The sequence below is a fragment of the Orcinus orca genome, chromosome 6, assembly GCF_937001465.1.
Source record: "Orcinus orca chromosome 6, mOrcOrc1.1, whole genome shotgun sequence".
Classification (NCBI taxonomy): Eukaryota; Metazoa; Chordata; class Mammalia; order Artiodactyla; family Delphinidae; genus Orcinus; species Orcinus orca.
The window spans coordinates 22,927,237-22,999,325 of record NC_064564.1 but is presented as its reverse complement, the minus strand read 5'-3'; the positions used below and the strand labels follow the sequence as shown (position 1 = coordinate 22,999,325).

Sequence of the window (72,089 nt, the reverse complement as noted above, 5' to 3'; positions counted from 1 at the left end):
AATTAACTCATACATATGTAGATTAAATTTTAAAACACCAATCCATGCACTAGAAATTGCTTTTCCAATGAAATTTTATTTCTATATTTTGCTGTTTATTAACATTTGTAATATATTTGCTTAACTCTATAATTATAATTATACCTCAATTCAAAATAAAATTTTATCCTGTGGAGTTTTATTTTCACTAGAAGTTAAGAAAAACTTAATTTCAAAAAATATATGTATTTCACAGAAAATTTTTTATGAAATGTGATCAATAAAATATATAAATCTCTTTCAGAATCCTTTGCTGACTTCTGAATTGCACATGCGTGAGCCAAGATTCCAAACAACCCAGAGATGATAGCTGGTAGGCATAAAAGAGCTATGTAAAAACGGACCCACAGATAATCCAGATGTTGGAATAAGCAGATGAAGACTTTCAAGCAACTATGAAAAACATGTTTAAAAATCTACAGAGAAAGATGGATATATGAGAAAAGAATAAGGAGTATCAGGGAGACAGGACAACTGTAATAAAGAACTAAATGAAAATTTTAGATCTGAAAAGTCCAGTCTCATATAAAAGAACTGATTAGATGAGATTAATAAAAGATCTTATATAAAGAAGAAAGGATAAGTGAACTTGAAAACGAATTAGTCAAGATCATCCAAAATAAGTGATTTAAAATATTTGAGGACTTCCTTGGTGGTCCAGTGGTTAAGGCTCCATGCTTCCAACACAGGGAGCGAGTGTTCATCCCCTGGTCAGGGAACTAAGATCCCACATGCCATGAAGCCAAAAAATAAAAAGATAAATAAAATATTTGAAATATCTCAGGGTATAGTATCAAGTAGTCTAAAGTAAGTATAAATAGAGTCAAAGAGGAAACATGAGTGGAAACGAACAGAAAAAAGTACTTGAATATTAATCAAAAATTTTCTAAATTTGATTAATAGAGCAACTCACATATGCAGAAATTCCAACAAACCCCAATAAGAATAAATACTAACAAAGAAATTGTACCTTGGAACATCATATTAAAACTGCTGAAAACTAAAGATAAAGAAAAAAGATATGTTACATGCACAAGAACAGTGTAATAATGACAGCTTGTTTCTCATCAGAAAGAGTGGAGGGGAAGAGAGGGGAAGAGGAATAATATCTTGAAAATTTTGGAAAGAAATCATCAACTTAGAATCCAACAAAAATATCCTTTAAAATAAAGGTAGGGCTTCCCTGGTGGCGCAGTGGTTGAGAGTCCGCCTGCCAATGCAGGGGACACTGGTTTGACCCATGGTCTGGGAAGATCCCACATGCTGCAGAGAAACTAGGCCCATACGCCACAACTACTGAGCCTGTGCTCTACAGCCCACGAGGCACAACTACTGAAGCTCATGTGCCTAGACCCCATGCTCTGCAACAAGAGAAGACACTGCAATGAGAAGTCCGCACATAGCCACAAAGAGTAGCCCCCTTTTGCTGCAACTAGAGAAAGCCTGTGCTCAGCAATGAAGACAAAATGCAGGCAAAAAAAACACCAAACCAAACAAAAAAAACTTGTACTCTTAGAAAGACATGGTTAAGTAAATGAAAAATCATATACTGGAAGAAAACATTTGCAAACACATATCTGTAAAGTTTGTTTCTAGAATAATATAAAGATTTGTTAAAACAATAATCAGAAAACAAATGAAATTTGCTTTGAAAAATGGTGTTGAGAAAACTGGATAATCACACTTACCAAAATGAACACAAGATAAAACAGAAAATCTTAGTAGCTTCATGTCTACTAAAGAAAGTTAATTCCTATTTAGGAGAGAAATTATACTAATCTTATACAAATTCCCTTAGAATATAGAAAATGGAACACTCTGGGACTTCCCTGGCAGCCCAGTGGTCAAGACTCTGCACTTCCACTGCAGGGGACGCAGTTCCATCCCTGGTCGGGAAACTAAGATCCCATATGCCGTGTGGCACAGCCAAAACAAGCAAACAAAAAAACAGAAAATGGAACACTTCACAGTTCATTCTATCAATATAAGAAAAGAGTACCCTGATAGCAAAATCCGAAAAGAACTTTACAAGGAAATAAAATTACAGAACAATACTGGTCATAAATATAACTGCAAAAAACACTTTTAAAAATATTACAGCCCAAATGCAACAACATAAAAAAAAATTACATCATTATTAAGTGAGGTTCATTCCCACAAAGCAAGGTTGCTTCAACATTTGAAAATCAATGTAATTGCTCACATTAAAAGAACAAAGGATAACAATTTTTCGATTATTTCAGTAAGGGTAGAAAAAGCATTTGACAAAATTTAACATCTAGTTTATAAAATATTAACATACTAGGAATAGAAAGGAAGTTTTTCAATGTGATAAAGGCATCTGTGAAAAATCACAGCTAAAATTATACTTAATGGTGAAATATTGAAAGCTTTTCTCCAAAGACTGGAAATGCAAAGATGTTAGTTCTGTATTGAACGTTTATATTCCACATTTTACTAGACAGCCTAGCCAATGAGATAAGAAAATCAGTAGAAATAAAATGTATGCAAATTTAAAAGCAAAACGTACAGTTACCTTTACATGGAAAACCATAGGCAATCTCCAAAAAATTTAGCAAGATTACAAGATACCAGAGTAATATACAAAAATAAATAAATAGATAAATTTATTAGCTTCTACATCGTGAGAAACAATTGGAAAATGAACATTTTAAATACCATTTACAATAGCTTCAGAACATAAAATTCCTAGAAATATATGTTTAAATGTTTAAAATTGCCACACTTACTACACAGACAGAAAATAAAAAAAAAAAAACTAAATGAATACAGATATATCATGTTCATGGATTCAAAGATTTGATATTATTAAGATGTAAGTTTTCCCAAGCTAATGAATATATTCAATATCATACAAGTAAAAATCCCAATATGTTCTTTTGTAGAAATTGACAAGGTAATTCAAGAATTTATAAGGAAAAGCAAAGGATCTACAGTAACAAAAACAATTTCATAAAAGAAAAACAAAAGACAACAAAAGCAAAAATAAATAAGTAGGACTACATCAAACTAAAAAGCTTCTGCACAGCAAATAAATCATCAACAAAATAAAAGGGCAGCCTATCAAATGGGAGAAAATATTCGCAAATTGTAAACCTGATAAGAGGTAAATATCCAAATATATAAAGAACTCATTTAAATCAATAGCAAAGTCAATCTGATTTTAAAAATGGGCAGAGGATATGAATAAACATTTTTTCCAAAGAAGACATACTGATAGTCAACAGGTACAAGAAAAGGTGCTCAACATCACTAATCATTTAGGAAATGGAAATCAAAACCACAATGAGAAACCAACTCACACCTGTTAGGATGGCTATTATCAAAAAGACAAGAAATAAAGTGTTGTCATTTGTGAATGTGGAGTAAAAGAAAGCTTGTACACTGTTGTGAGAGTGTTAATTAGTACAACTATTATGGAAAGCAGTATGAACAAATTAAAAATAGAACTGTACATTCCAGCAATTCCACTTCTGGGTGGAAATCAGAACACTAACTCAAAAAGATATATGTACCCATATGTGCATTACAGCATTATTTACAGTAGCTAAGACATGGAAACAACCTAAATGTCCATCAATGGATGAATAGATAAAAAAGACATGGTATATAAATATACAATGGAATATTACTCAGCCATGAAAAAATAATGAAATATTGTTATTTGCAGCAACATAGATGGACCTAGAGAATATCATACTAAGTGAGGTGAGTCATACAGAGAAAGACAAATATCATGTGATATCACTTACATGTGGAATCTAAAAAGTGATATAAATGTACTTATTTACAAAACAAAAATAGACTCACAGACATAGAAAACAAACTTATGGTTACCAAAGTGGAATTTGGGGGAGGGATAAATTGAGTATGGAATTAACAGATACACACCACGATATACAAAATAGACAAACAACAGAATTTACTGTATAGCACAGGGAACTCTATTCAGTATCTTGTACTAATCTATAATGAAAAAGAATGTGAAAAACATATACATATAATTGAATCACTTGGCTGTACACATCAAATTAACACAATATTGTAAATCAACTATACTTTAATTAAAAAATTTTTTTAAAACTCAGTTTATCAGGGAACAAAAGGCAAAAAATTCTAGTTATAAAATAAATAATCATGGGGATGTAATGTACAGCAAGATGATTATAGTAAATAATAGTTTATAATATTTGAACATTGCTAAGAGAGTAAATCTTAAAAGTTCTTATCACAAGAAAATAATGTATATGTAGTGATGGACGTTAACTAGAATTATTGTGGTGATCATTCCACAATACATACAAATATTGAATCCTTATACTGTACACTGAAAGTAATATAAAGGTATATGTTAATTATATCTCAGTTAAAAAATATTTTAAAAACCAAAAGTAAAACAAAAAGTGGGGGTGGGGGAGTGTGGTTAAAAATGGTCTGACAGAAACAGAATTGAAGAAGGCAAAATACAAATAGAGACAAGATAAAAGGGGATTCTAGGGGAAACGTAGAGGTTATGGAAATAAGATTTAAAATAAGGATAAAATAAAATAAAATAAGGAGAAAATAGGAATGAGACATAAGAAAGTGTTGAAGAAGGAAAAAAGACACAACTGGGTTATAGAAATTGATGAGACAGAGAGAGAGAGAGGAACAGAGGGAATACAGATTAAAAGCTTAAATGCAGGGGGGCAAATCAGAAGAATTAAAAGGCTGAAACTACTAAGTATGTTAGGAGATAGAGAAAAATGTTGAAGAAAAAAGATATCTAGAAAAAATGGGGCTTGGAATAAGAAAATTCAGAAATACGTTTATTTTTAAAATTAAACATATCATGTCTTGTAAGAAGAGTAAAAAAAGACTCTTTGCTGTTATTAAAAAATAATTAGCAAAGCATTGAGGCTTTGAGTCTTAGCTCTGACATGAATAAGTTCTGTGGCAACTGCTTGGTGGCTTGGTTTCCTCATTCATAAAGTGGAAGAGAATATTGGTTTTTTAAGGTCCTTTTAACACTAAAATTCAAAGAAATAAAACGATGAAGCAGAATTTTTAAAAATATGTAAAATTCGTGTTTGGAGTTCATTAAGTTTCTTTTATTGAAATTTAGAGGATGTTTGAAAAGCATTTCAAGAATATGCTCACAGATGCCATTTACAGTGTACACAGCTAGTGTGGTGATCCATGCAGACACACCCATAGACTTGCACATATAATTTAATTTTCTGGCACTGTTCTCTCATTGTACTGTGTATATTCCAATCTCTAAAGAGTCACATTTTCTCACTGGCTATATGCAGAGGATCAAGAAAAACTTTTGGGTCATTTCTGGGGTTTTTTGTCCATGCCATGGGGCATGCAGGATCTCAGTTCCCTGACCAGAGATTGAACCCATGTCCCCTGCAGTGGAAGCTCAGAGTCTTAACCACTGGACTGCCAGGGAAGTCCCTTTGGGTCATTTCTAAGTTCAGAGTTGGGAATGGGGAATGTAACATATAGAAATGCATGGTTTCTTAACTGGAGATTATAGCAAATTGGGGGTAGGTGAAAGATTGATAAAGAGTCAGGAAGAACAAAGAAGAGACACAAGTTGAAGGAGTCATGGCTGCCCCTGAGTGCATATTTGCAAGTCTTCCAAGAACTTGACCAGCTCCCAAAATAATGGACATCTTTTTCAATTAAAAAAAGTTAGCTTTATCTTTTTCTTTGTTATTATCAATGCCATTATAGTCAATTGCTCTTGAAATATGGTTTCAGGTAGACTCAGCAGGAAAAGTCAAAAGCATTACCTAAAAACAAAACAAAACAAAACAAAAAAACAAATCTTAAATGTCATGATTTCAAGACTTACTGTAAAGTTACAATAAAGACAATGTAGTCCTGGCTTAAGTCTAGATAAATACATTTAAGAAATATATGGAGAATCCAGACATATATGGTCAGTTGATTTGCAACAAAGATGCCAAGGTAATTAAATAATGACAGGATACATGATGCTAAATAGTGTAATATGCATATGGGAACACTAAAACTTGACCCTTACCTCATAAAAATTAGAGATCATAAACCTTAATAAAAAAGCAAAAACTATAAAACTTATAGGAGAATACATAGTAGAATATCTTTGTAAACTTCTAACTGGCAAAAGAGTTCCTCAAGAAGAAACAATTACAAAGAAAAAAAATAAATTGAACTTCATTGAAATGAAAACATCTGCTCTTCAAAAAAGACTGTTATGAAAATAAAAATGCACACCACAGAATGAGAAGAAATATTTGTAGTAAGTAAATCTGAAAATACTTATCCAGAAGTCAATAATAATATCAACAATATGATTTTAAAAGAGGCAAAATACATGAGCAAAAGATATACCTATCATCAACAAGCATGTGAAAAACATGTTCAAAATCATAAATCACCAGAGAATCCTAAAGATGCTACCAGGAAACTACTAGAGCTAAGCAATGAATTTGGTAAATTTGCAGGATACAAGATTAATGCACAGAAATCTCTTGCATTCCTATACACTAATGATGGAAAATCTGAAAGAGAAATTAAGGAAACACTCCCATTTACCATTGCAACAAAAAGAATAAAATACCTAGGAATAGATTTACCTAAGGAGAAAAAAGACCTGTATGCAGAAAACTATAAGACATGGATGAAAGAAATTAAAGATGATACAAAAAGATGGAGAGATATACCATGTTCTTGGATTGGAAGAATCAACATTGTGAAAATGATTCTACTACCCAAAGCAATCTACAGATTTAATGCAATCCCTATCAAACTACCACAGGCATTTTTCACAGAACTAGAACAAAAAATTTCACAATTTGTATGGAAACACAAAAGACCTCGAATAGCCAAAGCAATCTTGAGAAAGAAAAATGGAGCTGGAGGATTCAGGCTCCCTGACTTCAGACTATACTACAAAGCTACAGTAATCAAGACAGTATGGTACTGGCACAAAAACAGAAATATAGATCAATGGAACAGGATAGAAAGCCCAGAGATAAACCCATGCACCTATGGTCACCTTATCTTTGATAAAGGAGGCAAGAATATACAGTGGAGAAAAGACAGCCTCTTCAATAAGTGGTGCTGGGAAAACTGGACAGCTACATGTAAAAGAATGAAATTAGAACACTCCCTAACACCATACACAAAAATAAACTCAAAATGGATTAAAGACCTAAATGTAAGGCCAGACACTATAAAACTCTTAGAGGAAAACATAGGCAGAACACTCTCTGACATAAATCACAGCAAGATCCTTTTGGACCCACCTTCTAGAGAAATGGAAATAAAAACAAAAATAAATAAATGGGACCTAATGAAACTTAAAAGCTTTTGCACAACAAAGGAAACCATAAACAAGACCAAAAGACAACCCTCAGAATGGGAGAAAATATTTTCAAATGAAGCAACTGACAAAGGATTATTCTCCAAAATATACAAGCAGCTAATGCAGCTCATTATCAAAAAAACACACAACCCAATCCAAAAATGGGCTGAAGACCTAAATAGACATTTCTCCAAAGAAGATATACAGGTGGCCAACAAACACATGAAAGGATGCTCAACATCACTAATCATTAGAGAAATGCAAATCAGAACTACAACGAGGTATCACCTCACACAAGTCAGAATGGCCATCATCAAAAAATCTACAAACAATAAATGCTGGAAAGCGTGTGGAGAAAAGGGAACCCTCTTGCACTGTTGGTTGGAATGTAAGTTGATACAGCCACTATGGAGAACAGTATGGAGGTTTCTTAAGAAACTAAAAATGGAACTACCATACAAGCCAGCAATCCTGCCACTGGGCATATGCCCTGAGAAAACTGTAATTCAAAAAGAGTCATGTACCACAATGTTCACTGCAGCTCTGTTTACAATAGACTGGACATGGAAGCAATCTAAGTGTCCATCGACAGTTGAATGGATAAAGAAGATGTGGCACATATATACAATAAACTATAACTGAACCATAAAACGGAACAAAACTGAGTTACTTGTAGTGAGGCAGATGGACCTGGAGTCTGTCATACAGAGTGAAGTAAGTCAGAAAGAGAAAAACAAATACCGTGTGCTAACACATATATATGGAATCTAAAAAAAAAAAACAAAACAATGGTTCTGAAGAACCTAGGGGCTGGACAGATGTGGGTTGCAGAACCCTGTGCGTATACTAAAAGCCAATTGTACACTTTAAATGGGTGAATTGTATGACATGTGAATAATATCTCAATAAAGCAGTTTTTTTTAAAGAAGGTAGTTGGATAGGTGGGTAGGGGTTGGTTGAATGTAGCAGAATGTCACTGGAATAGGTAGAAAGAGCAATCATTGGAAGGTGGGTAGGACTCTAATATGAGTACATAGAGGCAACAACAGTTCAGGTGTCAAGTGCTTGTAACATTAATTTTTAATACGTGAGCGTTAGCAATGGTTGTAAGGTGATCACGTGAGCATTTTAATGGGGAAAGAGAGTACTTATAGGGATATTCTGGTCAGTTCTGCTACTAGAAATCCATTTTAGTCTTAATGAATATTGGCTATCAGGAAGGTTTACTTCCTCAAGGTTTACACCAAAGTTTCTCAACCTCAAAACTATTGACATTTGGGGCTGGAAAATTCTCTGTTATGTAGGGTTCTATTAAGATGTTTAGCAGCATCGCTGGCTTCTACCCACTAGGTGACAGTAGCAACTCTCCCCTCCTCCCACTTATGACAATCAAAAATGTCTCCAGACATTGCCAAATGTCACCTGTGGGCAAAAATCACTCCTGGGTGAGAACCACTGATTTATATGTAGTTTGTTATAGGGTCGGGATAAATGGTATACTGGTAACTATTTAACAGCCAGCTCTCTTGAGGGAAAAGCCTTAGTTTGTACTGTTTGCCAATTTTCATTGTGTAAATACTACCTCAGTGGCTTATTTCAAGCTACAAATGTCATCAATCTGCTTGCAAAATTTCTAAAGATCATCAGCTTTAGGGAGCTGATAGAAGCCAGCTTTAGCACTTTACGGATAAGGATCTATAGTGCTTAAGTGAACAGAGTATTCCATCTCTATGAGACGGATGATGTCAATGAGATCCCTGGGGCCAGGGTCCTAGCAACCAGGAATAGGCCCAGAACTCCAACTTTTGTGGTCGCCTCCCCTTTCAGTGTGGATCTTGCCACCTATTCTCAATCTTCTAATCTTGATTAGGATCAAATTCTAATGAGGTTTACTTTCCTTGGAGAAGCTGCCAGAGCTGAAGTTTGAGGTAGAAAAACCTTCCTTATTCAGGCAAGACTGAACGGATGAGACTGCTTATTTTTTCCTGGCCAGTCAAGCAGACATTTGTTTCAAGACCTCTAGAGAAAGCTGTTAATAATGTAGACTCAAGGTCTTGGCAGATTTATTGCATTGCTATTAGGTAATAAGTCAACCGGGCTGACTTTCTATAGCCTGAAATGGTCCAAAGAATGCCTCTAGGGTAGGGTATGTGCAGTAGGCTTGAGGTGGCTGTGTAGAAATTTACACAAGGCTCAATCAAATTTCTCTGTAGGGATAGGAAATATAGTAATTGATGTGTGAAGTCAGAGAGCAGAGTTTTTTTAGAAATAATCCTGAAGATCAGTTTGTGTGCTGGTTTTCCCAGGTGGTTCTTTGAGAATCAGGCTAGATCCAGGCAAATTCTCAATTCTGAGTATAATGCCTTAGCCTTTACAACTGTGAAGACTGTTCATATGTGACACTTTATACTATTATTAGCCTATTTAAATATCTTGAATGAAAGGTATTGGACAGCATACAAATATTTTTTGATAAAATAGTACTCTAACTTTATCATTGATGACAAAATATTCATGAAAATGGCCATTAGTTTTACACTAAAATATCCATTCAAGTAGGAGAAAAAAATCACCTATAAAATTATATGTTTCTGGGGCTTCCCTGGTGGCGCAGTGGTTGAGAGTCTGCCTGCCAATGCAGGGGACTCGGGTTCGTGCCCCGGTCCGGGAAGATCCCACACGCCGCGGAGCGGCTGGGCCCGTGAGCCAAGGCCGCTGGGCCTGCGTGTCCGGAGCCTGTGCTCCGCAACGGGAGGGGCCACAACAGTGAGAGGTCTGCGTACTGCAAAAAAAAAAAAAAAAAAAAAAAATTATATGTTTCTATGACATATCTAAGTCATATAATAATAGTAAGAAACCATGACCGTGTAACCACAAATGGTTATGACAACGCAAGCTGAGATCTGGATCCTCTTGATTTCATTCTGATTTCCTGTATTTACCTTTACCTTTTATTTGTGTATATCCCACACCACCATATTCAATTCATACATAAACTTCTTTAAGACTTAAGGTTTCAACTGATCCCTTTAATGCTGGCTTTTTTATTTAACTGTTTTGCCAAGGAAAATAGAAAATATGTTTTGAGATAAATGTAAACACATTGCAGTATATGCCAATTTTCACCTTTTAAACTTTTCCTTTCTTCTTCTGTTCAATCATTTGTTTACATGAATGTTTGAGTATCTACTCTGGTACCCAGTTCTATGCTTGGTATTAAGGAGACAGAGGGTATGAATAAGATTTCATCCCCAACTATGCAAGACCACAATCTCATGCAATAGACAGACTGTAAATAATATCCTATTATATATACATAAATATATATAATATGTAATAATCAAGAAATGAGAACTATTTTGCAACACAAGGAAGTGGCAACAAACCCTCAGAGAGAAATCTGGAAACTCTATGAAGAAAGAGATACTTAATAGTCTGGCAGTTCCTCAGAGACTTAAACACAGAGTTAGTTACCATATGACCCAGCAATCCTACACTTCCAGGTATATCTAAGAGAATTAAAAACATATTGTTCACACAAAAACTTGTACACAAATGTTCATAGCAGCTTTATTCATAGAAACAAAAAGTGAGAAAAACCCAAATATACATCAACTGATATATGGATAAACTGGGTTACATTCATATAATGGAATATTATTTGGCAATAAAAAGGAATGAAGTATTGACTCATACTTCAACATGGCTTTACCTTGAAAATATTATGTTAAGTGAAGAAAGCTGGTCACAAAAACCACATATTATATGATTCCATATACATGAGATGTTTAGAATAGGTAAATCTATGGAGACAGAAAGTAATCTAGGGCTGGCTCTGGGTGAGGGTGGGGAGGGGAGTGACACCTAATGGGTACAGAGCTTCTTTGAGCATGATTAAAATGTTCTAAAATTGATTATGTTTACACAACTCTGAACATACTAAACACAATATAATTGTACAGCTTAAATGGATGTATTATATATGTGACATATCTTAAAAAAGCTACTGTAATATATTTGTAATATATGATATTAACTATTATACACAGCAAGTGCTATATGAGAGTTAGCTGATATTATTATTTTTTTATTTTATTTTTTATTGTTGGGCGTGCAGCATGGCTTGTGGGATCTGGGATGGAACCCATGCCCCCTGAAGTGGAAGTGCAATCTTAATCACTGGACTGCCAGGGAATTCCCGATTATTACTTTAAATGACAATTAAAACAAGACACCATTTTCCACTTTGTGGTTGGTAGAGATTAAATAGTTCAATAATGCACAGCAATGGCCAGAATGTCCCCAATCACCCAACTCTCCTACACTGTAGGTAGGAATGTAAATTTGTGCAATTTCATTAGAGAACAAGTATCTTTACTTATTAAAATAATAAATAGCCATACTTTTTGACTCAATATTTTCAAAGAATTTGTCTTTGTTCATTACAACCTGGTTTATATTTCCAAAAGACCTAAATAACTATTAATAGATGTCTGGTTTAATAAATGATGGTACAACTTACACAGCCATAAAAAAAAAAAGGGGGGCCTTCATCTCTAAGTCACATTATTAGGTGAAAGAATAAATTGTAGAATAGTGCTTACAGTGTGTTGACATTACTGCAAAAAAGCAAGTTGTGCATGTGTGGATGAATATACACATACATGTACACACGTTTACAAACACATTTATGCAGGCAAACACATAGCCTTTTCTAGAAAGATACACATAAAAGGAAACTAGTTGCTCCTGGAGAGAGAGTAGAGGCTTGGAAGTCTGAGGTCAGAGAAAGACTTTTGTTTGACTGCACACACTTTCGTAGTGCTTGAAATTTTGTCTTTTGTGGTTTTACTTTGATCAAGAGTATATTACATTTTTAACTAAAGAGCTAATTAAAAGGAAGAAGAGAAATATATGAGGCCAGCAAAAAGTTCCAGTCAAATGAAGTTATCCTCCATTTCTCTAACCCAGATAGATTTGGCCTAACTAGATTATAGCAAGGAGGATGTGTGTGTGTGTGTGTGTGCGTGTGCGTGTGTGTGCACGTGCACAGTCAAGTTTCCTAATTACTAAATCTAGTGAAAATTCGAAATAAAAAAATATCCTGCTTTCTCCCCTATTTAGCACTAGATAATCTTTTACTCAGTGTTATTAATTCACCCAACAACTATTGACTAAGAGCTTCCTAACTTCACTGCACAGTTTGACGCTGTGGGAAGTACCACAGAGGTGAAAAGAGCAATAACTTCCTGCCCCTTACATATAATTTAACAAAAGAAACAAGAAAACCCCAAATAACAATATAAGAGCTTAAAGTTAACTCAAGTTAACTCAAGTCAATTCCAAGTCAAACCTCTTAAAATGGCTTTTCTGACACGTTACAGTATCACCAGGAAGTCAGCAGGGGGCACTTCAAACATGTCTACGCTAAGTCAAGCTCAGCTCATTTCCATCTAGGGCTTTGATGCTTTGTCTGAAGGTAAATGTGAAGCCCTCTGCATAAAACATTTGTGGTCTTCCATATTCAAGTCTCATAGAAAGTCTCCTTTGATTTCCTACATGGACTTAAGTTTTTAAGTTTTTTTTTTTTTTTTTTCGGAGAAGGGAAAAAAAAACTACTTATAAACAAATATGGATTATAAATCTGTGGGTTATGTATGTGACATTCTTTTTAGTTTTCATGAGCTGTCTTCTAGGAAAGGCCTATATCCTTCTCTGCACTCCCCTGACCTGTTGTAGTTCCTCTGTGACAGAATTTGTCTCTCTGTCATGTTCTGATGTGCCCCCCTCACTGTAAAGCCTTATTCTAGGACATGTCATTGCAATGCATTGTCTTTTTCTTTTTCATTTTAATCTCTCTTTTTAAAAAAATTGATGCTGTGGGAAGGACCACAGAGGTGAAAAGAGCAGTACCTTCCTTCACCTTATGTACAATTTACGTAATCTTTATTTTCTTTCTTATTCAATCTTTTATTTATCTTACGTATCTTTTATTTCTCTTATTAACTTTATTTAGACAAAACTTATTTTATTTATTTTTAAAATAAATTTATATTTATTTATTTATTTTTGGCTGCATTGGGTCTTCATTGCTGCACATGGGCTTTCTCTAGTTGCAGCGAGCAGGGGCTACTCTGCATCGTGGTGCGTAGGCTTCTCATTGCAATGGCTTCTCTTGTTGTGGAGCATGGGCTCTAGGCGATCAGGCTTCAGTAGTTGTAGCACACGGGCTCACTAGTTGTGGCTTGTGGGATCTAGAGCACAGGCTCAGTAGTTGTGGGGCACAGGCTTAGTTGCTCTGTAGCATGTGGAATCTTCCTGGACCAGGGCTCAAACCCGTGTCCCCTGCATTGGCAGGCGGATTCTTAACCACTGAGCCACAAGGGAAGTCCCTAGACAAATCTTTTAATGTTGATATTATCACAAGATTTTTTAATTTCTCTTCATTTTTCTGGTTTGTTTTCTTGTGTGTTTGGAAGAGGGGAGGAGATGAATACCTCCAACTCAAGAAAACTAAAATCCTTAAAATGTATCTGGCTTATTTAACACCATAGTTTTTTCATCTGAAGCAGTTCCTCCCCCACCCCACAATTTCTTTGCCGCCGAAGCAAAGAAAGTAACCTGCTCCCTTTATTTAAACCTGGTGGAGGAAGGAGACAGTAGCAAATTGGCAAAATATAACATTTATTTGTACTTTAACTTTTTTAGAACGTAACACCTAACTTTACCAGTGGAGAACTATATTCTGTCTGAGTTTAATCTTCCCTTGAACTGCTACTTGGAATTTCTTCAACATAGCTTTGCTGGGTAATGAGTAAAAGAAGAGGTCTGCAAGACCAACATCTCCACTTATCAACTGCCTCAGTCCCCAGATTCCAGAGCTACAACCTCAACCTCATCCTCACCCTCACTGTCATATCATCTCTGTTCAGATTCAGATTGGGCTCCTCCCTCGTTTTAATGCTGGGATATAGGTGGGTAGCAGCAGAAAAGACTTCTGTGGCAATATTTAGTAAACATCTTGGTTTTTGCTTTTATTAAGGTCAATAGATTTAAATTTTTTATAATTATGATTTTGTATTTATAAATTTTATTTGTATTAGCCATGCTTTTTTCTACATTAAATATAATTTTTTCGATAGAGACCATATTCACTTCAGTACAGATGCTCTTTTAGAGCCCACTTAGACATTTCATCATACTAATTTAGCAAAACAGCCACAAAATAAAATCTGCACTAAACTATGCATATAGAAAAAATATCTGCTTCCCAGCCTTTTCTGGTTTGCAATTACAGCAACATTAAAATATCACACATAAAATACATTTTTTGTTCTTCCTTTGGATCTCCAAAAAAAAAAAAAACACATATGATTTGTGGTTACCTTTGTTTAATCTTCCTTGAGTTTCATATTCCCTCATCTGTACAGTGGGAATATCGTTAAGTTTTGAAATGATTAAATGCAAAAAGGGATGGAAAGCGCCCAGCCTGTGCAAATAGCAGATGACAAAAGATAGACAAGAAAGAAAGAAAGGAAGGAAGGAAGGAAGGAAGGAAGGAAGGCAGGAAGAAACTTCCTTACATGTGGAGTTCTGGAGTTTCTGGTCGTTTCTTCAGGTATGCCCATTTAACTTTTTACTTACAGTTTTAAGCTTATAACAGGAGCAAATGTCCTACCATAAGAGTACTTGTTTGTTAAACGTTTATACAAAGCTTAGTATCTTTTAACCTGAAGCTTTGTAAGTCTGTTACAAGGGAAGTGTCAATCATGGAAAAAGTCAAGGCTCACACTATCCGTGATCAAATAACCTTGCTGAAGTTTGGGCGAGGCACTTCTCTAACGCACATGCAAGTCTGTACTTGGAGATCATGTGAGCCTCTGCAAGAGAACACAGGCATCTGATGCTCTCAGAGCAGCCAATCAAAAGAGTGCCTTGCCGCCACACCCACCTGCCCACTGCTTGTCCCCGGGATTGGAGCCAATCTGTCTGCTTTTCTACCACGCTGAGCTGCTATAAGTGAATTCTTCCTGGAAATCTCTACAACTCTGATGGACATGCAGTGTAACAGTACAGACCACTGCAAAATCTGTTTCATATTTAAAATAAAAATTACTCTAACTCTTGACTGCTCTGATTTTGTGTCTGTTAACCCGGAAAATCATTTTAAACATATAAGCATCACACTTCCCTTTAGCAATTACGTAAAATCTTCTTGCAGTTCTCTGAAAGGCACAGCTGTGCAGATTGGTTTGGTTCTCTTAACAAATGATATTTATGTGTGAAAATAGACTGCTTGTGTATTCTATATAAGATAGTAGACATTTTTGCACTTTTGTTTATGTGTTATTTATACCTTGAGCACAGGCAATGCAAATGTACTCATCTTGTGTCATTTTTTAAAATTAGAATTTACTATAGAATTTTTGGAGGACTGCCACATCATAATTATTCATCTGCTGCTTGGTCTGTTCTGCTACTTCTGAAACTCTTCTGAGGGTTTAATTCTTGGCACATTTCAACATTCCTTTACATGTATTGTAGTATAGACTGCATGTGCGCAATGTATTGTTTAATATTTGCAATACAAGACAAATTGTGCTGTGACGTTTAACACAGTAGCTTAAAGATAGAACTCTATTCTGTAGAATAGCAAACTGAATTATTTGGGCATTATCAGGTATTTTGTTTTTGAGAAAAACTGAAAATATGAGCCTAGTTTAAATTGTATGGCCTTTCATCTTTCTAACATACAAATGTAGATTGTGTGTGTGTCTGTGAGGGAGGAGAGGCAGAGAGAGAGGGAAGGAAGGAGGGATGAGTAGAAGGAAGCATTAAAGGTATTCAGAGAAATAATCCAATATAGACAGTGAATTGGAGGTTTTGGTTTATGAGCCCATTACTCAGATGTAAAGTGGAGAGTATAGAGTTAATTATCCCTCCTGGCTAATTCTAATTCTTTACATTTAAAAAGATATTTGAAAGTATTCTCAGCATTTTGGCAAAAAAATGCAATATCCAAAGTGATTTTATTATTCTTAGTATTTTACTTGCATACCTCAATACACCTTTTAAATAGCTTTATTAAGATATAATTTACATACCATAAAGTTTGCCCATTTAAAATGTCCAAGTCGGGCTTCCCTGGTGGCGCAGTGGTTGAGAGTCCGCCTGCCGATGCAGGGGACACGGGTTCGTGCCCCGGTCCGGGAAGATCCCACATGCCGCGGAGCGGCTGGGCCCGTGAGCCGTGGCCGCTGAGCCTACGCGTCCGGAGCCTGTGCTCCGCAATGGGAGAGGCCACAGCAGTGAGAGGCCCGCATACCGCAAAAAATAAATAAATAAAGTGTACAAGTCAATTTTCTTCATTTATCTACCCAGTTGTATAACCATCACCATAATGTAATTTTAGACATTTTCATCACCATCTCCCCGAAAACATCTCCATTCTCCTCCCTCCCCTATTCCCCTGCACTAGGCAACCACTAATCTACTCTCTAAGATTTGCCTACTGGTGGATATTTTATATCAATGGAATCATAGGATATGTGTCTTTTGTGACTGGCTTCTTTCATTTAGCATAACAATATAGTTTTAGACTATGTGGCCTCAATATTCTGCCTCTGAGGATAAAATGTAATCTTTGCATTCCTTGATGAGTTTGAGGACTGGGTATAATTTTCGTGAGGCAGAAATTAGAAACTAGTTAGAGCAAGAGGACTTTCCACAGCCACTTGCCATTTTGCCAATGTTAAAATACCAGATTGTGCAAGTTCAAGCTGCAGAACAACGTGTGTTCATGGGTCCTTAGATTGACATTGTCCAGGAGAATTTGGGGGGCGGGGGGATAAACCAAAAACAAAACAAACAAACAAACAAAAAACACTGCAAGTTACAAACAGGATCCATCAAGAGAGGAGTGGGTTTCAGTGTTGACCAAAGGTAGTTTAACAACTTAACTTCCTTTCCTTGGAAAACTGGTGATTCCAGATTATTTCACATAAACCTGTGTTTGGTGCTTGTGCCAGGCACCCAGGAGAGCCAGACCCCTTAGGAAAAGCAAATAGGCCTCATAGAGAAAGTAAAATTTCCTTTCTGCCCTTTCCCCCTCTTCTTGCTGGCAGGGTTGATCCTCATTACAATTTGCTCAACTATTTGGAAGTGAATTTAGGACCCTCCCCCCAGCTTATGATTTTATAGCCAATAGGTGATGAGGTTTATTTGCATATTTCCAATCACATAAGCAGCCGTGGAGTGGAAACAGTGTCAGACTCAATTTCTCCTCCTCCTCTTCCTCCTCCTTCTCCGAGGAAACCTGCCACTTCTAGCTGTCCTGCCTCCTCTTTAAAGGGTGACTTGCCCTGCGCCAGACCGCTGCTCCAGCCTGCTCCCGCCTCAGACTCAGCCGGTCCATCCGTCTGTCCCCGCTCCAGCCGGGTGCCCTGTAACTCCCACAGAGGGACGCGCCCCGAGATGGAGAGCAAAGCCCTGCTTCTGGTGGCTCTGAGCGTGTGGCTTCAGAGTCTGACCGTCTCCCGCGGAGGGGTGGCCACCGCCGACAGTAAGTTTTGCGCGCAGACTCCCCTCCACTTGCAGAATCTGCTCAGCGGCCACTTGCACACGTTGTGAAGATGGGAAGGAGGAAGTAGGAAGGGGTTGCGATGCACGCCGGGGACTCTCCTAGCCCGAGCGCTTGCCCCAGAAGGGGTCACCGGGGTGGGATCTGGAAGGGCCACGGAGGGAATTTTTCCTCCGATCTCTCTGGGGCGGCTCCCACTTCTCCTTTCTCTCTTTCCCGCGTTCCCGCGCTGTCCCCTCCACTCTGACTGAGGCTGAGTTCCCGGCCGCCTGGGCTCAGCAGGGAAGGGAGCGGGGGGGGGGGGGGGGAGAGTGTGAGGGGCGGGACCAGGGGTGCGGGAGGAAGGGCTCAGATGGCGGTGACCTGCAGCAACCTTTTCGCTCGGGGTGGGGGGGGCCCGGAATGAAAGGCAAGGGAGCCAAGGTGACCCTGGCTTGGCCTTGGCCGCGGCTCAGTCCCCGTCATTGAGAGCGCGGTTAGAAAGTGGCCCCTTCTCCTGGAGAAGCTGGCCCGTGGCCGCGGGTCGCGGGGGGAGGTGTTGGCCGCCACTTAGGAGTACAGGACATTCTTGCTCTGCACGTGGAGGTGGGAGGAGAGGACGCGGGACGCGGAGTCCTGGGGACGCGGCGTCCTGCAAGAGTTGGGGCGCCGGGGAAGCTGTTTAACTTCGACTCTTGTACGCTCGGCTTTTCTTAGCGGCCAGCAAACCTAGCGAAGGGTTGACCCTCCTGAAAAACGTGGCAGAGCGACCAGCAGTCTGTGGCCGCTGACTTGGGGGTTGCCAGGTTTGCACTTGGCTACCCTTACCGTCCTGCGAGCTGAGCTCGGCTCCGGGCGCCCTGCCCCGCGGTGCGGTCGCGAGCACTTGGGGTTTCTTGGGCGCCGCCGGGAGGCCACTGGCTGAACCCCAGTTACCTCTCACCAGGGTTGAGGCTTCGAGGCCGGATGTGCATTTCTTTATTGCAGGGAAGGTGAGCGCCCAGCCCGAGACCTGCCACAGTAGAGGCAGCCTGTGTAACTTGAACCTTGGTTCAGTTAACACACAGCAGCAACTGAAAAGGCAACTGAAGCAAATCATGCAAGGAGGCAACATTTTCTTTTCTCTTCCTTGGTGGACTTGCAGTTAGGGCGGTGTCCTTTGGTTGTGCTTTCAGGCGGCGCGGTCTGCAGTGGTTCACGTTATGGTCGAGTTTGTCTCTGACTTTGGTTGCTGCTAAACGCTTGTTTTATTTCAGCACTAAGTTGTTCAATTAGAAAGTCTTAAACATCTCATGAAGTAGCATGTGCTGCTGGATAGTGTTTTACACGGTCCAAGAAAAAGGTTGGAACAAACTCCAAATTCTTATTTCAGAAAGTACACTACAGAGTAATGTTATTTAGACTAAAAAACACACACAAATAAGTGTCATCCACAGATTGAGTTTTTTCTAGACTCCCTGAGAGATTCAGGACCCTAAATTCCTGGGCTAGTCAGTGGTCACCTCTCTGGGTTTTGCTTCCTCAACTCTAAAATGAGGAGTTTGGACCAGACTCAAAATTCTCTTAGACCCCTCCAGATGTAGAGAACAAACTGATGGATACCAAGGGGGGAAGTGGGGATGGGATGAATTGGGAGGTTGGGATTGACATATATACACTACTATGTATAAAATAGATAACCGATGAGAACCTACTGTATAGCACAAGGAAGTCTGCTCAATGCTCTGTGGCGACCTAGATGGAAGAGAAATCTAAAAAAGGGGGTATATGTATACGTATAACTGATTGACTTTGCTGTACAGCGAAACTAACACAACAGTGTAAAGCAATTATACTCAAATAAAAAATTCTAAAAAGCGTTTTCTTAGACCCCTCTAATTCTTTACTCTTTGATGTAAATGGATACAAGTGATTAATGAATTAAATTGGATTTTAATCAACACATGCTTTTCATGGCTGTAAATGCTTTGTAAGGGAGGAATCATTTTGAAGTGGACTTGAAATTAATCCTTCTCATCCTTCCCTCCCACTCTCACTCTACTGCCCCCCCCTTCCCCTTTATATTGTGGCTCTCCCAACACAGCAAATTTCTGCCCCCTTTATCCTCCAAATGAATTTAGGTAGGAATGTAAGAAATTCAGAGTAGAAAGGTACAAGTGTGAGGGAATGGCAAGCAGCACCCCCTCTGGGCTCTGACTTTACTTATTCATTCTCGATTTCTAGGAAAAATATGAGGATACAGGCACTGCCCTCAGCTCTTTGCTCTTGGAGGCACCACAGCCTCTGCGTGGCCCCATTAGGAAATTTGAAGAGCTCAGTAGCTGCAGTTCTATTTGACTGGCCATAGTGAATTTCTAGGCTAACATCTGAGTTAAACATGTTGGGTGATGACAGCAAAGTAGCAGGTACCACCTCAAGGGGAGCAGAGCTCAGCAAGAGAGTGATTGATGAATAGCTGTATGGAAAGGTGGGAGTCAGGCACTGGGGAAGACTGACAATGGGAAATTTTCACTTTCTTTCAGGCAGTGTATTTTTAGCTCAGCCCTCCTTTTTTGCTTTATTCTGGGAAGAGAAATTGGGCTGCACATTTTACGGCCACTATTTTAGCAAACACTTTTTTCTATAAAAATGAAAAGTAAATCAGCTTGTTAGGTAAGTCAGGCACATTGTTTACATTGGAATATCTGAAAACCTCAATTAATTCAGTCAGATAACAGCACTGATTACCCCCCACCCCACCCCCATTGGGTTTTTTTTCACTTGTTTTTTAGCATTCTACAGAAGCTGTCAATGACTGTGACCATCAGCCTCAGAGAGGAGGTGAATTACTGATGAAGTTCTTTAGGAGTGTGTGTTTTTGTGTGAGAGAGAGAGAGGAAAGAAAAAGAGAGAAAGGAAGTAGAAACTTCTAAGAGAATTGCATTATAATTGAGCTCTTGTATCTCATGTCTTCATATAAATGTTAATCTTATTTACCTGATAACTGTGAACTGCCTTTAGAGTCTCTTTCCTGGGGTGCTCGATGTTCCTCCTATAATGTACCCTCTATAAATGTACCCTTAAAGTGCTTTGACTTCTCAGCCTAATTTCATTCCTGTGAGTTATTATCCATATTAAGATAACTCCTTGTCTTTGTTTATACACATAGATTTTTAGCTATCTATTTAGGAATTTAGGGATAAAGATAATATCAAGAAATGCATTAACTTGTAACTTTCCTGGTGCCCCCAAATCTCTCCCCTTAGTGTTTGATAAGAACAGGTCTGATGGTGTGACGTTACTGATATGAGAAGCCAAATTCAGAATAGCGGCCCTTATAAACGATTAAACCTATGCACCTCTCCCCTGACACACACTATTCTAAGATGGCTTTAATTTCTAAGGGGATCTGGTGAAAGGTCCTTCTCCCCTTAAAGGGCTAAGGGCAGAGTCACTAATATCATTTCCATGTATGAAAAACAATAATTTTTTTAGCAGCAGTTGAGCCAAATCAGTTCATCTGCCAGCCAGGAGCAATCCCAGTGTATATATTAGGTCAACTAAACATACTCATAATGACCCATAATGAATTGATGACCCATAAATCAGGGTCCATCCTTCTCCCTAACTCTTCCTGGCCTAAGTCAGTTGTGTGAGGGCTGGTGGATGTTTGGAAAGCACACTCATCTTTAGAATGCCAAGACATCCTTGAGGGGTTGGAAACACCAGTAGCGTGGAAATACCTGTCAGAACGCCAAAGAGAGGGAAAGACTGACTAAACACCAGTAACATTTATGATTTCATATAAAGAACAAACATAGAATTGAAAACATCACGTGGCATATAGAGTGGTATTATTTTCTTGTCAAAGGCTTCATTATGTTTTCTGTAACTTAAAATGAAAAAAAAAATTCCATGAAAAGTGAAACAAAAGTTTCCAAATACAAATTTGCTTGAGAATGTATGAATTTCCTATCATTTTTCTTTACAAGTGATGTACCCAACAGAAAAGGTTGGTTGTGGGAAACTGGAATCCTGCCTTAATAATTTCAAAGAATATTCTTAGTGTTTTCAAAACCACCAGCAATACCAGAGCCACAGTGTTGCACAATTCTAGGAAAAAATAGAATAAAAGTGACTGGTATCCTCTGGAGTTATGCAAGGCAATAATCTTAAATATCAGTTTGGCAAATAGGTAGTGGGCAAGATCTGTCTGCCAGATTGTTTAGAGTATTTCTGCTTTAAAAAGCTTACTGATCGAACGTGTTAAAATAAGACTGTTATGAGAGGAAACATGAGTTATCTGATATAGAGCAAATATATAGAGGGTAAAGTTAATTTAGTTTTCAATTTTCTAAAGCACTTTCTAACAGTAAAAGAACTTCTTGGGCAGAATCTGAAAGTGGAATCAGATTAAAAATCTATAATTTTTTTCGACCATCAGATCAATTATTAGGCCACCAGAGTGCTTTCTGGTTAGGAAGGAAAAGGAAAACCCACGTCTTCAAATGAGTTGAGAGGCAGAGAATATTCTTGATTAATGAATGGATTTCAAGTGAAATTTTACTATATGGAAATGAAAAAAAAGCTTTAAATATCAATAGTCTATCACAGTCTTTTATTTGAATAAATCTTCTTAGTATGTTTAGGTGCTAGAGGTGTGTGTGTGTGTGTGTGTGTGTGTGTGTGTGTGTGAGAGAGAGAGAGAGAGAGAGAGAGAGAGAGAGAGAGATCAACTTGTTACATATAATGAATCACTTGCAAGCAACCACACTATTGTTTAAGGAATTTTGGGAAATAATTAAAAAGGAGAATGCTGGTCAGTCCTCAGAAAGTTATATGATAAATTTGATTCAAATGCCTGTACTTTCACTGTACTATATCATTCTTATTTTAATTTTTGGTCTGACTTTTGCAAGGTTATTTGAAATTATGGATTTTCAACTTTTGTGAAAAGGAAGAAGGTTTAGATTAAGAAATTAGAAGTATTTCTAAGCAACCTTAGTTATTTACCTTTTGAAACTTTTAAATAGCCAAATCTAAAATGTATAAGTTACTACCTTCTTGTAGTGAATGGATAGGTTTTTTGACTTCTTTTTTACTTGACCAGAAATTAGATAACTTCTTAATATAACTTCCCTTTGGTGTGCTTGCTTTATAAAAGAGTTTGATTTTATTTGCAATACAATTTACTTAAAATGTTCACTGTGATATTATATGTACTACCTACAAATACCCTGTGAACATTTATCAACATTCAGAAGTATTGTCCAGAGAGTCAAAAAATAGGCCAAAGTTTTCTTTCTCTCCTGACTCACTTTGGGATTAACCATGAAGAACCAAAGTGGATTCTTTCCAAAACCACCTTTGCTACAGTACTTTAGGCAAGGACTTTGTGTGGAAGACTGTAGAGACAAAATTGAGAAAAGAAATACTGGGGGGAAGAATTAACCATAACTCACACATAGCACAGATATTTCTGAACAACCCGCTAAAGGATTTTTAAAAACATTTTAAAGTGATGCATCTTGCCATGCTGGTGGGAATGATTCCATACAAAAACTTCCCCATGTTTCCAACTTTTCTTCTTTCTAAAATTAAAAAAAATAATGCTAGTGAAAAGAAAACAACCTTCCTTCAAACAAACCTTATTGTATCATATTTTGCAGGAAGACAATCTTTTGATGTAATCAGAGATTTAAAGAGGGTGAAATCATGTATGAAGTAAGTGGAACTACACAACACAAGCGCCCTGAGCCAGTGTTCTCTAGAAGAACTACAACCAAGAGACCTGGGTTCTGGTCCCTACTCTCTCTCCCACTATTGGCAGCATAACCTCAGCTAACTCACTTAAATTCATATTTTGAGAGAAGATTAATTAAGGAATTCCCAAATAGAAGTTGTCTTACTTGAAACTGTATACACCACACACACACACACCCCTTGACTGAAAAAGAGCTGAAGAAAAGGATGGAAGACACAGGAGAGGTCAATATTACTTAACTCAGTTATTTTAAGGCTGTCTCTGTCAACTTTGAGCACCGCTGGAGGATCAGTCATTCTCTTTCAATCCACATTCAGTTTTTTTTTTTTTTAACTTTAGAAACAAAAATAGCATTGGTGGTGTTTTGCTTGTGAATCTAAAACATATCAGTCCAGCAAGTAAAACAACCGTCTAATTAAGCTCTTATCCAATTTTTCCTTTTCAGGAATTACAGGAGGAAAAGATTTTATAGACATCGAAAGTAAATTTGCTCTCAGGACCCCCAAAGACACAGCTGAGGACACTTGCCACCTCATTCCTGGAGTGACAGAATCTGTGGCTAACTGTCAATTTAACCACAGCAGCAAAACCTTTATGGTGCTCCACGGCTGGACGGTAAGAAAGGCTCCTTAGGAAGGAGCTGAGTGGCATGAACCAAGCATTCTGATTGTCTTGCCCCAGTTGTTGGGAGCCCAGTGATGGGAACCCAGAGATGGCTTTGCTTTAAAACTTGAGTAAAGACAATTCTGGCTCGGGGTGGGGACTGAGGAATCTAAAGCCAAAGGTTCATGGGTACTTCCTCTGGACAGTGCCAGCCTTCATTTTACCACGGTACCTAGCTGTGACCTTGAACCAGCCATTCCCCTGGGCCTTTGCTCAAGTACAGAGAAGAATATAGGTTACCATTTAGAGGAGACAATGGAAAACTGGCATGATCCTGATTCGTCCAGCACTTCGCCAAAGTCCTTTCCTAAGGAAGATAACCTGTAAGGGGGAGGAGAGAGCTGGAGTGGAGGGAGGAGGTGCTGGTTCTGGTTCTGCTTTGCCATTCTCCAGCTCTGTGATGTGGATCCAGATACCTCTCATCCCTGGGCCTCAGTTTACTAATCTGTAAAACAATGAGATTAGACTAGACGTCCCTCCACTTTCAACATTCTCCAGTTGTAAACTTTTGGGAGCTTTCCTTGAGATTAAAGAGGGCTAGCCAGGGAACTGTCAGCGACATGATAAGAATGTGAATAGATATGCTAATTAGTCACTTTATATGGTATAGTTCTTACTTAACTACTTTAGCTTGTTTTCAATATTTTCATTCCTTAGTGAGCATATTTTACTGTTTATTAAAAAGGACTTATATAAAATTGATGGTTAAAGAGATAATATCTTTCCATTGTGTCAGAGCTTGTGAATAAGGTAATAGACACTAAATTCTAATGAGATGAATTAGCTAACAATTGATACTTCCAGTCCTGATTTCTTTTCCTACATAAGTGCCTTTGTTATTGACAGTGTAGGACAATTGCTATAACTTTTATAGAGATGAAGGCAACTAGTAACAGAATTCACAGGAATGTTTATTTTAATAAAATACATCTATTTACTAGAGGTAACAGTAAATTACATATCTTATGATAAAATTACATATTCAAGTTCCTAACGTAGATCTTTTTATATTTTAAGAGGTTTAAATAGGAAAACATAATCTTTGGTGATTTTAGAGACATTTTAGTTGTATGTAGTCTTGGCTGTTAATACTTTTCAAAAAAGTTTAAGCTTAATAAACATTTATATGACAGAAATAAATTGAATATCTCAGGCATCTCAATCTTATCCCTGAGAGAATTTTATAATTTAAGAATATTTGAAAAACATTTCCTTCTCACATTAAGATGACACGACTCACCTAGTATCAGTAGATAGCACCGATTTCTATCATTAGCCCTACTGCCCAATAAGCCCACTTATATTCTTCACATCGTATGTCCTGACTTTTTTGAGTGCCTGGGCTCAGAGGCTGGGCCACTCGCTGTGGGACTGAGTTTCATCGTACAGAGCTGGTCGGTATGTGCTATAACTCATCCAGCCGTGCTGGATAACCGATCTCAGCCATTTCAGTCAACTCCTTGGCTGGTTCAGTGGGACCACCTGGGGCAGGTGGCAAGGAGAGCTTCAAGTTCAGCTGTATGCCCAAGAATCAAAGCCTTTAAAAATTGGTACTGATTTAAGGAAGCACAGAAGAAAAAATTAGGAAATAATACCTTTTCAGAATTGAAGAAGTTGGGTCCTTGTTTTCCACCCCTTTGTTGGGGTTACTTATAGCAGTGTCTTATGTTAAATTAAAAAAAGAAAGAATTAGATTGGTTGTTAGGCAGTTACTAAAAGTATCATTCACTGTAGGAGTATGTTGGGTTCCTTGCCCTTTGACAGATTACCTAATTTAGAAACACTGATAGTACAGAAAAACTTAAAACAGGGGCAGAGAGCAAATGAGATTTTCCTGCCGTGTCTGAGGTAAGCTGCTCAGCGACTCAAGGGCGTAGGACTAGGGGAAGTGAGGAGGTTCTGCAGCTTTGTTCTGCAGCTCTGACGAACCTGAAAGAATGCTTAGCATGCAGTGTGCACAGGACACCTGCCAGAAGGCAGTCAGACACAGCTGTCCTGGAGCTTGGCCACCTGCTTGTGTTTAAGTCCAGGGTTCTCATTGTGGTGTTGGATATCCTCACCCCTGGCTGAGAGGAGTGATTAACATTGCATTCTGAAGAAATGACATCATCCTCTCTCAAAAGGCAGCTGCAAAGGGTGGCCAGCCTTCAACCTCTAAGAGAGGAGAAAGGGAGGCAGGACCAATTCCTTAGGGTTTTTTTGCTGGGTGGGCATTCCAGCTGGTTCCTCCAAAGACCCAGGCTGTACCCAGGCTTGAAGCAGCCTCACTGAGACATGTTCAAAGAAGACTTAAACATGTTCCTAATGGGCTCACATCACCTATGTGCTTTTTCTTTTTTGTTTTCTCCTCATGCTGGAAATAGATTATAGAGTTGGCATTTGATCACTGCAAGTAGATTGGGAACCAAAATGGTCACAAGAAGAAATTTTGGAGGTGGAGAGTAACTTCCGGGTCATCTGATTCTGACCGCTTTGTTTTATAGGTAGCCTAGTAAGGTTAACACAGTGCCTGTGTTCATAGAAGTAATCAGTGGAAGAGCTGGGATTGGAACCAAGATCTCCTGAGTCCCAGGCTTGCTTTTTCCTTCCACAGAGCACAACAATTTGGTTAAAAATTGTGCAGTTAGTGTCAGGAGTGAAGAGAGAGCTCATGTTTTAATGTTTTAGCCTAGAAAATAGACTAAACAAAATGGAAGCATAGATTTAAAAGATCAAAGTTTTAAATGAAGTCCCTTGGTTTGGGAATTCAAGAGTCTTATTTTTGTCTATTGGCATTACTCTAAGAAGAATATAGGTTTTACGAGCTTCCCCTTAAAAGCTGCCTTAAACATGGATTTCAGAATCTTTTCCTGTCGAGTACATAGTTGAGTAACCTTTACTGTGGCTACAGTATGATCTGCTCTCAGGTAATATTAGGAGTGGATAGATTTGTGGATTTAAAGTAGGTTGTTGCTGTGTACAGGCTCCTGGCAGGAAGGCATGGAATTTTATCATCTGCAGTTTTTTAGTGTGTTTCGATTATTTTAAAGTAAACATCTTTGCAAAGATGTCCAATGTCTCTTCTTTGACAGCATAAGTCTTTTGACTTTGAATTTGGGGGCTTTTATCAACAAGAAGCAAAGAATTACAGTTGGCAGTCTGCTTATCTCCAAAACAGGACCAATCTAATAATTTGGGAAATGCAATTATTAAGCCTCATTAATTTGCACTGTGATAATCAAGAATTTGAGAGAATTGTGAAAAAGTCTGAACTGAAACTAATAATTTTCTTATGTATGAAGAGATTGCTAAACAAAGTTACCTTCTGTTGGAATAGATTAGTATGTTTAAAACTATTTTTTTCATTATCACATCAAATGTACGTAAATGACCCTTTATAAGAATAAAGGGCATTCACATCTCCCAATTAACTTATTAGCCTAATTGAAATTATTTAAACTAAATTTCTTTTTTTTAAACTAAATTTCTTTTAAAATCGTCTGTAATTCTGCTGCAAATTTTTAACTTATTCAGATTGATTTTTCCTTTTAATACTATAAATTATTGAAGTTTTACTGAATTTATAAAATATGCTTTTAAAATTGAAACCTCAGTCTGCCATTCCTGAGCTCAACACAGTCCTTCTTTGGGGTACACAAATTTGCCTCAGAAGGGTCAGGCAGAAGACTCTGAATACTCTTGTGGTTTGAGTTTTGTGTCTGAGCCAATGGGCTTCCCATGGGTTTGTTTCTTTTTTCCATTTAATGTAGGTGTATTGGGCTGTCATATCTATAACAAGTTGTTGGTGGATATTTTAAGAATGCTGGTATCATCCTCTTCAGGTGACAGGAATGTATGAGAGTTGGGTGCCAAAACTCGTGGCTGCCCTGTACAAGAGGGAACCGGACTCCAACGTTATCGTGGTGGACTGGCTGTCACGGGCCCAGCAGCATTATCCTGTGTCTGCGGGGTACACCAAACTGGTGGGACAGGATGTGGCCAAGTTTATCAACTGGATGGCGGTAAGACTGGGGGAAGGAGCCTTGTATGTCCAAAATAGATCTCTTGGCTACAGCTGAATTAATGACTGGTTGTTGCTCTTTTTCACTTAGATATAGATATTTTCTGGGTCAACTCATATCTTTAGAATAAGCCTGGACATTATTTTCTGACTAAAAGCATCATTATGATAAGAATGATAAAGCTATAAAGCCCATAAGGCATAGTCCTGCCCTGCCCTGTCCTTTGATATTTTCATGGTGAATGGATTTGCTGAGACCAAGAACTAAGTGGGCAGAAGGGACAAAAGCTTGTTATTTCAGGGCAGAGAGGAGATGTCATGTTCACCCAAATCCTTCCCTCCCAGTTGGCTGGCACATGGAAATTTTATCCAGGGTTTGACCTGTTAGAATATCAATCTCTTTGACAAAAATATTAATAGTACTTATTCCTTAGTGTGGATTAAGGATCCAGATTTTTGTTGAGGGTTAAGGGAGTGATGGAGATGAACTAGGGAAAAATGGCAGGAAAAGTCTGTAGGATATGAGGTGCTGAGAGTCAGGAGTTTTACTCCCTCTGGCTCTCTGAGGCCATTCTCTGAAAATTACCTTTGGAAAGTATCTCGGGGTTGAAAGGAAGCTAATACTCTCACAGGACCAAATTATTTAAGTCAGATGCTTGGAGGTAAAAAATAAGCTGTTTATTGGCTGCTCATTAAAAGATAAAAGTTCTTTTCTTGACTCTTTTGCTAACCAGGAGAGTGAATTTGGACAAATCAGATCACCTTCCTGGACCTCAGACTTCTCATCTGTTGAATGAGGAGACTGGACTCAACGTGTCTGTGGTCCTTTCCCCTGTAATATTTTCTGATTTTAAGTCATTGCTTGGCTAACCTTAAAGAATAAAGTGATGCAGGGTATTTAGAGTAGAGAATGATGAGTTAAATATATATTTGTATATGTATGTATCTATTCAATATATATACAAATATCTATATATAAATATACACATATACATGTATTTTCAGATGTATGGAAATTCATGTTTCCATACATTTTTATTTCAGATGTATGGGAAAACTTTCTAATTTAAATATGTTATTAAGGAAAGAGAAAATCTCAATACTATAGTATATGTTCCTCTCATCTGTAACAAGAAATTAAAATAAGTAGAATTAATTTTCAGTATTGCCTATATTTTCAAAACAATATATTTTATTTATTTATTTATTTGGTGGGAATACTATTAAACTTTTAGCAGTGATATTTTGCAAAGAACTGTAAAATATCAAATACCTTTTTCTTTTCTTCTTCCAAAGGATGAATTTAATTATCCTCTGGACAATGTGCATCTGTTGGGATATAGCCTTGGAGCCCATGTTGCTGGCATTGCAGGAAGTCTGACCAATAAGAAGGTCAACAGAATTACTGGTAAGAAAGCAATGCCAGTTTTCTTATAACAAAAGACTTGAGATGCCTGTCATTTTCTGAAAGAGAATCAGACTGTTTGTCAAACAACCATATGTGAGTGGTAGTCTTCTGGGTACACCTGGCCATTTGGTTATCTCATGGGAGGGATCTTTTTCTGGAGTAAGATAAAATACAGACGCTTGCTCTCATGAGCTTACTGTCTAACAACAGTAGAAGAGAAATGGTGCAGAGTTAAGCACAGAGAGCCCAGTGGTGTCTCTGAGAAACCCATTTCCCTCCTCCCTCTGCTCTGTGCTTTGATAGTTTATTGCACACACATATGTCACCTCTCACATCAATACTGGGAAAAATGAAAAAGGACCAACACCAGAGGCCATTTGGAAAAAGGAGTCTTGTCATCTGGGCCAATAGCAATTGGTTGTTTGGCCTGTGTAGAGAGGAAGAAAGAGCCTAGCACTATATAAACGCCTTCTAACCAGGCTCAGAAATAATTTATTGATACAAAAGGGAATCAAGTCATACTGAATGAAAATTGTTATTTAATGGCTAGTTTGAGAAACTCAAATTTTATTTGAGAAGGAGTTAAGCTGCTTTTATGAATCTCAGTAATTTAAAAATCCAGTCACTATAGAATAGGAGGTGCTAATAAGAATCTATGTGGCTGCCATTTACATTCAAACGATGAACAATGGAATGATAAGGTGATATTGGAGGAGACTAAAACTAATGGGAATTTAAAAAGCTCTGAGGACTTTTTGTTTTCCCACTAAGGCCTAGATCCAGCTGGACCCAACTTTGAGTATGCAGAAGCCCCAGGTCGCCTTTCTCCAGATGATGCGGATTTTGTAGATGTCTTACACACCTTCACCAGAGGGTCACCTGGCCGAAGTATTGGAATTCAGAAACCAGTAGGGCATGTTGACATTTATCCTAACGGAGGCACTTTCCAACCAGGATGTAACATTGCAGAAGCTATCCGTGTGATTGCAGAAAGAGGCCTTGGAGGTAAATATAATTTAGAAGTTAATTAAATGTAAGTTTTCACCTTAACTCTTACTGACCAAGTGTCCTACCCATTCTCCACAAGTACATAGTTTGAATACACACATTTAGACTTTGAAGAAGTCTGTCACATTTAGCATGACCACCTCAGAGGTTCAGTACTTCCTGTGGCCAGAGAGACATTTCATCTTATATTGTAAACTACACTTATATTGTAAACTACTGCACTTGCAGTAATAAAAGGAAAAAAAACATGGTGAGATTTAGACAAGAGAACTGCACTGCCTTTGAAAGTGTTATCTGGCTACATGCTAAACTTTGAATACAGCTGCAAAACAAGTAGACTTATTCTGAATTTTACTAAAAGTAAAGGACATGTTAATTAGTCCAAATTTCTTTTGTCAGCCTTTTAAAGAGATGTACAAATCAGAAAAAAATCGCCATTCCCTAAGAATAAATATTCCAAATTTTTAAGAAGAAAATACAATTTAATATTAGTTTTTAATATTTACTTTAATAATCATGTTAGCTGTGTTAATTTTATGATTTGTTTTAAGGGACCTTTGCATATCTTGTGGACAATGGGACCTACCTGTAGTCAATATGCTCAGGTGTTTGGGGCATATATTATAGAATTTACAGCATAATGTTACTAACTTCAATTGTTATAAAGCTTATGGTAATAGCTGCACGTTTATGACATTGCTGATTATTTCTATAATTCATTTAATGTAAAAATCATTAGCAGTGACACACCCCTCAATTATACATAGTATCAATATCTATGATAAAATACTATTAATTTAACAATTATGCCTGCCCTTTATGATGTGGTTTCTAGAGTTATGTTTCTAGAAGCATTTAGAAGTATTATATGCTTTCAATATAAGAGAAAGTTGTGATAAACTGGGGGAAATCAACTTCTATCTTGGATGTCTCTTATTATAGCTTCATAAACATACTCACAAATGGGGACAGCAAAAACATCAAAAGTTCCCTATAAATTTGCAACTTTGGCACTCTTGGGGGTAGGTGAGAAGCTGCCACCAAGAGTACCTCCTTAAATAGGACCTACAATCAAGGGGGTCATTTTATTCTAACACCACACCTCAACTATTTTAGACATGCAAGACGAAACACTCATTGTGGACTGTCACAGAGTTGAAATGTTCTTTGTGTCTCTTTTGCCCCAGATGTGGACCAGCTAGTGAAGTGCTCCCACGAGCGTTCCATTCATCTCTTCATTGACTCTCTGTTGAATGAAGAAAATCCAAGTAAGGCCTACCGGTGCAATTCCAGGGAAGCCTTTGAAAAAGGGCTCTGCCTGAGTTGCAGAAAGAACCGTTGCAACAACTTGGGCTATGAGGTCAATAAAGTCAGGGCCAAAAGAAGCAGCAAAATGTACCTGAAGACTCGTTCTCAGATGCCCTACAAAGGTAGGCTGGAGACTGTTGTAAATAGGAAAATTGATTTGATCCTATTTTTCTTATCATGCTTGTTGCATCACATGTACTGATTCTGTCCATTGCAACAGAGATGATAAAACGATGTTGCTAAACTCCGATCCCTCACTTGTGTTTCTGTTGGTAGAGAAGGAGTTGTACTAATCCATTTCACTGAAGCTCCTAATTCCCATTGCCAGTAAGACCCAGGGCACAACTGCACTGCTCTATGGAGCAGCCCTGCTTGCCACCATCCTTTGTACTTGTGACCATTAGCATGGACCACTGCATTAGCACCAGGCTCCAAGTTAATCTGAAACCATTCATCCAGGGTCAGCAAACTATGGCCCGTGGGCCAAATCCAACCCACCACCTGCTTTTGTAAATAAAGTTTTATTAGAATATAGCCACACTAATTCATTTCTGTACTGACTAAGGCTGCTTTCATGCCTCCACAGCAGAGCTGAGTAGTTGGGACAGAGACTATTTGGTCCCACAAAGCCTAAATTATTTACTATCTGGCCCTTTATAGAAAAAGTTTGCAAACTCCTAAAGTCTGCTTTCAGTGAAGGCAAGAACCACCTGTATTTGAAAATATAACTATTCCTGGGAGGGAAGTCTATACCAAACTTTCTAAGATATTCCCATTTTGTCATGAATTTGTTCACAGTTGAATTTCAAACTTGGCAGCTTGTTCAGAGCAAGACCTGCAGGAATTGAAGGGAGACAGGAAGAGGAGATAATCAGATAAATCTAGAGAGAGGGACTAATATCAGAAAGGCTAGTTTATGTGGAGTCCAGGTGGAAGTATGAGGGAAGAGATGGCGTTGAAGAACAGTTTCCCAGGGTAAAATATATCTGATAGAGGCACCCATTTTTAAGGTGGTTTGTTAGAATCTAGAGGTGCATTTGGTGGTCCAGAGGTTTGGAGCATCTATAATTCAAGGAAACATTTTAAGCAATGAGGGAATCCTTAGTTTCCTTGACTTTTCAGAGTAGGGAAGTGTGTGTCAGGTATAGAGGAGACCATAATCTTCTGAAGAATTGGGCAGGGCTCACTCATCCCCAGCATCCTGCCTCAGTGTTCTCCGGGGACACTTCGGCAGTCAGACTTCCCTTGCTCTGGTCTGTGGCGATGCCTGCAAGGGCTCCATTTAATCCAAACTCTCTCTCTTCATCCTTTACAGCTGTGTTGCAAGCCTGCTGCCTTTCCTATCCCTTAACCTCTCCCGCATCCCATCTACTCAGGGTTTTTAGTTGAGATGGGGAGAGTAGGAGGAGGTGTGGAAGTTTAAGTACCTGCTTCTGGAGGCTCTCTCTAATACAGAACACTTTAGGAACTGGCTGTCTTTACAGCCTCACTGGTGACTTAATGAAATAATGTTATTGTGGGCCTATTATTTACTGACTGTGTGCTAGACAGTGGAGAATAGAAGGTACATGTGACCCTCTGAACTGAAGGAGCCTACATACAGCGTAGGGAGGTCAGACATACCCAAGAAACATGAAGAAACAAGGTCACATACAGTGACAGTAAAAAATACCAAATATGCTTGTTCCAGATGCTAAGGGACAAAACAGCCAAGGAAAGGTGGAGTTCATAGTGAAAGCTTCACGGGAATTTTGGCCTCTTGGTTTGATCTTCCTAGTACCCCATCAAAGTTGACTACTTTCTGGGTTGGCTTTAGCAATTCAGATACACCTGGATTCTTCCTATCCACTACAATCACACTTTAATGCAAGGGAGTAGAATTCAAATTCTGAATTTTCTAGTAGTGAGCACTGTACAGACATGAAGAAATCTTTCCAAGCCACACATAATTATAGTCATGTATGAGCACTTCCTGTTGATCATTAGTAAGATACTGTCTGTCGTTCAGAATTGCCTGCTTATTTAGGCTGTAGTGTTCCATAAAGACTGATCAGAGGTTGTTCTGCTTTTCTCTCTACAGTCTTCCATTACCAAGTAAAGATACATTTTTCTGGGACTGAGAGTGATACACACAACAACCAGGCCTTCGAGATCTCTCTGTATGGCACTGTGGCCGAGAGTGAGAACATCCCTTTCACCCTGTGAGTAGCCACGGAACATGACCTCCAGCATGTGGGTTTATCATGGCACTGCTTCCTGTTCTAATCATTGGTCTGAGGAACAGAAGAGGCATAGGACACCTAGAAAAACACATATTTAACAGAAAAATTTTTAAAAAGCTATATGGCAAAAGATGTTCATTGCAGTGGTACATATAGTAGCATAAATTAGAAGCAAAGCAAGTGTCCAAAACTGAGGCAATGGCTAAGTGAATTGTGGTTTAACAAATCAAGAAAATCAATCTAGCCTCTATAAACTGTGATTACAGAAAACTAGGTAAAACATGGCAAAAAGTGAAAGATAAAATATGAAGTGAACAAAGAAAGAAAAGAGAATTGTATTATGTACACTATGACTGTAACAAAGGACACGTTCACATATCAATACAAATTGAAAGGGAATATATGAAAATGAAAATAATATCTCTAAATGGTGGACTTATGAACTTTTTTCTCTTAAGAATTATATTACATAGTTCATATTGTTAGGATAAAAGTTGGAATACATTAAAGGTACACATTAGTGTAGATATCGTTTAAAATACACTAAATGCCATTGACATGCATCTTGCATATTTTGTTGGACATTTTTTGCATTTGAAAAATATTCCCCAAACAGTAAAGCTATTTATATCTTAGGAGGAAGAAAAAGGAAAAAAAAAAACCCTGCTTTCCAGAACTAACCAAATATGTTGATTTTTTATTCAGGCCTGAAGTTTCCACAAATAAAACATACTCCTTTCTAATTTACACTGAGGTGGATATTGGAGAACTGCTAATGTTGAAACTCAAATGGATCAGCGATTCATACTTCAGCTGGTCCAACTGGTGGAGCAGCCCCGGCTTTGCTATTGAGAAGATCAGAGTAAAGGCAGGAGAGACTCAAAAAAAGTAATTAAATTTATTTTTCCCCATTCATTTTTTTAAAAAATGGTTATTTTGCCTTAATCTCTAGCCTACAAAGGTAGCTCACATGTTTTTTTCTTCTTTTTTCCTTTAACATCTTTATTGGAGTATAATTGCTTCACAGTGTTGTGTTAGTTTCTTCTGTATAACTAAGGGAATCAGCTATATGCATACTATATCCCCATATCCCCTCCCTCTTGTGTCTCCCTCCCACCCTCCCTATCCCACCCCTCTAGGTGGTTGCAAAGCACCAAGCTGATCTCCCTGTGCTATGTGGCTACTTCCCACTAGCTATTTTACATTTGGTAGTATATATATGTTAATGTTATTCTATCACTTTCTCCCAACTTACCGTCCCCCCTGCGCATGTCCTCAAGTCCATTCTCTATGTCTGTGTATTTATTCCTGTCCTGCCCCTAGGTTCTTCAGAACCATTTTTTTTCTTTTTTTTTAGATTCCATATATATGTGCTAGCATATGATATTTGTTTTTCTCTTTCTGACATACTTCACTCTGTATGAGAGACTCTAGGTCCATTCACTTCACTACAAATAACTCAATTTCGTTTCCGTTTATGGCTGAGTAATATTCCATTGTATATATGTACCACATCTTCTTTATCCATTCATCTGTCAATGGACACTTAGATTGCTTTCATGCCCTGGCTATTGTAAATAGTGCAGCAATGAACATTGTGGTACATGACTCTTTTTGAATTATGGTTTTCTCAGGGTATATGCCCAGTAGTGGGACTGCTGGGTCATATAATACTTCTAGTTTTAGTTTCTTAAGGAAACTCCGTACTGCTCTCCATAATGGCTGTATCAACTTACATTCTCACCAACTGTGCAAGAGGGTTTCCTTTTCTCCACACCCTCTCCAGCATTTACTGTTTATAGACTTTTTGATGATGGCCACTCTGACTGGTGTGAGGTGAACCTCATTGTAGTTTTGATTTGCATTTCTCTAATGATTAGTGATGTTGAGCATCTTTTCATGTGTTTGTTGGCAATCTGTATAACTTCTTTGGAGAAATGTCTATTTAGGTCCCCTGCCCACTTTTGGCTTGGGTTGTGTGTTTTTTTGATATTGAGCTGCATGAGCTCCTTATACATTTTGGAGATTAATCCTTTGTCAGTTGCTTCGTTTGCAAATATCTCCCATTCTGAGGGTTGTCTTTTGGTCTTGTTTATGGTTTCCTTTGCTGTGCAAAAGCTTTTAAGTTTCATTAGGTCCCAATTGTTTATTTTTGTTTTTATTTCCATTTCTCTAGGAGGTGGGTCAAAAAGGATCTGTGATTTATATCATGGAGTGTTCTGCCTATGTTTTCCTCTAAGAGTTCTATAGTGTGTGGCCTTACATGTAGGTCTCTAATCCATTTTGAGTTTATTTTTGTGTATGGTGTTAGGGAGTGTTCTAATTTCATTCTTTTACATGTAGCTGTCCAGTTTTCCCAGCACCACTTATTGAAGAGGTAGCCTTTCCTCCATTTTATACTCTTGACTCCTTTATCAAAGATAAGGTGACCATATGTGCACGGGTTTATCTCTGGGCTTTCTATCCTGTTCCATTGATCTATATTTCTGTTTTTGTGCCAGTACCATACTGTCTTGATTACTGTAGCTTCGTAGCATAGTCTGAAGTCAGGGAGCCTGATTCCTCCAGCTCCATTTTTCTTTCTCAAGATAGCTTTGGCTATTCAGGGTCTTTTGTGTTTCCATACAAATTGTAAAATTTCTTGTTCTAGTTCTGTGAAAAATGCCATTGGCAATTTGATAGGCATTGCATTGAATCTGTAGATTGCTTTGGGTAGTATAGTCATTTTCATAATGTTGATTCTTCCAATCCAAGAACATGGTATATCTCTCCATCTGTTTGTATCATCTTTAATTTCTTTCATCAGTGTCTTATAGTTTTCTACAGACAGGTCTTTTGTCTCCTTAGGCAGGTTTATTCCTAGGTATTTTATTCTTTTTGTTGCAATGGTAAATGGGAGTATTTCCTTAATTTCTCTTTCAGATTTTTCATCATTAGTGTATAGGAATGCAAGAGATTTCTGTGCATTAATTTTGTATCCTGCTACTCTACCAAATTCATTGATTAGCTCTAGTAGTACTCTGGTAGCATCTTTAGAATTCTCTATGTATAGTATCATGTCATCTGCAAACAGTGACAGTTTCATGTCTTCTTTTCTGATTTAGATTCCTTTTATTTCTTTTTCTTCTCTGATTGCTGTGGCTAAAACTTCCAAAACTAGGTTGAATAATAGTGGTGAGAGTGGGCAACCTTGTCTTGTTCCTGATCTTAGAGGAGATGGTTTCATTTTTTCACCATTGAGAACGATGTTGGCTGTGGTTTTTCATATATGGCCTTTATTATGTTGAGGTAAGTTCCCTCTAAGCCTACTTTCTGGAGGGTTTTTATCATAAATGAGTATTGAATTTTGTCAAAAGCTTTTTCTGCATCTATTGAGTTGATCATATGGTTTTTATTCTTCAGTTTGTTAATATGGTGTATCACATTGATTGATATGCATGTATTGAAGAATCCTTGCATTCCTGGGAAAAATCCCAGTTGATCATGGTGTTTGATCCTTTTAATGTGCTATTGGATTTTGTTTGTTAGTATTTTGTTGAGGATTTTTGCATCTATGTTGATCAGAGATATTGGCCTGTAGTTTTCTTTTTTTTGTGACATCTTTGTGTGGTTTTGGTATCAGGGCGATGGTGGCCTCATAGGATGAGTTTGAGAGTCTTCCTCCCTCAGCTATATTTTGGAAGAATTTGAGAAGGATAGGTGTTAGGTCTTCTCTAAATGTTTGATAGAATTCACCTGTGAAGCCATCTGGTCCTGGGGTTTTGATTGTTGGTAGATTTTTATTCACAGTTTCAATTTCAGTGCTTGTGATTGGTCTGTTTATATTTTCTATTTCTTCCTGGTTCAGTCTCATTAGGTTGTGCTTTTCTAAGAAATTTTCAATTTCTTTCTGGTTGTCCATTTTATTGGCATATCGTTGCTTATAGTAATCTCTCATGATCCTTTGTATTTCTGCAGTGTCAGTTGTTACTTCTCCCTTTTCATTTCTAATTCTGTTGGTTTGAGTCTTCTCCCTTTTTTTCTTCATAGGTCTTGCTAATGGTTTAACAATTTTGTTTATCTTCTCAAAGAACCGGCTTTTAGTTTTATTGATTTTCTGCTAGTGTTTCCTTCATTTCTTTTTCATGTATTTCTGATCTGATCTTTATGATTTCTTTCCTTCTGCTAACGTTGGGGTTTTTTTGGTTTTTCTTTCTCTAATTGCTTTAGGTGTAAGGTTAGGTTGCTTATTTGAGATGCTTCTTGTCTCTTGAGGTAGGATTGTATTGCTATAAACTTCCCTCTTAGAACTGCTTTTGCTGCATCCCATTGGTTTTGGGTCATCTTGTTTTCATTGTCATTTGTTTCTAGGTATTTTTTAATTTCCTCTTTGATTTCTTCAGTGATCTCTTGTTTATTTAGTAGCATATCGTTTAGCCTCCATGTGTTTGTAATTTTTAGTTTTTTTCCTGTAATTGATATCTAGTCTCATAGCGTTGTGATCAGAAAAGATACCTGATATGGTTTCAATTTTCTTAAATTTACCAAGGCTTGATTTGTGACCCAAAATGTGGTCTATCTTGGAGAATGTTCCATGAGCACTTGAGAAGAAAGTGTATTCTGTTGTTTTTGGATGGAATGTCCTATATATATCAATTAAGAATGTCTTGCTTAATGTGTCATTTAAATCTTGTGTTTCCTTATTTATTTTCATTTTGGATGATCTGCCCATTGGTGAAAGTGGGGTGTTAAAATCTCCTACTATTATCATGTTACTGTCGATTTCTCCTTTCATGGTTTTTAGCATTTGCCTTATGTATTAAGGTGCTCCTATGTTGGGTGCATAAATGTTTATAATTGTTATATCTTCTTCTTGGATTAATCCCTTGATCATTATGTAGTGTACTTCTTTGTCGCTTGTAATAGTGTTTGTTATAAAGTCTATTTTTTCTGATATGAGAATTGCTACTCCAGCTTTCTTTTGATTTCCATTTGCATGGAATATCTTTTTCCATCCTTTCACTTTCAGTCTGTATGTGTCTCTAGGTCTGAAGTGGGTGTCTTGTAAACAGCATGTATACGGGTTTTGTTTTTTTTATCCAGTCAGCCAATCTTTGCCTTTTAGTTGTAACATTTAATCCATTTACGTGTAAGGTAATTATCGATATGTATGTTCCTATTACCATTTTCTTAATTGTTTCGGGTTTGTTTTTGTAGGTCTTTTCCTTCTCTTCTGTTTCCTGCCTAGAGAAGTTCCTTTAGCATTTGTCATATAGCTGGTTTGGTGGTGCTGAATTATATTACCTTGTGCTTGTCTGTAAAAGTTTTAATTTCTCCGTCAAATCTGAATGATATCTTTGCTGGATAGAGTAATCTTGATTGTAGGTTTTTCCCTTTCATCACTTTAAATATGTCCTGCCACTCCCTTCTGGCTTGCAGAGTTTCTGATGAAAAATCGGCTGTTAATCTTATATGGATTGCCTTGTATGTTAACACTAACCCTTGCTGCTTTTAATATTTTTTCTTTGTATTTAATTTTTGATGGTTTCATTAATATGTGTCTCAGTGTGTTTCTCTTTGGGTTTATTCTGTATGGTACTCTCTGTGCTTCCTGGACTTGATTGACTATTTCCTTTCCCATGTTAAGGAAGTTTTCAAGTATAATCTCTTCAAATATTTTCTCAGCCCCTTTCTTTTTCTCTTCTTCTTCTGGGACCTCTATAATTCAAATGTTGGTGCATTTAATGTTGTCCCAGAGGTCTCTGAGACTGTCCTCAATTCTTTTCATTGTTTTTTCTTTATTCTGCTCTCTGGCAGTTATTTCCACCATTTTATCTTCCAGGTCACTTATCCGTTCTTCTGCCTCAGTTATTCTGCTATTGATTCCTTCTAGAGTATTTTTAGTTTCAGTAATTGTGTGGTTCATCACTCTTTGCTCTTTAGTTCTTCTAGATCCTTGTTAAATGTTTCTTGTATTTTTTCCATTCTGTTTCCAAGATTTTGGATCATCTTTACTATCATTACTCTGAATTATTTTTCAGGTAGATTGCCTATTTCATCTTCATTTATTTGGTCTTATAGGTTTTTACCTTGCTCCTTTGTCTGTAACGTATTTTTTTGTCATTTCTTTTTTTTTTTTTTCTCTCTCTTTTTGATGGGTGGTGCTGTATTCCTGTCTTACTGGTTGTTTGGCCTGAGACGTCCAGCACTTGAGTTTGCAGGCAGTTGGATAGAGCCAGGTCTTGTTGCTGAGATGAGGACATCCGGGAGGCCTCACTCCAATCAATATTCCCTGGGGTTCTCTGTTAGTCCAGCGGTTTGGACTCGGAGCTCCCACCATAGGAGCTTGGGCCTGACCTCCAGCCTGGGAACCAAGATCTCACAAGCTTTGTGGCATGGTTAAAAACAAACAAAGAAATCAGAAAGAAAGGAAGGAGCAGTACCATATCAAAGGATAAAAAAAAAAAAAATTAGAAAGATAAAAAATATATTAGGAAAAATAAAACTATAATTGAAACAACTGCAACAAGGTAAAATAAAACCACACAGAAAAAAAAAAAATCCTTGGCTATGGGAGTGGAATTTAGGCAGGGGGTGGAACTTAGGCAGGGGCGGGGTTTTGGGTAGGGCGGTACCTAGGCTGGTGGGGGACTGACGCTTGAGCGTGGGGCAGGACCTAGGTGGGGTGATGTTCAAGCGTGGGGCAGGGCCTCTGCCTAGGAAGTGCACAGAAGGGGAGAGGCAGCACGTTGGAAGGAGGGCCTCTGGAGTGTGGGGTTCTGGAGTTTGGAGGTAAGGCCCTGAGTGAGCGTGTGTGGGTGGGGTTTAGGCTGAGCACATTGGAGGGGCCCTCAGAGTGTAGAGGTGGGGCCCTGGTTGGGGGTGTAGGGGTGGGGCTCAGGTTCTGCGCGGCAGGAGGGAGGCTCCCAGGGCAGAGGATTAGGCCCGCAAGCCCAACAGGCTTCCCATTTTATAAGTGGACAGGGAAAGCACTGGCTGCGTTCCCTTCCATTCCTTCATGTCCCACGACCACCGTCTCTGCCAGGGTCTCCCCCACCCCACTGGACCCTCTAACCGTGGGTGGGTCCTATGGTGTAGGAACTTCTCCCCTCCGCCAGCCGCCCCTCAGGGGTGCCGGAGGTCCGGCCTTTGTTTTTGCTCCCCCTTCTCACCCTCCCACTCCCTCAGGGCCAGCATGGCTGGAGGGGGCCTCGGTGGGTAGAGGATCAGGCCCAGGATATCAGCAGGTTCCTCAGGGTCCAAGTGGGCAGAGGAAACCTGGCCACGCTTCCTTTTGATCCTCTGCCCCCCAGTGGTTCCCCAATTTACCCCTTCCAGCGTGGGATCCCTTCCCCTCCCCCAGCCGCCCCTCAGGGGCGCCAGTCCCATCCCGCCTCCACTTCTCATCCCCCTTCACTCCCCCCATTCTCCGTGCTTCTACCTGGTCACTGGGGGCTCCTCCAGTCCCCTTATGTGTCCGTGGTCCCCCACCGGTGCCTGATAGGTGCCCTAGTTGTGAGGACACGCGAATTCCGCGTCCTCCTAGTACGCCATCTTGACTCCGCCCCTTTCGACTCCGCCCCTCTCCATTCATTTTCATTCACTCTAATGTTATTACCTAGAAATAGTATTTATGGAGCCTCCAATGTTCAGGTGAAACTTTAGTAAGCTTTGTCTTTAAAACTACATTACCTAGATAATTACACCTATCATTTTTTAGGTGTGTTATTTTATTGTCATACTAGGGAAGTAATGGTATCTCTGCATTTTATGGAAAGAAAACCTAAACTCTGAATTGCCACAGTCATTGAGTGAGAGTTGAGATTAGAAGTCAAGAATCTTAGCTTCTCATTTAGCACTGATTCTTGCAAGCACAAAACAGTTATGCAGAGAACCTCAGAGATGCCACTTGGACATTCAAAGATTAAAACTAAACTCTTCAAGAAGGACAAGATTCCAAGATAATCTCATCCTCTCTTCCCAAACCCACTTCACATAGATAAAATGAATTGCATAGAGAGCCCCATAAGATTTAAAATTTTATACTAAAGGTACAGGGATTTTGCAAACTGTAGTATACTATTATTGTAAATAAAATGACTCTTTAAATTAGGATTGATAAGGAATTCTCTGGTGGTCCAGTGGTTAGGACTCAGTGCTTTCACTGTGGAGGGCCTGGGTTCAATCCCTGGCTGGGGAACTAAGATCCCCTAAGCCACAAGGCATGACCAATGAATAAATAAATAAGTGTTGATAATGTATTTCTCTTTTGTCATTTTCTTTTATAACCAAAAGGGGGGAAAAGAGGTTGTGAATGGAGAGGCTATACAGAGTATTTGTTTTTCCAGCAGGGCCAGTTGAAGGCTAGTTTGTGAATTCCCTAATGCAGACACTAAGAAGTGGTAAAATTGATCTGTATCATTTTTTGGTGAAAATATTGTGATTTTAAGCCTGTTCCAGGCTGTCTGTGCTGTCTGTGTGCCTGTCTGTACTGATGAACTAGCTTTGCTGCTGGACAGTGGGTTAAGCCCTCAGATAACCCTCTGATTCGGATGCGTTGCTGACCTGAATGGCCTGAGTATAAACAGGTAATTATTGGAAATATCAAAACAATCAGAACGATTATGTAGGATTCAAACAGCCCTGACTGAACCATTTATTTTTGAACATTTTTATTGTTCCAATATGGTGTGCTCACGTCCATTCTCTTCCACAGGGTGATCTTCTGTTCCAGGGAGAAGATGTCTCATCTGCAGAAAGGAAAGTCACCTGTGATATTTGTGAAATGCCATGACAAGTCTCTGAATAGAAAGTCTGGCTGGTGAGCATCATGGGCTAAGGCTGTCTGGGTATCTTGAACTTGCTCTCTGACGGATGCTGCTTCATGCATTACCCTTCACCCCTGCACTAAAGGTTTGGACTGGGTCTTGTGATCAGAGCCTTCGGGTGGCCTTTCTCAGGCCTCCTGCATACACATTAGACCCGTGCATTTGCTTTTGGCAGTACTTCCTCTACTTTCTTTTTCTTTCTGTTCTTTCTGCCAGCTCTGACCTTCACCCCAGGTGCACTTTTTAGATTTTATTTTACATCTTGAACTACCACAAAATCTTCACTTCTGCTTTTTCCTGTACTGCCCCATTTACAGACCCTATGTGCAGTGGATACAACACAAGTTAGTAGCCGTGATTGCGGCTGTGGGTGCAGCTCCTCCCAGGATGTACCCGGGGGAGCAAAACATCAGCTGCAGCCCGAGTCCTCCTTGATTCTCCAAGTGCCAGCAGATTCCAGGACAGAGAGCCAAAGGGGCAGCCACCAAGCCTCCATCTCAAAACCCCCGAAGACGGAAAGCTAGTGGACTTAGAGTTTAGGAGATGGTTCTCTTTTCCATCTCAAAACAACTGCCTGGCTCTTTTCTACCTGACCTTTAAGGCTAATCCACATGGCAGCTGTCAGCTGAATCATTCCAGAGTGTCAGTACTAAGTAGAGACTGAACATGTGACCTTCCCCATCCCCTCCTGAATTCCCAAAGTGTGCCACTTTCATTCCTCCATTCATTCCACTGCCAGAAGCCAAGTGCTGATGGCTTATAGGTATAAAGGGGGAAAGCTTAGATCATATCATATCATATCATAGAAGCCAGTGACATAAGAAACAATGGGAAAAGTTGGTCACAACATCATCTGGAAATAGAAAAGCCAATTGCTTTCGGTTTGTCTTCTCCCAGTTACATTTATAGACGAAAGTACAGAATAAGAATTTTCTAATCAAAAAAAGTATATTAAAGACCCTAATGTGGAATATCTCTATTATTTTTAATTTCCATTTTATAAGATAGTTTATCCATGGATAATTATGGATTTTGAATAGATTAGAGAAAACAGGCAAAAAGATAATAAAATCATTGTAACTATCACCCAGGGACAACTGCCAACTAGCATTTTAATTTATATCCTTTCAGACTTTCTCTATGCACATGTAATATTTATATTTTTTTACATAATGGCATTATGACATATGTACTTTGAGTGACAAGATGAAGCCATCTGGATTGAAAACATTAATGTAAGAGCACTCAAGATAAACTTGAAATAGAGAGTAGCTACTGGTATTGAGCCAGGGAGAATAACTGAATATTTATTGAAGTGGAGACTTCTACTAAGAGCTTCATTGCTTTGTTTTTCCTCATCACAAATCTGAGGCAATTTCACACTTGCTTTAACTCTTTGAAAGGAACTCCTATATGAAGTTTTATACATTGCTTTTACGTTACCTATAAACATACACAAACACACCTCTGCATACATTCTCTCCAAATCATCCACAACTCTAAACATATAATGTGAATTTAAAAACAAAACTCGAAAAATTAGGAAATAACTCCAGCTGTTTATAAAGTATTTCTGGTCATATTGGTCATATTATTTATATAAGTTATAAGACTTTATCTGAGATAGTTATGATACATTCCTCATCTGATTATAAGACTACTGGAACAACATATATTTAGAGAGCTTTTTTTTGTTTTACATCTGATCTTTATCTAGGAGGTAATTATGAATCAGACTAATAACCCTCTGCAGTTTGTCGCCTCTGTGACTAAATTAATCAATCAAATAAAAGCTTCTCTTTCTCTCACTTTCTGATATAACTCGTTAGAACTCTTAAAAGAAAAAATAGGTATTTTATTTAACAAGTTTTAGAAGTAAGCAATTTTCCTAAATTTTGAAATCATTTGGTTCAGTTTTCTGAAAATGATACTGCTTATCAGGACATGGCTAAGTATATATTAGAGTGTCTTTTATTGCTATGAGCCTGCCAGTTCCTCTGATTCAGTTTATTCTCACAACCTTTGTTCTGAACTTCCAGGTGACTACTTTTTCACCATGAAGGTAGTGGGGGGAGGGGGGAAGGGTTATAAAACACTAAGCAGGTAATAAATTGCCGTTCTTCCTCTGTTTTCTCTCAGAAACTGGGAAAACCTACAGAAGAAAGAACAGCCTATGAATTCTATGAAGAATGAAGTAACTTTTACAAAAGATGCCCAGTGCTTTGGGTGGTTAAAGGTGGACTTTCCTGAGTATTAATCCCAGCTCTATAGCCTTGTTAGTTATTTTAGGAGACAGTCTCAAATACTGAAAAGTGGCTAATTCAATTTGAGGAGTAGAGTGGCCAAATAGCACATCTTTCAACATTAAAAAATAGCAGATATGAAAAGCACTGCCTTCTGTCCTTTGAGAAAGAAATAAGAATTGTTTGGGCTCATGGTAAAATAATCAGACCTCTTCATATAGTAAGTTTAGCCATAGCCTAAAATTGATTAGAACCTCGCATTTTAATTGGAATTCTGCATTTTCTAGACTGATAACCTTTTCAAAGTTTTCTCCAAGTCTAAATATAGAAAGTGATTTTTTGTGGCATGAGTCGGACCCATTTACTTATCAGTCAAAATACCTACTTTCTTGGAATGATTCTCTTACCATTGGGGTGTAGCCCAGGAGTTAACCAGGAACTAGTGACTTGGAGAGAGGAAAGGAGAATAGAGTTGATAAAGCACTAAAGCTTTAAATACTCCCTGCGGTTGGTTGCATCATAAAAAAGTTACAAATTAAAGGACATATAATATTGAGATCAATTAAATCTTAATAGGCTTTACTGTTTATGGCTTAGTCTTTCCCCTTCCTTTTCTTGCTTTGTCTCAAGATTATATTTTAACAAATTTCCCTGGATAGGCGTTTAAAATGAGCCTGTTATCATCAGCTTACACATAATTTTAACTACAGAGAAAGAAAATGAAACAATAATTTTATTATCAGATTTTCAAAATTATATTCATTGATTTGAAGTCCTGTAATATATGATGGTTACTATTTAATTTTAGACTTATTTCAGCCATGCTTCAGTCAGACTTTGAGCATGTCTCTTTCTTCCCTAATTTTGATAAGAAAATATGTGTTCAAGGTCAAATTTTGCATCATGCAAACTCTTACAAATTTTAGACAAGGATTGTTTTTACTAAGTAAAGAAATAGAAGAGTTACAGGATATATTCATAGGCAGTGCTTAAAACCATCGTGGGCAGTTAAAAGGATCCTCCATTGTTATAATCACATGGAATATCATGAGAGTTGTTGTTTTTAACAACTAGTCAAGAGTGAGTGAACAATTATTTATAAACTAGATCTCATATTTTCAGAATGCTTTTCTATATATTATTATAAAATGATAAAGAAGTCAAATATGTCAGAGGCTATTGCTGGGAATCCAAACTGTGAATGTGTGTGGGTGTCTGAACACATATTCACATATGAAGCCCCACATGTATGATTATTCCTCAGCGTGGCTTGGAACGTAAATGATCAAGAGATGTATTGGAACATATTGGAGTAGAAATTGTTCCAGTGGTGCCAGAACTTAAGCCCTTCATCTGAGAAATATGGTTTTGCCTGTACAAAATAGGATGAATGTTGTGATTGACATCAGCCAGCTTGGAATGAATTCTCTCTAAAAATAAAATGTTGTGCGACATGTTGTTGGCATCACCCTTTATTGTTAATTCATTAATTCTCTGGATTTGGGTTTTGAGCAAGGATGCATCAACTTTAGAAAATATGAATCAAATCAGTGTATGCCCCTGGGAACTCTGGCTTCTACAGACTTCACTATATATATCAGCAATGCTTTGGCTTTAAATGTTATTTATTAGCTGTAAATATATGTGTGTATGTGTAAAGGGAGTTTGTACATATTGGAAAGGTCGTTGTGGCTATCTGCATTTATAGCTGTTTGGTGCTAACTTTGTACATGTCTTTATCAGTGACAGTCTCACTGAGCAAACTTACTCTTATGAAGTAATACAATAAAATGGGCTTAAAAAAACACAAAACTTACTTAACTATGTGAAGAAATGGAATCTGCTTTTAATAAAATTTATGAAATTTTATTACAATACTAAGTCATTACTTTGTATCATTTAAACCCCTCCAAAAAGAAATTTATTCTTAGGGCAGATTCATTAAGCAAATTTTTACTGAGTAATCCTATGTTTAGTAAAAAATATAACTTCTAAAAATTACAGTGCATATTATATTTTATTTTTTATATTTACATGTGTACAAAGTCTTAGAGATCCTTTAAATTATAGAGAAAAATGATACAGAATTTTTCCTAAAAAAATACACAGAACTTTCCTTGCCTGCCAGATACTTTTTCACAAGTAAAATGTTAGATTAATATAAAAATATCTTCCACCATTTTCTGGAATAGTGTTTCTATTTCTGAGGTCTGACCATTAGCTACAAAGTCAGTGGCATTTGTGCAATAAAATGAATTATTTGGGATGAGAGGGTGCATTTTTAGACCTTTTCTTTGAATTGTCTTGATAATGAGAAAGAACAACATACAGGGTCTTCCCTGGTAGTCCAGTGGTTAAGACTTCACCTTCCAATGCAGGGAATGTGGGTTTGATCCCTGGTCAGGGAGCTAAGATCCCACATGCCTCACAGCCAAAAAACCAAAACATAAAACAGAAGCAATATTGTAACAAAATTCAGTAAAGACTTAAAAAAGAAGGGGACTTCCCTGGTGGCTCAGTGCTTAAGAATCTGCCTGCCAATTCAGGGGACATTGGTTCGAACCCTGGTCTGGGAAAATCCCACATGCCGTGGAGCAACTAAGCCCATGCACCACAACTACTGAGCCTGCGCTGTAGAGCCCACGAGCCACAACTACTGAGCCCGTGTACCTAGAGCCCTTGCTCCTCAACAAGAGAAGCCACCGCAGTACGAAGCCCGCACACTGCAAAAAAGAGTAGCCCCCGCTCGCTGCAACTAGAGAAAGCCCGTGTGCGGCAATGAAGACCCAACACAGCCAAAAATAAATAAATAAATTAATTAATTAATTAAAAAGAAAAAGAACAACGTACAGCCCATCCATGTAACTAAGTAAGGATTGGTTCTTAGAACAATCAGTACTTCTTAGTACTCCTGCATCAATTTCTAGCGCAGGGATTGTCCTTCCGGGACTCAGAATAGCTTGCAATTAGTTTGACTTCCTGGCCCACACGTTCTTCATTTAAAGAGTTATGGATTGGGCTTCCCTGGTGGCGCAGTGGTTGAGAGTCCACCTGCCGATGCAGGGGACACAGGTTCGTGCCCCGGTCTGGGAGGATCCCACATGCCACGGAGCGGCTGGGCCCGTGAGCCATGGCCGTTGAGCCTGTGCGTCCAGAGCCTGTGCTCTGCAATGGGAAAGGCCACAACAGTGAGAGGCTCGTGTACCGCAAAAAAAAAAAAAAAAGTGTTATGGATTATATATTTTGTTTTTCTAGTTAACTTAAACTAAAATAAGTATGGTTTTATAAAATCTGTAATGACTTCTTAAGAAATTTAGACAGTTAGTTACTAATGTTCTAGACACAGCCTCTGTTTTGTTCATTAGGGAAAGTCTTTTGGAACACAGAATTATTATATCTGAATGACACCATCCAATAAGGTATGCTTATCAGCTACTTCTGGGATAACCCAAGCTTCTAACCTACCTTATTAGCATTCAAACTGTGCCCACTTAACTTCAGAAATGCAGTATCTGTACCTGATTGTTCTCATTTCCACTCTTTATGTGTCAAATGATTAAGGAATACAATCAATAATATTGTAGTAACTTTGTATGAGAACAGATGATTACTAGACTTATCATAGTTATCATTTCATATTGAACCTGGAGTTCAGCTGAGGGTTCCCCTTGAGTCTTTGGCTGAGTACTGGTCATTGTGTATATATGTGTGTGTGGGAGTGGAGATAATGAACTACCAAAGGTTCAGGAAAGAACCATCCAAAAGGAGTAGAGAAAATAGTACCTATATAGTTCACACAGAAATAAAATAGTGCCTGTCTCCAATTTACAGACTAGGAAAACCTCATAATTAGTGAGTTATCAAGTAGAATACACAAAAGGGCTTTGCCTTGGTAGTTCAACAAAAATAGCTCTAAAATAAACACTTCACTGGTCCTGTCAACACAGCTTAAAAGCAAGACCCAAAGGTTAAAATTGTTTCTAAGAACCTGCATCCCAGAACAAGGCTAAAGAATATTTATAAGAATTTTAAGCATCCACCAAGGCAAAATTCACAAATGTACCTGATCAAAATTATCAAGAATGCAAAAGGCAGAAAAACATGACCCGTAACTAAAAAGAAAAAAAAAATTAATCGAAACCAGCCCAGATGATAGAATCTATAGTTTAGGACATTAAAACAGTTATAGGGCTTCCCTGGTGGCACAGTGGTTGAGAGTCCACCTGCCGATGCAGGGGACACGGGTTCGTGCCCCGGTCTAGGAAGATCCCACGTGCCGTGGAGCGGCTGGGCCCGTGAGCCATGGCCGCTGAGCCTGCACGTCCAGAGCCTGTGCTCCGCAACGGGAGAGGCCACAACAGTGAGAGGCATGCATACCGCAAAAAAATAAAAAACAACAAAACAAACAAAAAAACAGTTATAATGACTACATTTTATGTGTTCAAAGAGCTACAGGTAAGATTGAGTATGTTAAGTATAGAAACATGGAAGCTTCTTTTAAATAATCAAATGTCTAGGGATGAAAACTATAATGTTTGAGATGAAAAATAAACTGGATGGAATTAATGACAGCCTAAGCACTGCAGAAGAAAAGATTAAGGGATGGGAAGACATACTGTACAAAATGAAAAAGAGAGTAAAAAGTACCAAAAATTAAAGCAGAAGTGTCCTATTATATGTGTAATTGGTGACTTTGAATGAAAGCAGGGGTTCTTAAGGAACAGAAAAAAATATAAAATGAAAAAATGGTAGAACATTTTCAAATCTGATGAAAACTATAGATCCATAGATCCAAGAAATTTAATGGAACCCAGAACCCAGAAAAATGTAAAAGCAGCTAGAGAAAAAAGATTATATATGCACAGAGGGAGAAATATAAAGATGGAAGAATATTTCTTGTTGGAAAAAATGCATGAGAATACAAGTGAACAACGTCTTTAAGTACTCAAAGAAAAAAACCTGTTGCTTAGAATTCTATACCCAGTAAAAATGTCTTTCAAAAACAAAAGTGGAGAAAAAAGAGTTTTTCAGACATACAAAAGTTAAAATAATTCATTAACACCAGGTGCACACTACAAGAAATGTTAAAGAAATGTTAAATATTCCTTAGGTGGAAAGAAAATAGTACCAAATGGAAATAAGGATCTACACAACATAATGAAGACCACTAGAAATTGTAACTGTTTGGGTAAATAAATAAGATTTTTTTTCCTGTTATTTAAATGTATTTAAACAATCATCTGGTTAAATCCAAAGTAACAATAAAGAATTGTGGGTTTATCACATATGTAGAAATAAATAGTTGACAATAGTCCAGAGGCTGGGAGGGGAGAAATGAAAATATTCAATTGTAAGGCTATAATGCTATAAGTAAAGTTGTATCATATAACATCATTAGAACAAAAACTGTCATAAGTTAAAGGTTTACACCATGAATAGTAAAGCAAGGAATAAAGTTACAAAACAGCTAATAAACCAGAAAAGGGAGATAAAATGTTGTAATAAACTTAATCCAAAAGAAGAGAGAAAATGAAGAAAAGGGATACAAATAACATATGGGACAAAGAGAAAACAATTAGCAAGAGAATACATTTTAACTACATCAAGAAAAACATTAACTGTAAATGTCATAATCACACCCCCCAATAAAAAGCAGACATCATCAGAGAGAATAATAACAGTACTGAGCGTCTAGAACACTCATACTTTACTAGTGGGAATGTAAATAGTATACTCACTTTGGAAAACAGTTTGGCAGATTCTTAAAATGTTAAACAAACATCTACCATATGATTCAGCCTATACATTCCTGGGTATTGACCAAAAATAAATGAGAGCACACGTCCATACAGACTTGTACATGAATGTTCATAACAGATATATTTGTAATCACTATAATCTGGAAACCACCCACATAACTATCAACGTGTGAATATATAAATGTAGGGTGGACTACTGATACACCTAAGAACATGGATGAATCTCAAACTAATGATGCTGTGTGAAAGGACACACAAAATAAGAGTGCATAGTGTATTACTTCATTTACATAAAATTCTTGTAATTTAAAATTAATCTGGAATGACAGAAAGCAGATTAGTGATTGCCTGAAGAATGAAGGGAGGGAGGACTAGAGAGAGAGATTATAAAGGGACCTGAGTAAATATCTGGGGTTGTGGATATGTTCATTATCTTGACTTTGGTGATGGTCACACTATCACAACACTTATTAAATTGTACACTTTAGGACTGTAGTTTATTAACGTCATTTATACTTCAATACTCTTGTCAAAAACAAAAGAGAAAAGAAGCTATATAATATTTACCCATGGACATATTAAAAGTCACTTTATTTCTTATAGAGATCCCCATACTCCTGGGGCCAAAGTGGTCTTTAACTGAAGAAGTCTTACAACGCTCTCTTTGCTCCAAGGATACTGTCCCCAATTCTTGCAACTTTAATGCAACAACTTGTCTTAGAGAGACCACCATGCCTTAATTCCATCATGCTCAGTAATTTTGTTTTCCTTGCTCACCAATGAATCTCAAGATTCTTAGGTTATTTATCATCTCCTGACTCTCATTCCCTCGTGACTCTGTATAGTCCCTAACCTAACTCTGTCTCCCACCCTTCTCCAACCCCACACACCCTTCCACAATTTCCAGTTCCCTGACCAAGGATTGAACCAGTGCAGTGGAAGTGTGGAATCCTAACCACTGGGCCTCCAGGGAATTCCCCATCTTCTGGAATTCTTCATTCGTCACTAGCAAAATCCATTGTATACACATGTTCTTGTCTGAACATAATCTTTACCTTCTTTCTCTGAGATTGGCTGTCCCTTGAGAATACCTCTTTCCTGTAGCCTTCTTTAAGGGTAGATAGTTCTTTCCTCTTTTATCACTTGACCTGAGAGTGAGGTAGATATCCTTCTTGTTCCTCCTTGCCATTTTTATACCATTATCCCTTCCTTTTTCCTCAAACCCCAAGTTTGCTAAAGCTCATACCAACAAACTCATTATCTTCTATTTCTCTTTGTTGTAGATATCTACAACAAAATAGCTCTTTGTTCTTCCTAATCAGCATTTTAACACCTGGCTCACTCTCTCTCCCTCCAACACTAGTCCTATTATTATTCTTATTGATTTCAGTATCCACGCTATGGCAAATTTTATTTTCCAAAGATGGCTACAACAATATCTTCCATTCGACATGTTCTTCTGCAATGTTACCTTGCCACCGCTTTCAAGAGTTAGAATCTATTCCCCACACCCCCTTGAATCTGTGTGGGCCCTGAGATTGCTTCTACTAACACAATATGGTAGCAATAACACTGTGCCAGTTTGGGTGTAACCCTTCACTGGCTTTGTAGTTTCTGCTTCCTGCCTCTTGGGACACTTGCCTTTGGAACACAACACATGTGATGTAAGAATTCCAAGTTACATGGAGAGACCATATGTTGGCACTCTGGTCAACAGCCTAGCTGAGCTCCTGGCAAGCAGCCAGCACCAACTGTGAGCCATGTGAATGAGCCATCTTGGATTTCCACACAGTTGAGTGTTTAGAAGACTGTAATCCCAGCTATTACCTGGAACTAACCACAGTACTGTGAGAGATAATACATTGTTGGGACTTCCCTGCTGGCACAGTGGTTAAGAATCCACCACAGGTTCGAGCCCTGGTCCAGGAAGATCCCACATGCTGTGGAGAAACTAAGCCTGTGTGCCACAACTACTGAGCCCGTGTGCCACAACTACTGAAGCTGGTGTGCCTAGAGCCCCTGCTCCACAATAAAAGCCACCACAGATGAGAAGCCCGCACACCACAGCAAAGAGTAACCCCCGCTCGCTGCAACTAGCGAAAGCCCATGCTCAGCAATGAAGACCCAACACAGTCAAAATAAAAAATAATAATAATAATACATTGTTTTATCTAAGTTTTGAGGAGATGTGTTATACAGAAATAGATAGCTGGGACATATACAGATGATGTTTCCAATATTATGGGCTCATAATTTCTTTACGTCCTCTCCTCCCATGATCTTGTCTCTCAATCTACTTTTACATAGACTTCCTGAGTTATATACTACATTATGTCATTACTAATAACTCATGAACTCCATTTCAATTTCTCTCCTCTTTGACCACTACTACTGCCACTACTACTGGTTAATTAATTTAATCCAACAATTCCTCAAATGGCCTAGAACCTCCAATTCATTGATTTATCCATCTCTTGCTTCCTTACATATCCTCACTTTGATCCTTACTCAGCTTAGATTTCAAAGCCCAAGGTCATTATTACTCCACTGCCAAAACTCCCAATGTCCTTGCTCCTCTCTCCCTGAATTGAACTTTCCAGGGCAAAACACAAACCTTGAACAAATCCAAATCATCACTTTCTCAATGACTGCATCTGAACAACAGAATGTGACTGGAAACACACCAATGTGTACACATGCACACACACACATCCTGCTGACTCTCTCGCTTTAAATCTGTCAGCACCTCGTTCAGATGGTACCTTAGAACTGCCCAGCAATCCTCCTACATTTATAAACATTCTTTTACTCTCCCAGATGATTATTTCACCTCCAACTTCCGATAACTCCTTATCACTCCTTAGTCTCAGAGGATGGCTTAGCTTCTGATTTTACTGAGAATGTAGAGGCAATCATAAAGAGAATGTCTATGTGCTCCACTCCTAAAGGTACCAACTTCCCTGCTCCATATACTATGCTTTCCCTTCAGATAAAAAAATGTTTTCCCTGTTCCTATCTAAGGCCAATTCCTGCACAGATTGATTGTACAGGAGAAGAAATTCCTTCTTTCCTACTCAGACATTGTTCTAAAGTTGTCCCTGTTCAATCCTGCCTCTCAATTTTTCCTTCTGTTGGGGCCCAGGGTAGCCCACCCTAAAATGTGCCTCAGTAGCATATTGATTATTTTGAATTAAGTTACTTAAGAAATGGCCAATGGAAGAGTGACACTCTTTTCTGTATCCTCAAAAGCAGGAAATAAGTCACTCATGCAAAAGGCACTCTCCCTGCATCTGGAGGTATTAGGATACCCTTCTCACCAGAGATAGGAAATTCAGGCCAAGAAGCCAGTATAAACCTTTTACTTCTTAAATTTACTACCCTAAGCCTAAATTCTGTTTAGATTCTTCACTGAGTACTCCAAACCTAAGTTTCTTTGTCCTGTCAATTTTTCACCCGTTTATTGTTTCTTTGTCTAAAAAGTATAAAAGCTGTGGCCACTTCTTAGGTCCTACTTCTATGAGACTTCCATTTGCATGCATTAACATTTGGTTCTTTTTCTCCTGTTAATCTGTCTTGTGTCAATTTTATTATTAGTCCTGCCACAAGAATTCAGGAGAGGTAGAGGGGGAAATTTCCCACTCCCCAACACTTTCTTAATGAATCACTCTATCAGCATGCAAGCATGCTGTAATAGTTTCTACTTAAAAACAAAGCAAAAGCCTCTTGATCCCACATTCATTTCCAACTACCATTCCATTTATATGTTCTTTACAGCAAAATTGCCTGATGTGTCTCTACTCACTGTTTCTACTTTCCCTCTCCAATCTCAAAGTCTAATGAAGTTGTCACTTTCACTCTATCAAACTTACTTTTGTTAAAGTTATTGGCAACGACCATGATGCTAAACCCAATAGTCAATTCTCCTTTCTCCTCTTACTTGACTTCCTGGCATAATTTGATCCAGCTGGTTGCTCTTTCTTCATAACACTCCCATTGATCTCCAAAACTCCACCATTTGCTATCCTTGCCTCTGATTAGCTATTCCTTCTCAATTTCCTTTGTTAGTTCCTATTCATCTTCTTGACCTGTAAAAGTTTAATTGCCCCAGTGCTTAGTCTTTGACCCTGTCTTCAAGATGATTCTATTTAGTTCCATGGCTTTAAACACCATTTACCTGAATCAAAAATTTACATCTTCAGTCTGAACCTCTCTTCTAAATTCCAGACTTTTATATATCTAATTGCCTATTAAATAACTTCATGCAGAAATTCTCAGTTATAAAAAGAAGATCTAGAGATCTTCAAGATGGCAGAGGAGTAAGACATGGAGATCACCTTCCTCCCCACAAATACATCAGAAATACATCTACATGGGGAACAACTCCTACAGAACACCTACTGAACGCTGGCAGAAGACCTCAGACTTCCTAAAAGGCAAGAAACTCCCCATGTACCTGGGTAGCGCAAAAGAAAAAAGAAAACACAGAGACAAAAGAATAGGGACAGGACCTGAACCTCTGGGAGGGAGCTGTGAAGGAGGAAAAGTTTCCACACACTAGGAAGCCCCTTCACTGGTGGGGACGGGGGGGTGGGAGCTTCGGAGCCACGGAGGAGAGCACAGCAATAGGGGTGCAGAGGGAAAAGCGGAGAGATTCCCGCACAGTGGATCGGTGACGACCAGCTCTCACCAGCCTGAGAGGCTTGTCTGCTCACCCGCCGAGGCGGGCGGGGGCTGGGAGCTGAGGCTCGGGCTTTGGAGGTCAGATCCCAGTGAAAGGACTGGGGTTGGCTACGTGAACACAGCCTGAAGGGGGCTAGTACGCCATAGCTAGCAAGGAGAGAGTCCGGGAAAAAGTCTGCAACTGCCTAAGAGGCAAGAGACCATTGTTTCAGGGAGCGTGAGGAGAGGAGATTCAGAGCACCGCCTAAACAAGCTCCAGAGACGTCCATGAGCCGCGGCTATCAGCACGGACCCCAGAGACAGGCATGAGACGCTAAGGCTGCTGCTGCCGCCACCAGGAAGCCTGTGTGTGAGCACAGGTGACTATCCACACCTCCCCTCCCGGGAGCCTGTGCCGCCCGCCACTGCCAGGGTCCCGGAATCCAGGGACAACTTCCCCAGGAGAACACTCTTCGCGCCTCAGGCTGTTGCAACGTCACACCAACCTCTGCCGCTGCAGGATCGTCCCGCATCCTGTACCCCTCCCTCCCCCTGGCCTGAGTGAGCCAGAGCTCCCTAATTAGCTGTTACTTTAACCCCATCCTGTCCGAACGAAGAAAAGATGCCCTCAGGCGACCTACGCCCAGAGGCGGGCTGAATCCAAAGCTGAACCCCAGGAGCTGTGCAAACAAAGAAGAGAAAGGGAAATTTCTTCCAGCAGCCTCAGAAGCAGCGGATTAAATCCCCACAATCAACTTGATGTACCCTGGCTCTCTGGAATACATGAATAGACAATGAATCATCCCCAGATGGGGAGCAACGGTACACTTGGGGTTTGCTTTCTGCATCTAATTTGTTTCTGGTTTTATGTTTATCTTAGTTTAGGATTTAGAGTTTATAATCATTGGTAGATTTGTTTATTGATTTGGTGGCTCTCTTCCTTTTTTTATATGTATAGATATACATATATTTTTTTGTTTTTCTCTTTTTGTGAGTTTGTATGTGTATGCTTCTTTGTGTGATTTTGTCTGTATATCTTTGCTTTTACCATTTGTCCTAGGGTTATGTCTGTCCATTTTTTGTTTGTTTGTTTGTTTGTTTGTTTTTTGCGGTGCACGGGCCTCTCACTGTTGTGGCCTCTCCCGTTGCAGAGCACAGGCTCCGGAAGCACAGACTCAATGGCCATGGATCACCAGCCTAGCGCTTCGCGGCATGTAGGACCTTCCCAGACCGGGGCACGAACCCGTGTCCCCTGCATCGGCAGGAGGACTCTCAACCACTGCGCCACCAGGGAAGCCCTGTGTTTTTTTTTTAAGTATAGTTTTTAGTGCTTGTTATCATTGGTGGATTTAGTTTTTGGTTTGGCTGCTTTCTTCTCTCCTTCTTTAGTTTTTCTTAATTACTTTTTTATTTTTAATAACTCTTTTAATTTTTATTTTAATAACTTTCATTTCTTTCTTTCTTTCTTTCTTTCTCTCTTTCTTTCTCTCTTTCTTTCTTTCTCCCTTTTCTTCTGAGCTGTGTGGTGGACAGTGTCTTCATGCTGCAGCCGGGTGTCAGGCCTTTGCCTCTGAAGCGGGGGAGCTGAGTTCAGGACATTGGACACCAGAGTCCTCCAGGTTCCACGTAATATCAAACAGCAAAAGCTCTCCTAGAGATCTCCATGTCAACACTAAGACCCAGCTCCACTCAACGACCAGCAAGCTACAGTGCTGGAAACCCTATGCCAAACAACTAGCAAGACAGGAACACAACCCCACCCATTAGCAGAGAGGCTGCCTAAAATCATAACGTAACAGACAGCCCAAAACACACCACCAGACATGGTCCTGCCCACCAGAAAGACAAGATTCAGCCTCATCCACCAGAACACAGGCACTAGTCCCCTCCACCAGGAAGCCTACACAACCCACTGAACCAACCTTAGCCACTGTGGGCAGACAACAAAAACAATGGGAACTACGAACCTGCAGCCTGTGAAAAGGAGACCCCAAACACAGTAAGTTAAGCAAAATGAAAAGACAGAGAAACACACAGCAGATGAAGGAGCAAGGTAAAAACCCACCAGAACAAAGAGATGAAGAGGAAATAGGCAGTCACCCTGAAAAAGAATTCAGTGATGATAATAAGGATGATCCAAAATTTTGGAAATAGATGGAGAAAATACAAGAAATGTTTAACAAGGACCTAGAAGAACTAAAGTACAAACAAACAATGATGAACAACAGAATAAATGAAATTAAAAATTCTCTAGAAGGAATCAATAGCTAAATAACAGAGGCAGCAGAAGGGATAAGTGAGCTGGAAGATAAAGTAGTGGAAATAACTTCCACAGAGCAGAATAAAGACAAAAGAATGAAAAGAATTGAGGACAGTCTCAGAGACCTCTGGGACAACATTAAACACACCAACACTTGAATTATAGGGGTCCCAGAGAAGAAGATAAAAAGAAAGGGACTGAGAAAATATCTGAAGAGATTATAGTTGAAAACTTCCCTAATACGGGAAAGGAGAGAGTCAATCAAGTCCAGGAAGCACAGAAAGTCCCATACAGGATAAAAGCAAGGAGAAACATGCCAAGACACAAACTAATCAAAGTATCAAAAATTAAATACAAGGAAAAAATATCAAAAGCAGCAAGGGAAAAACAACAAATAACATACAAGGGAATACCCATAAGGTTAACATCTGATCTTTCAGCAGAAACTCTGCAAGCCAGAAGGGAGTGGCAGGACATATTTAAAGTGATGAACAGGAAAATTCTACAACCAAGATTACTCTACCCGGCAAGGATCTCATTCAGATTTGATGGAGAAATTGAAAGCTTTACAGACAAGCAAAAGCTAAGAGAATTCAGCACCACCAAACCAGCTTTACCACAAATGCTAAAGGAACTCCTCTAGGCAGGAAACACAAGAGAAGGAAAAGACCTACAATAACAAACTCAAAACAATTAAGAAAATGGTAATAGGAACATACATATCAATAACTACCTTAAATGTAAATGGATTAAATGCTCCAACCAAAGGACCTAGATTGCTGAATGCATGCAAAAACAAGACCCATCTATATGCTGTCTACAAGACACCAACTTCAGACCTAGGGACACATACAGACTGAAAGTGAGGGGATGGAGAAAGATATTCCATGCAAATGTAAATCAAAAGAAAGCTGGAGTAGCAATTCTCATATCAGACAAAATAGACTTTATAAAATAAAGACTACTACAAGAGACAAAGAAGGATACTACATAATGATCAAGGGATCAATCCAAGGAGAAGATACAACAATTGAAAATATTTATGCACCCAACATAGGAGCACCTCAATATATAAGGCAAATGCTAACAGCCATTAAAGGGGAAATCAACAGTAACATAATCACAATAGGGCACTTTAACACCCCACTTTTACCAATGGACAGAGCATCCAAAATGAAAATAAATAAGGAAACATAAACTTTAAATGATACATTAAACAAGATGGACTTAATTGATATTTATAGGACATTCCATCCAAAAACAACACAATACACATTCTTCTCAAGTGCTCATGAAACATTCTCCAGGATAGATCATATCTTGGCTCACAAATCAAGCCTTGGTAAATTTAAGAAAATTGAAATCATATCAAGTATATTTTCTGACCACAATGCTATGAGACTAGATATCAATTACAGGAAAATATCTGTAAAAAATACAAATACATGGAGGCTAAACAATACACAACTTAATAGCCAAGAGGTCACTGAGGAAATCAAGGAGGAAATCAAAAAATACTTAGAAATAAATGACAGTGAAAACATGATGACCCAAAACCTATGGGATGCAGCAAAAGCAGTTCTAAGAGGGAAGCTTATAGCATTACAATCCTACTTCAAGAAACAAGAAACATCTCAAATAAACAACCTAAACTTACACCTAAAGCAATTAGAGAAAGAAGAACAAACAAACAAACAAAAAACAAAGTTAGCAGAAGGAAAGAAAGCATAAAGATAGATCAGAAATAACTGAAAAAGAAATGAAGTAAACAATAGCAAAGATCAATAAAACTAAAAGTTGGTTCTTGAGAAGATAAACAAAATTGATGAACCATTAGCCAGACTTCTCAAGAAAAAAAGGGAGAAGACTCAAATCCATAGAATTAGAAATGAAAAGGGAGAAGTAACAACTGACACTGCAGAAATACAAAGGCTCATGAGAAATTACTACAAGCAACTATATGCCAATAAAATGGACAACCTGGAATAAATGGACAAAGTCTTAGAAAAGCACAATATTCCAAGACTGAACCTGGAAGAAATTGAAAACATAAACAGAACAATCACAAGCACTGAAATTGAAACTGTGATTAAAAATCTGCCAACAAAGAAAATCCAAGGATCAGATGGCTTCACAGGTGAATTCTATCAAACATTTAGAGAAGAGCTAACACCTATCCTTCTCAAACTCTTACAAAGCCACCATCACCCTGATACCAAAACCAGACAAAGATGTGACAACAAAAGAAAACTACAGTCTAATATTGCTGATCAACATTGATGCAAAAATCCTCAACAAAATACTAGCAAACAGAATCCAACAGCACATTAAAAAGATCATACACCATGATCAAGTAGGGTTTATCCCAGGAATGCAAGGATTCTTCAATACATGCAAACCAATCAATGTGATACACAATATTAAAAAATTGAAGGTGAAAAACCATGTGACCATGTCAACAGATGCAGAAAAAGCTTTCAACAAAATTCAACACCGATTTATGATGAAAATCCTCCAGAAAGTAGGCATAGAGAGAACTTACCTCAACATAATAAATGCCATATGTGACAAACCCATAGCCAACATCATTCTCAATGGTGAACAACTGAAACCATTTCCTCTAAGATCAGGAACAAGACAAGGTTGCCCACTTTCACCACTATTATTCAACCTAGTTTTGGAAGTATTAGCCACAGGAATCAGAGAAGAAAAAGAAATAAAAGGAATCCAAATCAGAAAAGAAGAAGTAAAACTGTAACTGTTTGCACATGACATGATAGTATACATAGAGAATCCTAAAGATGCTACCAGAAAACTACTAGAGCTAATCAATGAATTTGGTAAAGTAGCAGGATAGAGAATTAATGCACAGAAATCTCTTGCATTCCTATACACTAATGATGAAAAATCTGAAAGAGAAATTAAGGAAACAGTCCCATTTGCCAATGCAACAAATAGAACAAAATACCTAGGAATATACCTACCTATGGAGACAAAAGACCTGTCTGCAGAAAACTATAAGACACTGATGAAAGAAACTAAACATGATACAAACAGACGGAGAGATATACCATGTTCTTGGATTGGAAGAATCAACATTGTGAAAATGACTCTACTACCCAAAGCAATCTATAGATTCAATGTAATGCCTGTCAAAGTACCAATGGCATTTTTCACAGAACTAGAGCAAAAAATTTCACAATTTGTATGGAAACACAAAAGACCCTGAATAGCCAAAGCAATCCTGAGAGAGAAAAATGGAGCTGGAGGAATCAGGCTCCAAGACTTCAGACTATACTACAAATCTACAGTAATCAAGGCAGTACGGTACTGGTACAAAAACAGAAATATAGATCAATGGAACAGGATAGGAAGCCCAGAGGTAAACCCACACACAAATGGTCACTTTATGTTTGATAAAGGAGGCAAGAGTATACAATGGAGGAAAGACAGCCTCTTAAATAAGTGGTGCTGAGAAAACTGGACAGCTACATGTAAAAGATGAAATTAGAACACTCCCTAATACCATATACAAAAATAAACTCAAAATGGATTAAAGACCTAAATGTAAGTCCAGACACTATAAAACTCTTAGAGGAAAACATAGGCAGAGCACTGTATGACATGAATCACATCACGATCCTTTTTGACCCATCTCCTAAAGAAATGGAAACAAAAACAAAAATTAACAAATGGGATCTAATGAAACTTAAAAGCTTTTGCACAGCAATGGAAACCATAAACAAGACAAAAAGACACCCCTCAGAATGGGAGAAAATATTTGCAAATGAAGCAACTGACAAAGGATTAATCTCCAAAATATACAAGCAGCTCATGAAGCTCAATATCAAAAAAACACAACCCAATCCAAAAACGGGCAGAAGACCTAAATAGACATTTCTCCAAAGAAGATATTGCCAACAAACACATGAAAGGACGTTCAACATCACTAATCATTAGAATAATGCAAACCAAAACTGCAATGAGGTATCACCTCACACCAGTCAGAATAGTCATCATCAAAAATCTACAAACAATAAATGCTGGAGAGGGTGTGGAGAAACGGGAACCCTCTTCTACTGTTGGTGGGAATGTAAATTGATACAGCCACTATGGAGAACAGTATGGACGTTCCTTAAAAAACTAAAAATAGAACTACCATAGGACCCAGCAATCCCACTTCTTGGCATATACCCTGAGAAAACCGTAACTCAAAAGCAGTCATGTACCACAATGTTCATTGCAGCTCTGTTTACAATAGCCAGGATATGGAAGCAACCTAAGTGTCCATCAACAGATGAATGGATAAAGAACATGCAGCACATATATACAATGGAATATGACTCAGCCATAAAAGGAAATGAAATTGAGTTATTTGTAGTGAGGTGTATGGACCTAGAGTCTGTCATATAGAGTGAAGTAAGTCAGAAAGAGAAAAACAAATACTGTATGCTAACACATATATATGGAATCTAAAAACAAGAGAAAAATGGTTCTCTTCCCCTAGGGGCGGGACAGGAATAAAGACGCAGACCTAGAGAATGGACTTGAGGACACGGGGAGTGGGAGTGGGAAGGGTAAGATTGGATGAAGTGAGAGAGTGGCATAGACATATATACACTACCAAGTGTAAAATAGATAGCTAGTGGGAAGCAGCCACATAGCACAGGGAGATCAGCTTGGTGCTTTGTGACTACCTAGAGGGGTGGGATAAGGAGGGTGGGAGGGAGGGAGACTCAAGAGGGAAGAGATATGGGGATATATGATTATGTATAGCTGATTCAATTTGTTATAAAGCAGAAACTAACACACCATTGTTAAGCAATTATACTCCAATAAAGATGTTTAAAAAAAAGAAGTTCTAGGGAATTCCCTGGTGGTCCAGTGGTTAGGACTCAGCTCTTTCACCTCTGGGGCCCGTGTTCAATCCCTTATCAGGGAACTAGATCCCGCAAGCAGCCTGGTGTGCCCTCCTGCAAAAAAAAACATTCTAAAGATCTAATGTACAGCATATTGACCATAGTTAATAACATGGTATTTTATAATTGAAAGTTGCTGTGAGTAGATCTTAGGCAGTCTCAAAACATGCACACACATGCGCACACACACACTAGTTAACTATGTGGCCTGTGTGTGGTGATGGATGTGTTAATTATCTTGATCTTGGTAATCATTCTACAATGTATATGTATATCAAATCATCATATTGTACACTTTAAATACATACAATTTGTCAATTATTTCTCAATAAAGTTAAAAAATAAATAAATATCTCCCCTTGGCTTTCTAATAGGCATTTAGAATCTAACATGTAAAAAACAACTATTGATCTTAAAACCTAGTATTTCCCCAATTTTCTCCACCCAGTTGATGTCAACTTTTTCCATTTTCTCTGAAATTTATCTTTCAATCCTTCCTTTCTTCCACCAGGCATAGGCAATCAATCAAGAAATCCTAAAAGCTCTGCTTCAAAATATATGCAGAATCTGACCATTTTTTTACTCTCTTTGATGCTACCATCATCAAGTCTTACATGGATTATTACAATAATCTTCCCTTCCTCTCTCTATTTCCCTTTTTACCCATTAGTCTACTAATAATATAACAGCCAGGTAAAATTTCTAAGATACAACATAACATCCCATTCCTCTACTCAAAACTTAATCTCTCTGGCTAACAACAAAACTGTAAGTTACTACTTTCATATGTAAGCTTGTGTGTGTGTGAGTATATGCATGCAGGTGTGTATATGAATGTGTATGCACATTGGGGTTGTCCACTCTGTCTTGCATTTAGTCCATTTCTAGTTAATTTTTATATATAGTGCAAGCTAGGGATAGAGCTGTTTTTTCTTGTTGATATGGTGGTGGTGGTGGTGATAACAATTGTTTGCTTCTTTTTACCATAGTCAAATTGTTTCAGCACTATTTGTTAAAAAGACTATCCCTTTTCTGGGACTTCCCTGGTGGTCCATTGGTTAAGACTCTGCACTTCCACTGCAGTGGGCACGGGTCCCTGGTCAGGGATCTATCCCGCAATGACCCACAGCACAGCCACAAAACAAACAAACAAACAAACAAAAAAAACCAAAAAAACTATCGTTTTTCCACTGAATCACATTGGCAACTCTATTCTCTGATCCTCATAGATCAGTTACTCATAATGATTGACTTTTCAGCAAATTTGGTCTCTGAACAGACTTAACTCAGAAAGCCTGCTCTAAAGTTCTAGTAAGGGGAGCTCCCTATTTTATCCTGGCTCAAATCCTTTACCTTCTCATCCAGGCTTCCAGACCTAAAATGGAAATCTACATGAGAAACGAGATTAAAGAAATACTTAGACTAAGTTACTGCTCTGACTCCCTCATTCCTCTGACAGGGTCCCAACATGTCTAGAGTGCTTTTCAGTCTTAGAAATCTCTCAGTTGCTAACCTGAGAAAATTCCTCTTTATCCAAAGGTGAAACACAAAGATTTCACAATCCAAATGAAACTCACTCTTAGGACACAACAGGAAAAATTTCTAAAGGGGAAAGATCAATAATAAGATCTGCAAAATTTGGCCATATAAGCCAAAGATGGTGAAACTTTCCTTAAAGTCTTTGTGTTCCCAGAAGGGACGACCATAGCAGCAGAGATTATGTCATGGATGAGTCACTGAGGGTTGACACCTGAGATCGAGGCTGTGGTTCCAGGCCCTCACATGCATCTTCTTTTCTAATCCTTGTAATAATTCTATGGGTTTGGCATCATTGTTTCATTATAGATGAACAAAAGTTATGTGCAAAGTCCAGGCTCGTATCACCAGAATGTGACTGCCTGGAGATGCAATCCCAAGACCATCTCCTGAGTCAGACTGAGCTAAATTAAAACTGAGAGTCCTTTAAGCCCATTAATGGTGATCTAGTGATCTAAATTGCAAGCCAATGGGAGTGGGATAAGTAGAGCAACAATAAATCATCATACTCCCTATACTTCTCCAATTCAACCAATTTATTCTTCATTCATCTAAAATGGAAGCTCTGCCTCAGACAGCATGGCCTCTACTCTTTCCCCAAATAAAGATTTTTACTCTGACCTCTACATTTTTGCTCATGTGGTCTTCCCTGCCTAGAATAACCACCCTATCTTCTCTATACCTTTAATGACTATATTCACTGTTCTGAACTCCCTTCCTCAACCCCTCTTCTTTCACTGCTGTATGACCAGTAGGATATGTCAGCACAGTAGTAGCATGTATTTGCTCAGATGTTGCTTTAATAAATAATAGCTGTCATTTTCTCTGCATCAACTCTGTGCCAGGCACTGTGTTAGGCATTTGTTTATATTTACATTTGCTATATTCTCCCCATAGCCCACTAGGAATGGTATTTTTATCTTCTCTTTATTGATGAATGAATTGAGGTGCAGAGAAATTAAGTAGCTTGGAAATTAAAGACTCATAGCTAGTAAGTAGAAGAGTGGGCATTCAAACCCATATCTAACTTCAAAGTCATTTTTCCTCTAAGCTTTAAGCCTGTACATATCAGGAGCACTTGTAGATGGCTCACCAGAAATTTGTTGGCAGGAAAATATTCTTCTAAATCTTCTTCTAAGTACAAAAGAACAATCCACGTACAAGGGGCCAGGATGGAGAAGAGAGAAAACTTTGAGTTCTGCCCTGTGCCTGTTTCTCTTATTGTCACAGCTTCTATGGAGAAATGCCTGAGACTTAGGGAGAAGGGACCAATCTGTGGATGGCTAGATTTAACATCCATGGCCTGGGGTCTGGTGGCAGCTTTGATCCTGGTGGCAGCTTTGATCCATCATTTTCCCAGCAATGTATTAATGCATTGGGTCTCTTGTGGTTTTTGTAAGCTGCTCTGGCTTCGCTGGGGACTCAGTCAGAAAACCTTGACATCTCTGGCACTTAATGCATTGGCAGTAGGTTGTGACAAGTAATATTATTAACAGCTGGAGGGACAGAGGAAGAAAAGTATAGGGTCAATTCAAATCAACAAGTTTTATTAGGCATCTACTACATGCAGGCATTTTGTAATATGCTAGGGTCAAGGTACTTACAGCCTGTTTGAGCAGGCATATGGGAGTAGATAGGAAAATCTATGCATGACATGGGTCTTTATATGTTTTACGCACTCAGAAGTGAATGCCTTTTTGTAATTTATTTACCAAAGTGGGCATCTTTGGGTAATTCATGCAAAGACACTATACATGCAAACACTGACTTTACTTATTGCCCTGCTTCTCACTAAAATTAGTTAGAAAAGGTTTAAAGATGCTGTAAGCACCTAAATATGAAGTAGGGGGCTGGAAAAATACTGCTATGGTATATTGTGCTTTGGCTCTGTATTGCCTCCACCATTCTATTTTTCCAGAAATTGATTTACATTATTGTTTGTCTTGCCTTCTTCGATGTACACCAGTTGTCTTTGATGATAATGATTATATCAACCATCTACTTTTTTAAAAACTAGGAGTATGAAAATAATTTTGCATGCATTTATTTTAACAATTCTTTGTTAAATAGAAACATCAATAAATGAATGATGACTATTATGATTAAGTACTTTTAAAACTTTGACAAAAAACATAAATGAATAAAATTCTTCACTTTACTCTCTGTATCTCCACCTCTGTAGATTTCCTCAAGCAGCGGGTGTAATTGAAATTGACCAGTATACTCATTCTTCCTGGGATGTTCTAAAAATATATTTTTTGATGTATTAAAATAAATTTCTCAATAGTGTAACAAACATGAACATAATTAGCTCTAGGAAGAGATTTTCCTGTATGTCCTAAGAAGAAGAAAAAAGGAACTGAGACACTGATCCAAAAAAAACTAAGGAAAAAGTGGGTCAGTTGAGTTGAGGTTAAAAAAAGCTATAGAAAACGGAAGTTAGAGAGAAGGAAGGAAGATATTAATGTCATAACACTATATCTTTACTATTAATTTTAAAAGAAAAAATAACTTTTGTTTCCATTGTATGTGCCAGCATCATATGAGATAGTGTCATACATTGAAGGCAATGACAATACAAGTTAAATAAAGAGTTGGTTGAGTTCATCACTGTGAACTCAGCACTTTGATATCCAAGTAAGGGGTAAAATATTAGGCTCTCAGAAATCCCCAAGTTGGAGAGTCTGGGTTGTAAAATGAGGCCCTGGGACTCTCCTACTACCACATGTGATTTGGGCTAAGATACCAATGACAAGTATACCCTCAGAAGTATGGAACATTCTATTTGAAACCAAGCCACTAATCATTTCAAGGTGACCATGAGTCCAAGGGGACATCATAACTCCATATGCATCAAATAGTGTGACTCTGTTTCTTCACCTTTACTGCTCCTCTAATACTAAAGGTATGATGTGAGTGAGTGAGGATTGTACCTTCTATCCACACCAATGAAAGAAGAAACAAGTTATATTGAGTACTTTCTGTGAAAAAAAAATTAGCACACTATTATGGTAAGATTTACTACTGTGGACAGCTTTCCACAAGATGATTTGTCAAAAGAATTGATAAAATTACAGTGTTTCCCAGATTTTCTCATAAGGCCCATTTCTAAAGGCTCATCAGAAAAAAATAATGGAAATAATGTGACTCACTTAAGCTAAAATATAGCCTTTACACACATACCAAAAGCAAAGTCAAAAGAGAATAAATTGGCTAAAAAACATTGATACATAATAAACAATTTCCTAAAAATAAATGAGAAAATCATAAACACACACACACACAGAGTAAAAAAAGAAAAGGGCAAAAGGTGGGAAGAGTAAATAGAAAAAGGCCCTTAAATAGAAGATAGTTACTGTCACTCATAAGAAGAGATGCAATTTATAAATTTACTGAAAAGCCACTTTTTACCAATTTAGATTGGGAAAATCCTAAAGTTTAAAATTACCCTCTGTTGGGACTTCCCTGGTGCCAGTGGTAAAGAATCTGCCTTACAATGCAGGGGATGTGGATTCAATCCCTGGTCAGGTAACTAAGATCCCACATGCCGCAGGGCAACTAAGCCTGTGTGCCACAACTACTGAGCCTCAACTAGAGCCCGCGTGCCGCAAACTACAGAGCCCACGCGCTCTGAAACCCGCGTGCCACAACCACAGTGCCCATGTGTCCTTGAGCCTGTGCAACACAACTAGAGAAGAGAAAACCCACACACCACAACTGGAGAGAAGCCGCACACCACAATGAAGAGCCCGCGCACCACAACGAAAGTTCCCGCATGCCTCAATGAAGATCCCGTGTGCCGCAACTAAGACCTGACGCAGCCAAAAATAAATTAAATAAATAAATCTTAAAAAATAAATAAATTAAAAATAAAATTACCCTCTATTAAAGCCACCGCAATGAGAAGCCCGCACACCACAATGGAGAGTAGCCCCCGCTTGCGGCAACTACAGAAAGCCCGCAAGCAGCAAAAAAGACCCAGTGAGGCCAAAAATGAAATATAATAAAATAAATAAAAATAGGGGCTTCCCTGGTGGCGCAGTGATTGAGAGTCCGCCTGCCGATGCAGGGGACGCGGGTTCGTGCCCCGGTCCAGGAGGATCCCACGTGCCGCGGAGCGGCTGGGCCCGTGGGCCATGGCCACTGAGCCTGCACATCCGGAGCCTGTGCTCTGCAGCGGGAGAGGCCACAGCGGTGAGAGGCCCGCATACTGCAAAATAAATACATAAATAAATAAATAAAATAAAATTATCCTCTGTTAGCAACCCTGAAAGGAAATGAGAACTCTTTTACATTGGTGGAGGGAATGTACATTTGTACAATCCCTATGAAGGGCAATTGTTTATACTTATCAAAATTATAAATAAACACCCTTTCCATAATCCTGCTCCTGGAAATTTATCTTAAAGATATTGATATGGTGCTGCTTACCACAATTTTTTTTGTAACAGCAAATTTGTGAACAACATATATGTCCATTAATTAGGATTATTTTGTAACTATAAAAAACTGAGGATGAAAAAACATTTGTCAAAATTTGAAATCCATTCATGACAAAAACAACTCTCAGAAAATTAGGAGTATAAGGGTACATCCTCAATTTGATGAAGGGCATTGGCTTAGAGTTCTCCGAGAAAAAAAGAACCAATAGTATATAGATAGATTAGATATAGATATAGATAGATATAAGAAGAGATTTATTCATAGGAATTGGCTCAAAAAATTATGAAGGCTAAGAAGTTCCACAATCTGCTGTCTGCAAGCTTATGAACCCAGAAAATGGTGTAATTCTTTCCAAGTTCAAAGTCCTGAAAATTGGGAGCCAATGGTGTAAATAAGTTCTGGTCTGAATCCAAAAGCCCACAAACCAGGAGTGACAATGTATGAGGGCAGAAGATGCATGTGTCAGGCTGCCTTTTTGTTCAATTCACACACTCAACAGATTGGATGAAATATTAAAGTTTTTCCCTAAGATCAGGAACAAAGCAAGAATGGTCACCTCATCACTCCTACTCAACATTGTACTGAAGGTCCCATTCGGTGCAATAAGGCAAGAAAAAAGAAAGTAAAAGGCATCCAAATAGGAAAGGAAGAGGTAAAACTGACAATGTTTAGTAATAACCAAGAATAAGTTCAATTATAAAGTGTTATAGAAATATAGGTATAAATTCAGAAAACTTTGATTTTTGAAGGGAGATAGATAGGAGAGGGGTTTTTACACGACGCAAAATAATTGACTTTACCAAAAATTTCAACTTTTCAGTAAAGTTTGTCAGCCGGGCTGTTGGAATAAGAGTGTTTGTATTGCCTACAAACCCTGCCTTTGGAGTATGCACAGAAATATATAATATAATATGACATATAATAGTATAAACATACTATCTCACATCTACTTAGTCTTTACTGTCTGCAAGTGCTCTGCTAAGTCTTTAATGCACATTGACTACTGATTTAATCTTTACAAGAAACATATGGATTAAGTACCCTTACTCTGTATTTGATGAATGAGGAAATCAAGACAAAGAGAAATTAAATAATTAGGCTGAGGTGACATGTTTGGTAAATTGTGAGTTGGGATTCTGTAAAACAATAAGCAATATCAAAGCTACAAAGAACAAAGAGTTTTATGTGGGGTATTAGGAATTGTAATTTGGGAGACACAGATTTGGGTAAAACCGAAAGAGTATTCAGGGAAGAAATAGTGTCAGGGGTTTATAAAGGCAAAAGCTATACAGCTGTTAAAGTTACAAGAATTATGACTGACTTTGATACAAAAAGGACATATTTTATCTTTAAGGGGTAGGCTGTCACAAGTTATTTAGGGTAAGGGTCCAATGAGTTCCTGGAACATTGGGCAGATGCTCTGGATGCCTATGTTGAGACAGTAAGTGGTGAAAGTTCAGATTCCATCTGGGCTGAGACATGCATAAACTGCACTTCCTCATTGGCCTCTCAGCTCCATTTTAGAGAGCTCTCTTAGCAATACCCGCTCCACTTTGATCTTCCTTCACAATCCCAAGCTCACGCTTGTGCCCTCCACACAGGTGAAGCCCATGGATGGAGGCAATAGGGTCATTACTGAAGGTGTGGGTGGACTCTAACATGGAAGAGAGAGATGGGCTGGGAAAGGTGTCAGCAGCTGAAGGAACTTAGAGAATTGTGGCAAAAAGTAAGAAGGTGGAATGAGAAATAGCCAATGAGGGTAAGGTTGGGAAGTCTATGAAACCCTTACTTAGCGTATCAAAGGGAGCAAGAAAAAAATAGTCTTGGGGTTGAATACAAAGGCCCAGCAGAGGGAGACAGAACTTAATTCAGGGGATTACCACTGGAAAATTTCTTCTGAGAAGGACATACCCCCTTTTCTGGAGAAATAATTTAGCGTAACAATGCTACTGATGCTGGGTAGCTGTCATAAAGGGTTAAACAGCTGGAGAGCTGCAGTAAAGGTTTAAAAGGAGACTATTGCCTGAACTTAAACACAAATTACACAAATAAGTCTCAATCTCTTATTCAGTTCTCCCTCTTCCAAGAGGTCACTCTTTCCAACAATAATTAAAATGGGAAATAATGGTTTGCTCACCGGTGTACCACCCTTCATAGTGATAAGCATGAACAGATCCTACTTTTATTCTACAAATACTTATTTTGAGATACTTGTCCCCCCAACACGTATATCTTAACAATTTAAAATACATTTAAAGTGCCATTAAAAACTGACAGGGACTCAGTACAATCCCTTCATTTTACAATTGAGAAAGCTGAGACTTCCAGGAGTCAAATAACTTGCTGAGGATCAGCCAGTAAATTAACAGGGAGATTCCAGATGAAAGTGAAGTTACCTTGGACCCAACCCTGCCAAAACACACCCTCGAGCTCACATTCTCCTCTGGATGTTCCTCATCGTGTTGATATGAATGTACATGTGCGCACACACACACACACACACACACACACACCCCTCCAACTACCCATGCATTTTCAAGACAGAATTTAGGAGCTAGAGAGGAGGATTTATTATGAAACCAAGTGAATTTAGGCAGAGGAATTTCCAAAGACCTGTACATTATTTGAATTTGTATTTTGTGTTCTATTTTCTTAAAATATTCCCCCAAATTATATAAAGTTCAGGTCTATATAGGCCCACACAGAGTATTCTCAATCTGGCCTTAGGTAGCAGGTCAATGGGAAAAGCATAAATTATACTTGCCAGAAACACAGTGAAATTTAATTATAAAGTGATTAGCAGAAAGTAGGGGAAAAAGACTGAAGAACATGGAGAATTTAACCCTCCCAAGGACATCATAGGTGGAGAGAAGTGGCTCAACAATATTGCCTTTCTTTTTAGTTTGGTAATTTTGATAGCAAAAAAAGAAAAATGTAGGCTTGAAAATTGCAGGAGGAGGCTTCCAAGTCCTAAGGAAGCTAAGCAAGTCACGATAAGCAGAGTAGATAGGAGGCAAAATAGTACAGTACCGTGGGTTCTCACCAGTTGTGTGCAAGCTCACACCTGGCATGAAAGAGCCCATTGTTATATTGTCAGGAATTTTATAAGCAAGTTGTCAAATGCAGCCATAATTAAAAGTTATATTAACTT

General features: G+C 38.3%; 1 protein-coding gene across 1 annotated transcript; it reads left to right on the top strand.

Annotated features, from left to right (window-relative positions):
* Positions 1-17,570: 17,570 nt before the first annotated feature.
* LPL (lipoprotein lipase) lies at positions 17,571-47,237 on the top strand. Its single transcript, XM_012533321.2, has 10 exons — positions 17,571-17,963; positions 24,149-24,318; positions 28,188-28,367; positions 29,663-29,774; positions 30,546-30,779; positions 31,970-32,212; positions 34,171-34,291; positions 35,018-35,200; positions 43,008-43,112; positions 45,259-47,237. Coding segments are annotated over exons 1-10 (1,437 nt in total). The 5' UTR covers positions 17,571-17,875; the 3' UTR covers positions 45,260-47,237.
* The last annotated feature ends 24,852 nt before the right edge of the window (positions 47,238-72,089 follow it).

Coding starts and splice junctions, on each gene's coding strand:
- LPL (XM_012533321.2), top strand. CDS start 17,876: ATGGAGAGCAAAGCCCTGCTTCTGGTGGCTCTGAGCGTGTGGCTTCAG. Junction 34,292..35,017: donor GAGAACATCCCTTTCACCCT/GTGAGTAGCCAC, acceptor TTTTTTATTCAG/GCCTGAAGTTTCCACAAATA. Junction 35,201..43,007: donor GCAGGAGAGACTCAAAAAAA/GTAATTAAATTT, acceptor TCTCTTCCACAG/GGTGATCTTCTGTTCCAGGG.